Source organism: Xenopus laevis, chromosome 2S (assembly GCF_017654675.1).
Source record: "Xenopus laevis strain J_2021 chromosome 2S, Xenopus_laevis_v10.1, whole genome shotgun sequence".
Taxonomy (NCBI): domain Eukaryota; kingdom Metazoa; phylum Chordata; class Amphibia; order Anura; family Pipidae; genus Xenopus; species Xenopus laevis.
In genome coordinates this window covers 66,477,045-66,537,992 of record NC_054374.1, presented here as the reverse complement: position 1 = coordinate 66,537,992, position 60,948 = coordinate 66,477,045, and the positions used below count along the sequence as shown (strand labels likewise).

Genomic DNA, 60,948 nt, shown 5'->3' with positions numbered 1-60,948 from the left:
GAAGGGACCCCTAGACGAATAACATAATGCTAGGAGAAGGCTTACATATTTTATCAGCAAAGCAGTCCAAACGGTCAACATGTGGATGTGGAGACATGAGAAGTATTATTCCAGCTATGGGGGAAGGTTGATTGTCTCAGGGCCAACCTCTAAACAGCAAACGCGCCAGGACCACGTGTCTGTAGTTTGGGAGGCACCTAACAGCCTCTTGCCATGATTCCTCTTAAGTGAATATCCTGATATAGAGCCAGATTTAGCTATGCAAAGCTGTAGTTATCTGGGAACCCATATTTAGATTGTAAGTCGGAACACTGATAGATTTTAGTTGTAATGGGATTGAGTAGTGATCCAATTATTGTACAAATTAAAGTGGGGGTCACAGGTCTGGAATGAGATTCAAAATAGGCCCTGGCATTTCAGCTACACAGAAGCCCAAACAGCACCTCACCAGCCCACTAAATAGTGACTGTCTATGGCAACTTACAGCAGCCCCTCTGGCATTTGCCAGAACACACAGAATGCCAGTCCGGGCATGTGACAGGATTATTGGAAGACTTATATGCGAGGACTTCCCGCAGGGCCGGAACTAGGGGTAGGCAGAAGAGGCACGTGCCTAGGGCGCAAAGGCAGAAGGGCGCCAGGCACATACCTCTTCTGACCCTTTCCCCTAGTTGGGACCTTCTTCTCCAGACTCCAGAAGCCGTTCACGCGAGTGCGCTCTCTTCGGCGCATGCGCACTGGCGCTTCCGCAATGCTTGCGTTGTTCCACGCATGCACACTGGTGCAGTTCGCCGCTCATCTGCGCATGCGCACTTCCTCCTTTACACGCGCGATGGGGGCAACATAGTCGGCCGGGTTGCCTAGGGCGCCCGGCTGACTTGGCCCGGCACTGACTTCCTGTACCAATATTTGGAAGTTATTCATATTGAAGTTTAGTAAACTTTGTACATTTACCATTCATATGGGATAGCACAGGATCATGTCCAATATGTAAAGTATAAAAACAATTACAATGTACACCCTAATTCAGAATGTGTAAATAATGGGACAGCTCCACCATATATGGTACATTTAACCAGTTTGTGTGCAACCCCTAAAGCAGTTATGGTTAGCTGTTTGGACATTTGTAGATATGCTTTCTAGAGTTGGATACAACCTTATAATAACTTTATAGGAAGTATCTAATAAAATCATATTGATACAGCACACTGTGGTTGTTTGTCAAATGGCAGGCCAAATCTCTGTTTCTATATTACGATTAATATATTTTTCCCATGCCTGAGCTTGTTCTCCAGGATGACTTATGTGACAAAAAGCAAGATATAATACAGAAACCATACAAACCAGCTGGAGTCCATGGAGACATCAACCTAGAAGAGTAGTTTACTCTATTCCAGATTTTTAAGGGGGATAAGGATTGATTGTGTGTATTAATTTCAGGGGGCACCAGCTCATAGCTTGTGCACTAAATGTACCATAGAAGTGATTCATTGGTTGGTGTATCCAGTAGTCCTTATTGTCTCCAGAAAGGAGCTGGCCTTTTTCACAAAGGCACTGTTCTTCTATAAGAGTACAAGCTTCATCCACCAATTAAGAGATTATATAGACTACTTTTTAGTCATGTTCTGAGGTAGCTCAAATTGAATTAGACACTGATTAACAAAACCTGTGGATTGCCATAGAGGTGGCACAATTCAGGGGTTTTATGTTAGAAGTGACAGCAGATGGAGAAGCAAAAGTAGCAGGATTTCATGGTGTAGACCAGCAGACCAGCATTCGTTCATATTATAACAACTCCCACTCAAACTATTAAATGGGCTATTAAATGAGACAAAAGTTTCTGCTAAATTGTCCAAAAGAGGAACAAGGTCAGAGTGGTTCCATTAGATGTCCCCCATATGGAGAAACTATACACAATAGCTTGTACTAATATGCTTAATATTAATTTAAAGATTTTTTTTTTCAGCAGCATCAAAAGTAGCAGTTACCTAAAGTTGTAATCTAAAAAACACAGTGAACTCTATTAAAAAACCTGAAAAGGGGCAGAAGAACAAGGCAAATTAAAAATAAAACCTATCCTATAAAGTTATCTTTAAGATAAACAAACCTTTTAAAGTTACTAATCAAGCACTGGTTTCATTAGTTTAACTGCACAAGACCAGCCAAAGCTGATTGTTGATTCACTGTGAAATTACGTAAAACAATACAGACTTCAACTATCTAAATAATATTCATTAGCATGCTTTTCGATTATACTGAATTTAATAAAATTCTATAATACACAAGAACCATAAATATGCCGGAAAATATATCCTCATAAACGTTAGTAATGTCATCCATTATAATCAGTGAATAGTCATATAATATATCACATGATTCACTGAAATTTGTGTTAATAATGTTCCATACTTCTGTTTGGAATTCCATAACCTGCATAAAAGCACTAAACCATATATGGTCATGGATTTCCCTGGTGATTTCTCATATTATTATATTTTGCAATGGGGCTAAATTATTCTCTTTATTATTCTCAGATAATGTACTATTGTATCTGTCCATCTCTGTCCATCTCAGGACAGTCCTTCACAGTCTGGTATTTAAAAAAAATTGCCTCCACGATGGAATGACCTTGGGGGAAAGTAGCTTTTTAGCTGTACAGCAACATTCCAGTGTCAGTTACATTCCTGTCAGCTCCAGCTATTGAAATGCAAGTATGCCCAGGGACATTAACTAATAACTTGTCGCCAGTTATTGTCCAATCTCTGCAGTTATAATTAACCACTCCCCATTTTCACCCTCTATAAAAGCCTGAGTTTGCAAAAATGCTGCTACTGCCTTCCAATCTGTAATATTAAGAACTTTAGATATTTCTTGAGGTTTATAACATCTTTGCTTTGAAGACAGAAGTTCCTACATACTATACAAGAAAGTGTCAAAAACTTACCAAAATGAAGTACATCTGTTTAATTGTATTGGCTGCTCTGCTAAAGCATGCAGGTAAGGGGCATGTTCTTAATACTAATTAATGGTGAGGGAATAACACTTTCAAATTGTGATATGAAAAGTGCAGCAGGGAGAACTGCAGGAATATAAGTCTTGGACTTGGCTGTTGCTGTGCTGATTTTTCTTAAAAATTGTTCAGACGGTGAACTATCGCGAAAATCAAAATTTAAAATAAGCTTCAGCATATTGAATAAGAAGTTTTCAAAATATAATCAATTAAAAATTCTGTACTGTTTTGCCTAGAAGATGTATTAGAGCTCACTCTATTAATGTCACCAGAAATCCTGTCTCTCTACATGCAAGATTTGTGCAAAAGGCAGTTATTTTTTTTTAAATTTTGTTTAAATTGGAATCAGTTATTTGGGTGAACTCTAATTCATCTGCTAGGAAAGGAAGCCGCCCCCCCAATGAGATATATTGGATCTAACTGTCAATTAATATTTGACACCCCACTGCTGCTGCATGAAGAGAGAATGAAGAGAAACAGATGCTGAGAGAGAGATAGTAAAGATAAACTTGATTATTTCAGAAACAATGCAGAATATTTAATTGATTGTATTTACAGAGTTTCTTATTTCAGTATGATGAAGCTTATATCAAATTTTCATGATAGTTCCCCTTGATAATCTTTGATAAAATCTAAATATTAGAAGCAAAGTTATCAATATTCATGACTGATGCAGAGAAACAAGAAACCAGCCTTCCTGCTAGTTACATTTCTAAAAATATACAAAAGTGCAAGGAGCTTGTAGAGACAAGTACCAGCACAGCCTTGTGTCCATTTTAGCTTGGGTCCACTTGTGCTTGTGTTGGTAAAAGACCCTAATAATTATAGTGCAGATGAAAACATACTCAGAATAATGACAATGAAACTAAGTGATGTCTCTTGTTTTGTTCCATTTTAGGGGCAGTTTGTTACAGTAAGTGCAATTTTCTTGATTTTATAACTTTGTTTTATTTCTTTTCAACCAATGAAACAAAAAATACATTCTCTGCAAATGTTATATATAATCTTATATGTACAATTTATGGAGAGTAGTTGTTTGTGATACAGCTTTCTCCCAATTTCCCTGTATTGCAACTCACACTTTCAGTGCCTCTTACTCTGGTAATTCTTCTGCTCTAACAACATTTTGTCATCTTTACTTAGATGTCTTACTATTTCATAAAGCTAATCACTGCATTATGAAACTAGTTTTCCTTTCATTACCAAACCTAACCTAATATAAAAACAAATAAACCTCTATTTTCCTCAACAAATGAATTTGTGGTCTTTTCCTGATACAAGAGGCCAGTTGTGCCCACATGTCCTCTGCTAAATGCCATTTAGTCAGTGTTATATATAATGTATGTTAAAGATAATGTATAATTGATTTAGTGCTGTTAAGTGCATCATAGCAATTTACATTAGTTTTTACAAGATGTTAGGCTGATGCCACAGTGCGCTGAATCTCAGGCCTGATGAAAAACTCAGCCTCTACACTCACATCAGCTTTCCACCTTGCCTGTCTTGAAAACATTGCATCGGCCTGGCAGCAGACACATGCCGTGGATTTTACCACGAAAACACAAGAGTTTGCATTCTGGTGCTGAAATCTGCTGCTTGCGCCAGCACCCGGATCTTATACTGCCAATACAATTAATTGTATCCTGCGCTTCCTCTGCTGCTCATTCTGGGCAGAACTGCAAAACCAAATATTCTCGCCCTTTTACTCAATCATATCTGATCAGATTTAGATTTCCTTTCACACTAGGTGCTCTACTGGATAAGTTAAATGGTGAATACCTGCTTTCTTCTTTGTGGAAATTAGCTGCTGTTGAGGGTCTCTTTCCATCAAGTGCAATAGGGAGGTTTAGTACAGTCTGAATGCTAACAAATTGAAAAATTTTAGTTTTTTTTAACTCTAAAATCCGAATTTTTGGAAGAAAAAAAAACTGCAAAAAGTCAGAATCCAAGAATCCACCATCGCAGACCTGCCAAAGTTGTATATAAGTCAATGGAAGAGGTCCTTATGCTATTTGGAAGTTTCTGTGGTCTGAGTTGAAATTAGCCCGAAAATCCAACTATTTTGGGCAAAAATCCCCCCAAAATATATCATACGATTTGAGTTTTTGCTTGATTTTATTGAGTTTTTCCCTGATCCTATTATTTTTTAATAATAAATAAGGTCAAATTGTGGATCTGAGTTAAAATATATAATATTAAATAATTATTTTACAGTTTGCACTCCTGTATTTCTGGGGAAGGACTGTGGTCTGCAGCTAACACTGGTGGCTGACAACAGGTGGTGACTTGCTGCTTTAAAATATTGTCTTCAGTAAAGTATTGCTGGTATTTTTTTTTATTCGGGGGGAGGCCTGTTTCTCTTTCTTTTATCTCAGTTCAGTCCTTCTTACCTAATTACTGCAGCTGGTCACTCATCTAGCACTTCGCGTGATTCTTAACTAACAAATCACTCAGTTGATGATTCTATACATTTTATAATTAACATGTATTTATATAGCGCCAACATATTGCGTAGCACTGTAAAGTAAATGTGATTATACAACTAAATCACATAAATTATATACATAGAACATATGGAGTTACATACATCACAATCAATACAGGTACAAAAGGTGAGGAAGGCCCTATGCATAGGCATACACTCTAAAGGGAAGGGAGTATTGCACAATGTGTGGGAGTGGGCAAGATCGAATTAAGTGGGTGAGAAATGTGGTACTGTATGTGGTGTTGCATTTGGTAGTTAAGCAGAGTGAGGGTAGGCTTCTCGAAAGAAGTGCATTTTAAGAGATTTCTTGAAAGCAGAAAGGTTGGGAGAAAGTCGGACAGACCGTGGGAGAGAGTTCCAGATGAGGGGTGCAGCCCTTGCAAAGTCTTGAATGCAAGCATGTGAGGAGGTAATGAGAGAAGAGTTGAGTAGCAGGTCAGTAGAGGAGCGTAGTAAGCGGTTGGGTGAGTATATAGAGAGGAGTTCAGAGATGTAGGGTGGGGCAGAGTTATGAAGTGCTTTGAAAGTCAGTGTCATTAATTTGAATTTGATTCTGAAAGGTAACGGAAGCCAGTGCAGGGATTGACAGAATGGCGAGGCAGAGGAGGAGCGGTTGCTGAGGTATATGAGCCTCGCAGCAGTGTTCATTATGGACTGGAGAGGTGACAGTCTCTGGAGGGGAAGGCCAATTAAAAGAGAGTTACAGTAGTCTAGACGTGATATGATGAGAGAGTGAATAAGAATTTTGGCAGCATCTTGGGTGATAAATGATCGTATTTTGGATATGTTCCTTAGGTGGAAGTGACACGATTTAGTAAGTGACTGGATATGAGGAGTGAGTGAGCAGAATCTAGGATAACCCCAAGGCACTGGGCCTGGGGAGAGGGGGTGATAGTGGAATTGTTAGCTATGATGGATACTTCCGGGATGTTACTGGTGTTAGTTGGAGGAAAGAGAACCATTTCAGTTTTAGAGAGGTTTAATTTAAAGGGATCCTGTCATCGGAAAACATGTTCTTTTCAAAACACATCAGTTAATAGTGCTACTCCAGCAGAATTCTGCACTGCAATCCATTTCTCAAAAGAACAAACAGATTTTTTTTATATTCAATTTTGAAATCTGACACGGGGCTAGACATTTTGTCAATTTCCCAGCTGCCCCCAGTCATGTGACTGGAGGAGGAGAGGGTGATCGACAGTGTCAAATGCGGCTGAGAGATCAAGCAGTATTAGTAGTGAGAAATGATTGTTGGCTTTAGCGGTTAAAAGGTCATTAGTTAGTCGAGTCAGGGCAGTTTCCGTGGAGTGTTGTGGCTTAAAACCAGATTGTAGGGGGTCCAGCAGGTTATTGTCAGAGAGGAATGAGGTTAGTCGGTTGTAGAATAGGCGCTCAAGTAGTTTAGAAATGAAAGGTAGCAGAGAGATAGGTCGGAGGTTGTCAAGATTGGAGGGATCAAGAGAGGGTTTTTTCAGAATGGGTGACAAGAGCATGTTGTAGTTGAGAAGGAAACAGTCCAGTTGAGAGCGAAAGATTAAATAGGTGAGTTAAGGCTTTGATTAGACAAGAATTGGTATTGTAGAGATGTTTTGAGGGAATTAGATCAAGTGGGCAGGTGGTAAGGTGAGAAGAGGCCAAAAGCTTTGAGACTTCCTCATCAGTGACAGGGGTGAAGGAGCACAGGAGAGACTGGGGAGTGTTATAGGAGCGCAGGGCAGATTTGTAGCTCCAAAAGTCTGATTCTGAACGGATTTGCGCCAGCGATGCTCAAGTGCATGTGAGTGTCTTTGGAGCGCTTTTGTATGAGCAGTATGCCAAGGTTGAAGTGGTTTGGGTCTAGAACGTTTAGTTTTTATAGGAGCAAGCTCATTTAGGGCAGTGGTGAGAGTACTATAGTAGACAGAGGTAGCCACATTAGGACATGAGATGGCTGAGATATTAGAGTGAAGAGAGTCAAAGGAAGAAGAGAGATGTGACACGTATACAGCTTGCAAGTCACGGTAAGTACGTGTTTGGGGAATAGCTGGGGGTGAGGAGGGAGAGTTGAAATGTGAGCATATTGTGATCAGAGAGGGGAAATGGTGAGTTGGTAAAATTGGTGGTTGAACAGAGTCTGGTAAATATGAGATCCAGAGCATTCCCATTGGAGTGAGAGGGAGAGTCTGAGCACAAAGATAGGCCTAGGGAGGAGGTTAGTGAAAGAAGTTTAGAGACAGAAGAGTTGTTAACAGGTATATTAAAGTCACCTAATATGATGGATGGGATGTTAGATGAAAGAAAGTAAGGAAGCCAGGCAGCAAAGTTGTCCAGAAATTGTGCAGTTGGTCCTGGTGGTCGATATATAACAGCAATGCAGAGTGAAACAGGAGAAAAGAGCCTAATGCAGTGAACCTCAAATGAGGAGAATGATAGAGAGGAACAGGTGGAAGAACTTTAAAAGTACAGTGGGGAGAGAGAAGCAAACCTACCCCACCTACATGTCTGTTACCAGGTCTGGGAGTATGAGTAAGGTGTAGGCCCCCATAGGACAGGGCAGCAGGTGAGAGTGTCAGTAGGAGAAAGCCAGGTTTCAGTAAGTGCGAGTAGGTTAAAGGAATTTGCAATGAAATGGTCGTGTATAGCGCTGAGTTTGTTGCAGACAGATCTGGCATTCCAGAGAGCACAGGAAAGATTAACTGGGTTTTTGGGTATAGGAGTAAGAGTTCTGTACTGTTTGAATTTGCTCCGGAGAGAAGGAGCTTGTGGCCGTGATATAACTGGGATGGGGTAAGGGCCAGGGTTGGGGGAAATGTCCCCAGCAATAGAAAGGAAAGATAGACTAAGTGAGAGTGGGATTTGTAAGTTTTTAGTTTGTTTGAAAAAGAGGAGTTTTGTGGAATAGCTAAACAGAGTACTTTATAAACTTCATGTGTGGAGAGGGAAGGAGAGGAGAGAGGCTGAGATTTATATAGAACTGGGATTTGATGGAGGAGGTAGAGAAAAATGTTTTATGAAGCATGAGAGTGAAAGGAGGAGAAATGCAGGATAAAGCATGTTTGGAGTAAGAAGTAACAAACTAGCAGGTACAAACAAATCTGTTTTCTTCTTATCCCAGATGGTTCACTGTTGATTGCAGGGGAATCCGGTTCCTTTTGCCTTGTCAAACTGCCTTGTTTAACTGTCATTTCTAAGCACTTGTGAAATATTAGCACTTAGGAAATGTTAGCACGAGTGTCATCCCCAATACTGGGTCTGAATTTATATGTAGCTGATTGGGAAAACCAGAGCCTAATTAATTAATTAATCAATTAAACAGCTAGCAAAGGGCAGCGTTTTACAGACACCAGAACCAGGTTTGGGGCTATAAAAATATCTCTTGTTCACGGAGGAGTGGATACAGATGTGTGCTTGAGATATTTATCAAAGAACTAAAGTAGAATAGGCCTGACAGACAAAAGTTATTGGGGTTAACAGATACAAGTAGGGATATAGCAGAATTACCAGAATAAGCAGTTGCAATACATATGTAGAAGTATATGGATATAGCAGGTGCTAGTAAGTTATGTTTTGGGGTACAAATTACAGACAGCAAGAGATGGACCTGTAAGACCAAGTGAAAGGGGATTAACTTAGGTAAAGGTCTGACAAATATGAGGTTGTATAATGAGCACCAGTCATATTTTAGAAGAAAGTTTTTATAAATGCATAACTTACAACAGCCTTGTAATGTTCTAAAACAGAACAACAACACCTACACAGAATGTTCCTGTATGTTGTTGCTATGTGATTAATTGCTAAATGTTTTACATTGAGTATTTGACTGAATGTTTTTGCTGCAGGTGGAACAGATCCTGTTATGTGTACGGATACAGAATGCAATGGTTTCTGTTCTGAGGACAATGGATGTTCATGTGGTTCGGATGAGACAAGAACCTGTGTGCCCACCACTTGTGATATAACAGATATCTCTCGTTGCTGCCCTTCTGGTTATTTTTGGAATTCCAATATACCGTGCTGCAGTGGTAAGTGATATATTCTGCTATTTACACTTCATATCTACTAGGTATTAAAGAAACGGTGTACTAATATTGTTCCATTCATTTCTCTATTATATTTCTCTTATAGATGAAGTAACTTGTGACCCACCATGTCTCAGTGTTGAAAAATGTGCCAGTGTTAATGATGTAGCAACTTGTGTCTGTAATGTTTCAACTTATGCTGGCAAGAGTAAGTCTCTTCTCCTTTTATCTCATAGGGTTAACGCAAGCTCCTTGCCTGGACTATAAACACACTGAATACATTGAACTGTGTAAATTACTATATTGTCAGTTTAAGTTTCTGTCCCAGAGCTGGAACTTTATCTTCAGGTTTAAAATAGAGGAGAGGTGATGCCTACATGCCTTCCACAGCCCGCCTCTCATAAATACAGCACTGCCAGCCTCATGTAGAGCTGTGCACATTAGGGGAATGTTTAGAGGGCAGAGTGAAAAGTGCAGCCTTTTTTTTGCACTTAAAGGGGTTGTTCACCTTTGAGCTAACTTTTAGTATGGTGTAGAGAGTGATATTCTGAGACAACTTGAATTGGTTTGCTTTTTTTATTATTTGTAGTTTTTGAGTTATTTAGCTTTTTATTCAGCAGTTCTCCACTTTGCAATGTCAGTAATCTTGTTGCTAGGATCCAATTTACCCTAGCAACCATGCATTGATTTGAATAAGAGACTGGAATATGAATGAGAGGGTTTGAATAGAAAGATGAATACTCAAAAGTAGCAATAACAATAAATGTGTAACCTTACAGTGCATTTGTTTTTAGAAGGGGGTCAGTGACCCCCATTTCAAAGCTGGAGAGAGTCAGAAGAAGAAGGCAAATAATTCAAAAACTACAAAAAAAATAATGAAGACTAATTGAAAAGTTGCTTAGAATTGGCATTCTATAACATACTAAGCTGAACTTTAATAAATCACCCATTTATATCAGTGCCTACTTTATTTATATAAATAAAATGGACTAGGATGTGATTATGTCATATCTTAATCATATCAAATATAATGTCAAGTATTTCTTTTTTTTTTTTTTTAAAGAAGGTGCAATTGAACAGTGTGTAGTTTAAAAAGAACACTTCCCTATTAAATGAGAACTAGATGTCTCAATGGAATATGTCCCATTAATGTTTCCTCAAATTTGTGCAGGTGAAAAACTATGGGACCGATTTACTAAAATTCTGATTTTTTTTTTTCACGCATTATATTTGTTCTATAAAACTTTGTTGTTTTTTTTTCATTTTTCTAAAACTCCAAAAATTAGAGATAACAATGTTATCATGTAATGTAAACATCCTGAAAACTTTTTGCCAGTAGTGTGAGCTTTAAAAGCATGTGCTCTGCATTGGTGTTTTTTGGGTATGGGACATTGATATTAGGACATCTTCCAATTGTAAAAGGGACATCTGCCATTCACTTCTACATGATCCAGGCAGGTTTGAGTTGTAGTTCTTTTTCATTCTGACTTTTAGTAGCATCAGGGTTTAATAAATCACGGGAAAAATGTGTTTTCCCCTTTAAAACTCTGACCAGACTTTAATAAATAACCCTCTAAATGTAAAAACCGCAAAAACCTCTAATACAATTTGCCAAGTAAAAGTTTGGGTGTGGGACATTGAGACAGTAATGGGGTTTTGTTATAAAAGGCACAAAGTTTCCCCAGTTGCAGTAACCCAAAGCAGCCAGTCAATAGGTAGCATTTATTGATTCATCAGTTTAAATGCAAACTTATTTGTTATTGGTTACTGTGCCAGGGCAAACGTTGTGCCTTTTATTACATATGGGGATAAGGCCATGGTCACACATAGCAGTGGCTCTGCTGCTCTCCACTTGCGTTTTTTAGACTGATTTCTGCATCTTTTCTGTGTTCCTGCACTCAGGCCTAACATGTGCCTGCCCAGAAAATGCAGGCAGAGAACAGCAGAGCCAACGCTTTGTGTGACCAGGCCCTAAGAGAGTCCTATAAATAAGAAATAGGATTCTCACACATAACTGTGGCTGATACAGAAGCTCATGGTGCAGGGACAGGTGTTAGATGCTATTATACCTAAAAGTGTGATTGGAACTTGTAAGGCCCTTTTGCAGGGATTGATGTGAATGGTGAAATTTGTATGTAAAATGCTGTTTAATATGTCACTTTTGATTATATATTTTTAGCAATTGCAGACTTCCGCCCGTCACTGTCATGTCAAACCAATGTAATGGTCATCTCTGTTAGTCAGTGTTTGCTGACCCACCTGGGCTATGATTACACCAACATGCACCTACTCAATAATGACTCTGACATCTGCAATATTCATTACCCGGAAATCGTCAACAACAATCGTGTGGAGAGCATGCAGCTCAAAGTGGACTCAGGATGGTGCGGAAACAAAATGACGGTAATAATATTCTCTTCTTGATCATTTATTATACATTTGTTAGAGTAAAACATTTTTTACATAAATTCGAAATTCAGCCTTTGATAAATAACCCCCATAGTGTTCTGGTGTGACATGGGGCTAACTACCACTGTGCAGGTTCCTTTTCTGTACTGCAACATCATGAAATGGACACTTTGGGCCAGATTCAGATCAACGAGAAAACATTATGTTATGGTTTATCCTGTGAAAACTTATGGGCACGATTTAATTTCAAGGATAAACATCTGTAATATTTATTCTTCTTTGCATACCTGACAACTTTTATAGCTCTTTCATTCTTTTGCAGGTTGACTCCTCTAAAGTGTACTATAAAAACAGTCTTTATATTGGAATTCAGAATAAAAGTGTTATTACAGTGAACCCCATACTCTTTAATTTTACCTGTAGTTACAACCTGACAATGCAGACAAGCCTTAATTTTGCCCTCAAACCAGTACAAAGGTGAGTAATAAAGAATATGACTGCACAAAAAACTTGTATTTCCCCGTGGGTGCAAAGTTGCTTCTTAACTTTTAGGGGCAGATGTATGAACGGTCGAATATCGAGGGTTAATTAACCCTCGATATTCAACTAGGAACTAAAATCCTTCGACTTCGAATATCGAAGTCGAAGGATTTAGTGCAAATCCTACAATCGAACGATCGAAGGATTATTCCTTCGATCGAACGATTAAATCCTTCGAATCGAAGGATTTTAATCCAACGATCTAAGGAATATCCTTCGATCAAAAAAACGTAGGCAAGCCTATGGGGACCTTCCCCATAGGCTAACATTGACTTCGGTAGCTTTTAGCTGCCGAAGTAGGGGGTCGAAGTTTTTTTTAAAGAGGCAGTACTTAGACTATCGAATAGTCGAACGATTTTTAGTTCGAATCGTTCCAGTCGTAGTCGAAGGTCGAAGTAGCCCATTCGATGGTCGAAGTAGCCCAAAAAACACTTCGAAATTCGAAGTTTTTTTAATTCGAATCCTTCACTCGAGCTTCATGAATCGGCCCTAAGACTATGGACACATAGGTCAGCTCTCTTGTGCCTTCACTAACAGGCACTACCTTGGCCTTGATTTTGGTGCAAAAATGGATTCTATTAGGTTTCCAAGCAGAAATCCACTTTGTGTGTCTGCACACAGGCCTATTAGTGCAGGTACATGAGCGGTTTAAGGCAGTGTCAGATTTGGGGGGTCTGGTCCAACTGGAGTTGCCATATCGGGCCTGCACCTCCCCCTGGGCCCCCTCCACCCCGACAACCCCCCTGCCCCAAACCCCTCTCCACCCCATGCCAGGGTGCACCTACTGATATCTTTGGGCAAACCCTTGTGAGCCCCTCCAGGTTTTTTCCTGATATCTCACCAGTTCAGTCAGACCCTGGGCTAAGGAATAGGCTGTAAAAACAGTCCAGTGACTGTAGCCTCAACCTGAGGAAGAGCTGACCATATTTTTGGGGAGGCTGTCCGTATGTGAGCATGGTAACCTTACTGCGCATAGTACTAATGTGCAACAGAAAATCTGTAATCTCTTACACAGTCTGACTTTCTTGGATGTAGGTAATGATGCCATTTATACACTGTCACACACATTGTTTTTAAATCTGCCCCATCATTCCATCTAATTTTTATATACTATTAGTTCTCTTTTGCCAACATTTTAAAGAAGCCAATCAACATGGAAGCCAAGGCTGTCTCCATCGAGTTTTCTGCTGAGATCTCTATGAAATCCTTTAGTTTTTTGCTCTGCCTTAACCAATGCTAACTATGTCAGATAGGGCCATTCTGGTAGTTGGGCTCCTATAATCTGTGTCTAGTACTGAGTGAACTAAAACATCTTTATAATAGGACATTGAGAAAATGCCTCTTTGTACAGTCAGTCATATATATACTATATATGATGTTTCATATGATGTAACAGTATAAAAACAACAAAATGCATCATATGTATATGCAGTCCCTCTGGCTCTCTGTGAAAGCAAAGAATCAAAAAGAAATATATGATTGCAAACCTTTAGGGTCGTGGTTCTCTGTTTTTATTGTTGTAGACACCACTTGAGTTCCCTTAGCAAGAAAATGTTCACCCCAAATCTCACCCTTATTCTCCTTCAGAATAGGCTTCCAGCAGTATTTTGGCATGCCAAAGCAAATAGGCATTATATGTCTAGGTTCATTGATGCAATTCGCTTTGTCTAAAAAGTCACACACAGACGTCATTTTGACATCTAGAAATGACACCACCCAGACTCTGCATAATTGCATCAGATTCACAGCAACAAATGCGCTTCTGTTTTATGGTTAGTTGGATGACTCTTGCAGGACTATTTACTCTGTATACTGAGAGCCTGTGCCTATGATAACATCCTCAGGGGTGTCTGTAAATGTATTTCATTCCATTCCATTTGCCATTTTGTTCTTGAGTTACTCCAATGTTACTTTGGTGTTCGATTGCTGTCCGGAAGAAGCTTTCTATACACACTTAGGGGCCGATGCATCAAGGGTCGAATATCGAGGGTTAATTAACCCTTGATATTCGACTGGGGAATGAAAATCCTTCGACTTCGGATATTGAAGTCGAAGGATTTTGCGCAAAAAGTTTGATTGAACGATCGAAGGAATAATCCATGGATCGAACGATTAAATCCTTCGATTCGAAGGATTTTAATCCAACGATCGAAGGATTATCCTTCGACCAAAAAAACTTAGCCAAGCCTATGGGGACCTTCCCCATAGGCCAACATGGGGTTCGGTAGCTTTTAGGTGGCGAACTAGGGGGTCAAAGTTTTTTTCTTAAAGAGACACTACTTCGACTATCGAAATGGTTGAATAGTCGAACGATTTTTAGTTCGAATCCTTCGATTCAAAGCCGCAGTCGAAGGTCGAAGTAGCCCAAAAAACACTTCGAAATTCGAAGTTTTTTTACTTTGAATCCTTCACTTGAGCTTGGTGAATTGGCCCCTTAGTTTTTAGTACTCCTGCAGAGAGAACTCTTTTTTTGACAAGTCATTCTTTTTTATAACAAAGTATATATGCTTGTTGCATTCTAGCTGAATTTTAGTATAGAAATGTTCCTGAATTTTTAGATAACCCTAACTTTTAATGCTTTTTAAGCAAAATATTACCCCATTTTCTAATCAATGTACTCTGTGGCCCTCTACAGTATGACACTGAATAAGCCACACAGAATATCATGAAGATTTGCAGGTCAGAGGAAACTATCAGTGTTTGTATAGAATTAATGGCATTTTTTTAGGTTAAGGCTATTCCATATAACAGTATGATATGACTGTTGCTGATCTAAAGAAGCTTTTATGTGCCCCAGTCTTGCAGAGTTCAATGGAACTTTGTCTGCATATAAAAATCCTGATTATACTTCACCAATCCAAGCAAATGATACAGTGGAGGTGGGGACATATATCTACCTGGGACTGTTTGTTAAAGATGCTGATGGAGCTGCATTTACTCTAAGGGTGGAAGAGTGTTATGCCACCCCAACCAGTGACCCATTAGATGTCAACCAAGTGTATTTTGTGCGCGGTGGGTAAGTATGTTCTTTTGATGAAGATTAATGAATGTTTTGTAACAAGAACAATGTTGGATTTCAGTCTGGGTGAGAAACATTTTAGGCTGATCTGATAAACTGAGGGGTCAACTTCATTAAAAAAAAAAGCTTGAAAACATACATGTTTGAAGATGTAGCAATATTTATAGTACATAACGCTATAATTCCACTTGTGCTCGCCAAAAACCTTTATTTTGTGCACAAGGTTCTGTCAACATTAGTTCCAAAATAGGACTTGTTTTAATTAGGAAATATGTATGGTTTGTAGTATACCTTGCACTAAATAGGACAAAATCCGAACGTGAAAGTTGTCATATTCTACTTTCAATTGCACATTCTGTTAGCAAACTGTATTTTTATAAAAAATTATTTATTTATATGTTAAGTTTCTTTTAACTATGGACTGCATATGTCATATATTTTTATAGAGCCCTACAATGTTTAAGGGCACATTTTTCCTTAAAAAAAATATTACTATGATTTTGATGCAGCATACTTAAATGGTGTAATATGTCTGTGAGATACTCTGCAAAAGAAGGACATGAAAAAACAAGTTTTTCACACTTTCAGTGAAGAACCAAATGGCTGCTCCATCTGTTTATAGAATCTGTATAATATTTATGAGTTAAGATTTCCATTTAAATAATGATTGGTTGACTTTTCCTTACAGCTGTGCATATACTAACGATGTAGTGGTAGAAGAGAATGGAAAAGCTCTTGAGGCCAGAATCAAAGTGAGCATGTTCAAAATCCAGGGCCAAACTAATGTCTACATCTTCTGCAATGCAACACTGTGCCCAAACACTTTGGGTGATCAGTGCAATAAGGTTTGATATTTTTTTATTATAACTTCAGAATACTGGTCAAAATATTTAGGAAACTGCAACATGGTTAATAGCTTATTATTTGATTACTTCAGAGAAAAGAGTTTTAATTCAAGTCAAGTAGAAATAAAATGCCATTTGTATTACAGTACATTGGTATTATTTGATAAGCATAAGACACATTTTACATTTTTCCTTTTTTCCTCTGCTTCAGAGGAAGCATACCCTGCCCAGGGAACAGGGGGACCGGGACTGTGGGGTCTGCTTCCTCTATAGTTAATAAAAAAAAACCTTCTCCCCAGCGTCCCTTTTACAGGGGAGGAAGGGGAAAGTAAGTCCGATGGGAGTGGGCAGGGGTGGGACATGGGTGGGCAGAGGCTGGATGTGGGTGGGGCAGGAAGTGGGTGGGAGGATGGGGATCGGAGTGCGCCGGCCACGCCACAATATATACAAGAATAGATAAAAAGAATGAAAATGTTTTCCTTCAGCTCCCATGTGGTTCATTGGTGATTAGTCTAACTGCTCTTGGCAAGAAGCTATTAAATAGTCTCTTCCTAATAGCTTTTATGCTCTCTTCTGAGAGAATAGTTGGGCTTGTGCCAGATGAATAGTTCATGCCCTAGGTCACTTAGGTTGCTAATTATGGTTTTAATTCTTTTTTTGTTTAGTGGTGATAAGTTGTTTAGCAGTTTTGAGCATGTTTATAAAGAAGATGTGATTAATATAGCGTATTCCTCATGGAAAAATAACATTAACGCTGGTGCCTGCTTACTTGGAGGCTTTCAGCACTAGAACCTTTTTAGAAGCTTATTAACTGCAATCGTTTATGAAACACAGCTTACAGATCTACAGCGTATCTTTACTTTTTATCTTCTTCACAGTGTAATAATAATGTAAGCCTTGCAAAGGGCTCTTCCTATGTACAAGCAATGATAAAAATTCAACTCTCTGGTAAGTGCAACCCCCATACAGCTTATCACACTGAATTATATTCATATTCCCATCTTACTGTATATACTGTACTTTTATTTCATATAAATAAACTTACATCCATCCAACATACATCAGTGTTACACCCTGCTAATTAAGACTTTCTTTTATTTTTCTAAATAATTCTCGCACTGCCATAACAATTTACAATGATATCGAATACAATAAATGAATGCAAATGATATAATGGATACAAGAAGTTAAATATGTCTGTAAGAATAAAAAATATAAAATGAAGCACATCCCCCAGCAAGTCAATTTTACAGGGTCAATTTGCCTTCACAAAACGCATTGTTTCTAAATAGTACACAACAAATAATGACTTATTTCAATAATTACGGTTCAATGAATTGATTTTAACAGTTTAGAAAGTCAAGAGACCTGATCTAATTTGAGAGACAAGATATGAATCATTCTAAGGAGTCACTATATGAATAGTTAAGGTTGGGATTCATTATAAGCGCCGCAAAAAAGGGTTACTGAGATTTTCAAGTGATTTGCCAATCGATGTTTTGCGATTTTGATTTTTTACGCCCCGATCACGGAAATTTTAAGATTTGGATAATCAAGTTTTTTATCCGAATTTTCCAAAAAACTTTTTTGATTCCAACATTTGCTTCCTGACTCCTCAAATGCTTGGGAAATATAACTTCATCAAACAGAAAACCGCCACTTGTATCTGTACCAGTATGGAGCATATTTTTGGCTATTCGGCTCCAGTGGGTTTACCCAGTGACTGCAGGAGAGACGGCATTGCACAAAGGAAGACAAGCAATGATTTGCCACTTGCTTGATGTGAAAGTTTCCAGCTCCAATCTGGTGAGTACCTTTATTACTATTTGGGTCTAGTATTTGGCAGGACAGTGGTGGATTACTCAAAATGTATAGGGATCTTTTTAAATACTATATGTGAATTATACAGTGGGTAATAAATCTCTCACTGTAATGTAGGGTGGTGGTTGGGGGTCTGGTATCCATAGTTAGATTTCCTACTACCATTCATTTTTTTTTTTTTTGCCCTCCTCTCTGTTAACCTCCTCTGTTTCTGTTCCTCTCTCTTGTGGAGAGATAGTAAGGGTGGGGGAGCAGCTGGCAGGGCACAGTGGCAGTTTGTCAGCAAGAGAAACCGTGGGGTGGAAAGACAAAATAATGTGTGTGTGTGTAAATTATTAGGTGTTTGCTGGGACAATATGTCTGTTTTTTTTTTTCTCTTTCAGATAAATTAACATTGAAGCTTTGTCTAAGAAAATCAGTTTAGTAAGACACACCCCCAATGGATTCCTGTGAGTATACAACAAATAAAAAAAAAAATACACCATTTTTAACACCTATTTAATAAACTTAGGTATTCTTTGCTTTTTGCTTTCTTTTGGAGGAAAACTGCAATTTGAAGTTGTCAGATTGTTGCTGTGATTTGTATTTTCTTGCACTGCACTTTGGACTGGTAAGTTATACAGTATATGTAGTAGGAAGAATTTATTTTATGTTTAATCAACAAGATTGTTGAAATAATATTTTTTCTATTTCACGCATATGCCCAATCTTACAAATTTTGTTGTAAGATTTGAAAATATAGCTATATGTAAGTTTGTGTGTAGTATTTTGAAGCAAGAGGAATTCCTTTACTGGGCCTCAAATAACCTAGCAACATGTCAGTCAGTATTGTAATATAATATTATAGTTAAATCATGTTTTTAAGATATATTTCCCATTTATGCAATGCAAATAATGAATTAGTTGTTTTATTGTACTTGGCTGAACAACCATTGGTGGGGTAGGGAGCAAAGTTTGAAAAAAAGGTGCAAGTAGATACATGCACCCTGGCCTTCTGACAGAACCCACATCAGTTTCACTCTATGCATGAGGGACAGGGGGTCCAAAGGAAACCTGTACTTTATCTTTAATCCAGTGCATGGTGCAAAGCTTGCAAAACATAAAAATATCCAGAATACAAGTGCTTTTTGTATGAGTACTAAAGGGCATACATCCATCCAGGTTTATAGTAAATGCTCCCATTGATTTCTCACAGTGTAGACCATAGCTTATATATAAATTTTCTCCCAGAATTAAGATAATGTTAAAGGAGAACTAAACCCAAGCCCGGCTCCACTGCCACTGCCTGCTCAATTGCCCCCCCCCCAAGCTCCCTTGCAAACGCATCTATTCCTTTTTAGTCTGCCTGTCTCCTAAACTTCTATAAATCTGCAGAGTTGGGCAGTGGAGTTCAAAGGCACCATCTTCTGTCTGTATCTGATCCTCTTTTGTTAGAGCGGCGACACAGATGGTATGCATATGGTCCCTCAAGATGGTATCTGCAACTGAAAGAAGAGAATGAGAACAGTGACAGAAGAGAATGAGAACACAGACAGAAGGTGGTCTCTTTGAACTCCACTGTGCAGCTCTGCAGATTTATAGCAGGTCAAGGTACAGGCAGACTTTTAAAAGGAATAGATGCTGTGGGGAGAAAGCTTGGAGTGGGCAATGGAGGGGGTTTATTTCTACTTTAATGCTCCCTATTTGTTCCCATAAACCCTTTAACACTATATGTATGTACTAGACTTTACATTATTGTATAACCATTTAGAATTTAAACAGCCATTAGCTTATGAACTTTAGTTTGTTTTATAGACCGTAATGTGAATGCAATTTATTTGTCAGTTCCTTAATAGTAACAAAAGCTGAAGAGCTAATGGGGACATATTTAGGATCACAGAGTTTCACTGCTTTAAGACTGCATATCTGAGCTGGTATGGCAAGGAGTAAAAATACAGGACAGCATTTTTTAGAAATTCCTTTCTTCTACATTAGCTCCTATTTAAGACACTTATGCAAAATAATCTACTTATAGTAAGTCTAGACATCCCTCAATAATGATGCGCAATTGACACAATATGTTTTCTCTTGGTTCTCTGGGGGTCATTTATCAACACTGGGCAAATTTGCCCATGGGCAGTAACCCATGACAATAAATCAAATTGTTGTTTCCAGTCACTGAATGGTTGCTATGGGTTACTGCCCAAGGGCACATTTACTCAGTGTTGATAAATTAGCCCCCTTGTCTCAAATAAAAACTTCCTACTGTTGCTATTGTATCTGTGTCACAAAGCAGGGTCGCTATAATGGTAAAGAATCTTATTTTTCAGTCTAGGTTAGTTCATAAAATTGTATGTGCTTCTCCACAGCTGTCTCATAGACTGTAGTGTTTGGCTGTTTCCGTATCTATCCTAAAATGTATAACTGATGGCAAACTTTGCATCCATTCTTCAGTCATAAAAAATATCACCATGTTGTGGACAGTGTCAAGACATATCTTCATCTGGAACCCTCAACTCTTTCACACGGGATGCCATGTACACATGTCCGTTAGGAGGCTGGAAACAGGGATTCAAATTGCACTATACACCCTTCTCCCTGTGCCCACTGCTGTATGATGGTTACCACCACTGGTTATGGACTTAATTTAATGCCAGACTGAAACAAATGGAAGTAAATTATTGTTGATGGAATTTTGAGACTATCATAATCAGATATCGTCACGTATATTATAAATATGCATTTAAAAAATCCTTGCTTTCTTTAAAAAAATCTGTACAAAAAATATATACTGTGTGTAAACATACTCTTGCCTGAGACCTATATGATTGAGCCTATTTAACCTCCTTTACTGAGAACAGTGAGTTCATTTACAACTATAACCACTAAATGAAGAGCATGGTGAGACTGCATTGAGTATTTGGCTGTTATGATTACATAATATCAGATAATGACACTGGACCAGTTGACCATGCCCTCAGCAAGCTCCTTTTAAGAATAATATGCATTAAAAAAGGGCTATGTGTTTGTCAACTTGAGACAGAATTTTAGGTGGACCAAAATTTGCCATTAACACCTGTATAGGAGCTAGGGGGCAACAGAACAAGAGTGGAATACACTTCTTTGTGTTTAAGTTAGTTTTTAGACAGCTACAAAGGCAAAGTGTACTTGAAAATCATCTAAGTCAAAAAAGTTGATTCCTCAACTCAGTTATATTAAAGAAGCTGATAAACACAAAATCCTTTTTAAAACAAGAGGTAGATCAATGGAAAATTAGCAAAGATTGTTTGGTGACGTTATCAAATGAGAGTATTATGCCCAATTTAGCCTCCCAAGTGTGGGGCTAAATCAGGATGATTCAGTGGGACCACATGCAGGACCCAAACAGAGGCATATTGGGAGAGGAAGGAGTTCTTGTTCAACAAAATTCTCCAACTTTCCCCAACTGAATGAGTCAGATAACAGTTGGGGAGGCTTCTGTTTTGGTCCAAAACACAGGCCAATAAGTGACAATGTTATCAGTAGTGACCAAGGTTCCTGTATGGTTGACTTAAAGGAAAACTATCCAAAACAATGTAGGTCTCTATAAGAATATATAGCATAAAACAGATTAGCTGTAAAATCCTGCTTTTTGGAGTATGTGCCATTGGGTAATTTTAAATAGAAAATTGCCATTTAAGGTACTAGAGGCTGTCCCCTGAAATCATAAGATTCACTGTGCACACAAACAAACTAAGGGCATGCACGAATGTCAAGTCATATGAGCCAATTAATGGACAAAGTTCTATCTTTTACTCCCACACTTCTTCCAATTACAGTTAGAGCTGCATTATTTCTGGTCAGGTGGTCTATGGGGAGTATACGGACCATGAGAATATGGTGACTCAGGGTAAAATATGTAAAAGGGAAACGTTTATTGATCAATCATCTACTGTACTGGAAGTTCTGTAATTCACTCATGTACAGTGTTTAGATGCTGCTACTGATTTTGACCAATCTTCAGAAAGTTTAGGTTGACTCACTTTTAAATTATACAAGGCAGGTGATGTATGTTTCTTCTTTAGGTGTTTTAGGTTTCTTCATTAAAGACAAAAAAATGCTCAGGCCCTTCACTGTCATCCACCATATTCATCCATATATACAGTATACTTTTCTATATGCTCTGTTTTCCAACAGACATTTCTATCAGGAAGACAAGGACACAATTTGGAATGTGATAGTTGGATTTAACAGCTCGCTCAGAACTAAGTAGCTAACTTCCTGTATCACATATTGAATTTTTTTTATTAAGATAAGGGTCTAATGCTGGAATGGACAAGTCACAGTAGGTTCCCTTTTTAAAAGTTGCTAAAGGGCAAATAAAAACTTGCAGGTTTATTGGGCAAGTACGGTTTATTTATTTCCTGTATTTATATAGTGCCAACACATTTCCACAGTGCTTTGCATAGATTGTACATCATTCACATCAGTTAATGTCCCAGTGGAGCTTACATTCCAAGGTCTTTATCATATTCACACATAGGGATCAGGAGCTAGTTAACTTGTCTGTATATTTATGGATTGTGGTAGGAAACCCACACAGACACATTGAGAACATACAAATACCTTGCCCATGGTGCCCAAGCCAGAATTTAACTCAAGACCTTAGTCCAGCAAGGCAGAAGTTGTACTCACTTAGTCACCATGCTGCCTTCGTCTTAACTAGATGTGATTTCAAAAGCTTCTGTCAACCAAGTCTGTTCATACATTTCACACTGTAATTTCTCTGTAACTGCCTGGTTTGTGGACAACGCTGGTCGTAGTCAAGAATCGAGGCATCTTCATGCCGGCCACTATTAAGGAGGATTAATTATTAAGGACGTACTTATTTTAAGCCCACAATTCTGAGTGTACTTTTAAATATTTTTAACTAAATAAAGGGATCTACACTGTCCATATCTTTTACACAGCGGAAGGACAGTCGCAGACAAGACACCCTTGATATATATAATATGTGCAGATTATTCATATATATTGTGAGTACCCACCTACAATCCACAAGTGTAAATAAAATTTGCACAAACACGAAAAAAAGGGAGATAAGTTTAAAGAGTGTGTGAGGTTGTGGAACTACAACTATAAGCTATTTAACTATGTTACTATGTAACAGTTACAGCTAAGCCAGTTTGTTAGCAGAAGGAAGTTGAGTGAGATGAACCATCCTACTGAAATAGTTATTGATATTGACCACCCAAAAAGAAGGCAGTATAAAGACTTAGATAAAGACTTATATAAGGTACAGGTTTTTGCCATAAGGTGCAATAAATTTCCTAATGGGATCTAAACCCCCAAAAAAACGTATTCAGGGTGATCCTCTTAGCCCTTTTGTAATTTACATTCATTTTCTATTTCAAGTGGTTTCTGAAATATTAGCATAACTTGTTACACAGTTTTGTATTGTTAAGCAGGCGTCAGATCAACATTGAAGGCCAAGTGTGTCAGCGATAGTAAATGTTTATGCATTGACTATGCACTTCCTGGATTGAGTTAGCCCATGAGTTGCTAACCTACCATTGAGCCAATCAACTGCCATCAAAATATGCAAATATTTTGGGAACCACTAAAAACCGAAAATGTGAATTGCAAAGTGCTCATATAAACACTCTGAATAAGTTTTTGCATCAAATTGTTTTTTGGGTTTAGATCCCCTTTAAGAGCCTTCTGAAAAGAAGGAGGTACAAAACATGAACTCCACACTTTTATGTACAACTTGATGACCAGCTTGTGTGGAGCAAATGGATTGCTTATTGTCAAAGTAAAGGTTAGGAGGCACACAGCAATAACAGCCAGCAGGAATATCACTAGGAGCTGAGGAATCAGTGAAATTAAGTTTGGAAAATGGAATAGGATGTTCCCTCCTATCCCAGGTGGATCTGCTTCATCATGCTTCACAGTGGAATTTTCCCACATCAATAATGCCAGGGTCACATGAAGTGGATCATTCACATTCCTCTACCTGTGTTTTGTACACAGGTAGAGGAAAGCAGATCTACTATAATGTGCTACTTCCTGTAGCTCATTCACAAGCACAGTGACAGCCTATGTGGAGCTATACAGAGGGCATTGGCACAAAAATTACATACTTTCCCAGACATCCACTCAATGTACATCTGCAAAGGCCAGAAGAATGTACTTGAAGGGCTGCACCAAATCATAGGGGTTGTTGAAACAGTGAGAAACAATAGGCATTAAGTGTAACAGCGCCCATCAGGAGCAGATACAAAACATGCAGTCAGGTACCACCACCACTTAGTAAGTCTGAGAACACATAGGCAGTTTGGCATATTCATACCAAAACCCGGTCCCTCATACCATGGTGACTTCACAACATGTGCACTGCATTGGAACTCACAATGGGATAAAGTCATGACATCATGATGCAATGGTACCACGTTGTGATGTGCATAATGCACTAGCATAGGACCAGCAGACAACATCTTGTTTAGTTCTATTATTTATTAAACAATAATTATTCCACATGTTTTCCATTTTAGAAGGATATTCAGATATTCCTTAGTATAGAAGTCCGTACTTATCATGAAAGCAGAATGTGCATGCTCTGAGATTATAGAAAAAAATATTAAAATATAAAATTATACAATAATTATTAAAAAAGGCAGATGTGGTACTCTGCAATGCCTCCTCAGAGGTCACCCAGCTGGAGTACATGGTATTTATGGTTATGGGACATTGTTCTATCTAGGCTTGTATTTTTTACCTTGCTCTGTCATAAATATATATACAATGTGGTGCTTCTGCTACATTTTACAACCAGAGCTGTAAAGATCTTTGGCTTCTATTTACTATTACCATTGACCAACCCTGTAAGGGCTGTTGGGCATAGACAGATCCTCAACTGAAGTACATCCTAATTCCTTCAGTGGTATCACTAAGCAAGAACCAAAAAAGTTAAAGGCTGCTTTCAATTTGATGATTGTGCATACACTACACATACACTATATTGGAGTGTTGATCCACCAACCACCCTAAACCACATGAGTAGCATTTTCTTATTATTATGGAGAATCTTCCTTTGCTCCAGTGCCAGTCAAACCAAGTTTTGGTACATAGGTACATATGAAAAGGGATTTGTGGAGTGGGCACAATATCACAGCAAGAACAAAAAGTATATCTACTCTATAATCTTACAGATTTGTACAGATAGTATAATGTGAAAGGTTACTGTACTGGATAGTAAAAACATTTATTTGATATTTGGTTGATATTTGGTTTGGTCACTAGCAAGAAACCTAACCCTATGGAGTCTGCAGTAAAGACAGAGGCCCTGAAACAGGGATTTTCAGTAACATGCATATATAATGCACGTATGTGGAGCAACATACTGAGTACCCACAATTCATGTCCTACACCTCTGTCATGAATACATCATTGCCTGCCATATTTATAAGAAGCAGGCTTACAGCACTTACCTCCTGCCCTCTAGCATCTGTGACACGACATGTTGTAAATGGCCCCTAATATATATATATAAATATATATTTTTTTTTTAACTATTCGTGTTTATTATGTTTCAAATGTACACATTTAACATCATATCACTGATCAGTATGCGTTGTACAATGAATATGGATATTATGGAATGTCATCAATTAAACATAAACAAAATTAACTTTGCAGTGTCAGTTATTTGCAGGTTCTACATGTATATCCTAAAACAACATTACCAGTATACCATTCAATATGACATAAATTGTCCCTAGTGTGTTAAGAGTCCTGAGAAAGTACCGGGTCCAACCATACTGCCCATATTTTTTAAAATTTCTGGGGACAGCCCCTCCTAATGTATGTTAATTTGTAGTAGGGGATAGCTTTTTCAATCAAGTTTTCCCATGTTGAGAACTTTGGGCCCCTGTCCGACTTCCAATGAATTGCTATTGTTTTTTTTGCATACATGCACAGTAAAGTAATAAGAGTTCTCTGACCACGCTTGGGTGACACATCTTCCACCTGATTAAGTAGCGTTACCATGGGGTCAAGTGGGAGAGTCAGTCCTGTTTTGTCTTTTATATTTTCCGCCACTTTTCCCCAAAATCGTTGGGACCGTGGGCAATTCCACACTAGGTGCAGAAAGTCTGCTGGGGAGTAGTGGCACCTAGGACATTCCTGACTTATGTTAGGGTTAATTTTATGTAACCTTTGGGGTGTAAAATATATACGATGCAGGTATTTAAATTGGGTTAATCTATCCAGGCTTCTAATGACCCCCTCCAGGGTGGCTTCCAGGATGTCTTCCCATTGCTCACTATTGAGTTGTGGAATATCCTGCTGCCATTTGTCAAGCAATTTGGGCAAAGTTGTGTTACCTGCCAGCATCAGGCGGGCATAAAATAGAGACAAAACTTTCCCCAATCCTTCTGTATGCACCAGACTTTCTACAACTCCAGGTGTAACATCCACGGTTTGGCCACCAAATTGGGCCTCTGCAGCATGGCGCAATTGTATATATCTAAAGAACATAGTATTCAGGAAAGAGAAGGTGTGTTTCAGTTCCTGAAATGAGAGAAGTGTGCCGTCTGGCATTATATCAAAAATATATCTGACGTTATACCGTGCCCACAATTGGGGATCCGGAATAGTGTTGAACTGTTTTAGATTTGGGTTACCCCAGAGAGGCGTGTATTGTGAACAGTATGGTGAGGGTTTTTGGAAGTGTTTCATTGCCACCTGCCATGCTTTAACAACCATTTTCATCAATGGGGTGGCTAGTTGGGTGCAGGTCGTGCCCCTATATAGGAGGTTTTTAAGTTCCTCTAGGGAGCCCAAAGTTTTGCCTCAAGCAAAGTAGCTGCATTAGTTAATGTGGGGGAGGTCCATCTCCATGCTATTGCTAATTGTGAGGCCAGGTAATACATATAAGGATGTGGAGCGGCCAACCCCCCTCTCGTAGTTGGCAACTGTACCGTCTGCAGAGAGATCCTAGGTTGATCGCCATTCCAGAACAGTGACAACATGTGGCCATTGAGTTTACGAAAGGTGGAATGAGGAATTGTAATTGGGTATTGGCGGAAGGCATATGTGAGTTTGGGAAGAACTATCATTTTAAATAGGTTCACCCTGCCTATTAACGTTAAGGGCAGACGTCCCCATTTCTCTATTTTACTTTCTAGATAGCTTAAAACAGGGTTAACATTAAGTTCAGTAATTTTTATGTCTGTGTGGATCCATATTCCTAAATATTTAAATGTGGTTACCCATCGTAGTTCATGGGCCTGATCCGGTAGGTTAGCAGGTAGTGGGTCCATTGGGAAGATGACTGATTTCGACCAGTTAATTTTTAGGCCAGAAAAGGTGTTGTGGTCATTGATAATACATAATGCAGCTGCCAGAGATTGATTAGGGTCTGCCAGATAAAGAAGGGTATCATCTGCATACAAGGAGATAAGCTCTGTCATGTTACCCAGTTGTAGCCCTTGCACTTCCTGTGATGCTTTTATACAACATGCTAGTGGTTCCATCGCCAGGGCAAATAGCAATGGTGACAGTGGGCACCCTTGTCTTGTTCCTCTGACAATTGGGAACAACCGAGAGAGTTTAGAGTTAGTTTGAAACCTTGACTTGTGGAAGGGAGTAGAGAGCTTGAACTCATGTAATGTATTTTTGGTGTATCCCCATTCTCTTCATTGTGGCCCACAAATATTCCCACTCAACAGAGTCGAAAGTTTTTTCATATCAAGGGAAATAATTACCTGACTACCAGGGTTGTCATGTGTGATGGAAAGGTTAGTGAACAGTCTCCGTATGTTCGTGTCTGTAGATCTCCCGGGCATGAAACCGGTTTGATCTGGGGATATTATTTCCTCTATTGACTCCGCCAGCCTAGTGGCGAGGACTTTCTCTAGAATTTTCGTGTCTACATTTATGAGGGAAATTGACCTGTATGAAGAACATGCTAGTGGGTCTTTCCCATCCTTTGGTAAGAGAACTATCAGTGTTTCCCTCATGGACTGTGGGAGCGGATTTCCTTGTATTATTCCATTATACATTTGGGCCAATAAGGGTGCCAATTTCCCTGCATGCTGTTTATACCACTCCCCGGGCAGACCATCCATACCTGGAGTTTTCCCCGCAGGGAGAGCCCCTATAGCTAGTTCCACTTTGGCCGGTGTAATGTCCTGTGCTAATTTGTGAGAGGATTGTTCTGATAATGCTGGCATTGGTATAGATTCTAAGTAGGATTGGAGGTCATCTGAGGTGGCCTGGAGTTTAGAGGTATATAAGTCTACATAAAAGTTAGTAAATGTTTGGTTAATTTCCTCAGGGGATGATGTAAGGTCTCCGTTAGGCAATTTGATAGCCGGTATAGAGATGCTTATCTCCTCATCTCTGGAGAGGATCGCTAGAAGCTTGCCCATTTTATCCCCATGTTCAAATATGTTTACTTTTTGGAAGAGCCAATGTTTTTTGGTTAATTCTAGTTGTGTTAAGTTAAGCGTTTCTTGGCATCGTTGCCATTCCCTATGCTTTAAAGCAGTGGGTTTCCGATACATAGTTGGCCTCAGCTTCTACTACTTGTTGGGATCTGTGTGTGATGTCAGCTATTGTGTTCCGATTATGTGCCTTAATATGACTTATAAATTCACCTCTAATAAATGCTTTAAGTGCATCCCAGGAGACATCTAAGGGTGTTTCCCCTTGGTTGGTGGACAGATACGCATCTATGCTATTTTGGATATGTTCCACCAGATTCTGGTGTTTGGATCAATATGGGCTCAGTCTCCAAACTCTGTCTGTTGGTGTGGGCGAAGTTACCAGGGTAATTAGTACAGGAGAATGGTCCAATATACCCCTAGTTAGTATTTCTATATTGTGTGTTATCTTATTAATTCCTTCGCAGCCCAGCGCCAGGTCAATACTGGATAAGGCATTGTGACCAGCGGAATAGCAAGTGTATTTCTGTATCCCGGGGTTGCGTATTCTCCACAAATCAACCAGACCCATTTGACAAAGGCTTGAGTGGTGATTTTTGGTGTCTTATGTTTGTCCAGCCCTGCATCCATTATTGCATTGATGGATGCATTATTGCATTAGTAAGATGGGTGCCAATGGAAGGGATAGAATTTTAACCATAACATTATATAGTGTCTCATCATGGAATGGGGGTGGGATATAAACATTCACCAGAGTAATTAGTTTCCCGCTCATTGTGCCATGAACAATAACAAATCTACCTTCACCATCTGTCATAGTTTTATGGGCGGTGAAGGGGCACGATTTGCTAATTAGAGTTGATACACCTCTGGAGTAGCTTGTGTGTAAGGAGTGATACATCGAGCCAATCCATGTTTTTTTAAGGGCAAGCACTTTACTACCTATCAAATGGGTCTCTTGTAGCATAATTATTTGTGGTTTAACAATTTTTATAAAGTCAAATACTAGTCTCCTCTTAATTGCATTCCCAAGGCCCCTCACATTCTAGGGGAGCACTTTAACCGTAGCCATGTTTAAGCTAGATAATGATGTGGCTGCTGGTAGTTATTATTGCCCTTGGTTGTTTACACATAGCATGAAGGTATATAGTAAACACTGCATTAAAACAAACACAAAACTTTTGCCCCAATCATCCCTCCCTACCCACTCCATTAAACAATCAACCTTGAGTGGGTTTACTCCCTTAGCTGTAACTGTTACTTATAACTTGGGGGTTAGTGTCTTTCAAAGTCTGATGTGCGAGCCTGTGGTGGTCTTGGACCATGAGCTTCCGCTCTAAGAGCTATAACAACAGTGGCGTAAACACTCTTGTACGTTATAAAAATAGTCCCAACCGGGTCATACTTGCCAGTCTCGCAGTGTGAAGAGAACATAAGTTCGCCATCTTGTCGTTGCTGGAAGTGTTACTGTGGGGGTACAACAGGGGTTCGGCACTAGGGATGTAGCGAACGTCGGAAAAAAACATATTCGCGAACTTGCGTCAAAAATGCGAACGGTTCGCGAACGTCGCGAACCCCATAGACTTCAATGGGAAGGCGAATTTTAAAAGCTAGAAAAGACATTTCTGGCCAGAAAAATGATTTTAAAGTTGTTTAAAGGGTGCAACGACCTGGACAGTGCCATGCCAGAGGGGGATCAAGGGCAAAAATGTTTCTAAAAAATCCATTGTTGACACAGCGCTGCGTTTTGTGCTGTAAAGGGCAGAAATCACACTACGTCACTCAGGTGGTGTTTCTGGAGACGGTATTATTATTGATATTTAGACAGAATGTGAACAAGCTCACACAGCTAAGTGGCAGTGGTTTGAAAATGAAGAACACACTGGGCAAATAATGCCTACAAGGTCAACGTATACACTACAGCAGTGGTGGATACGGAATATATTATTGCTGCTTGAAAAACGTCACTCAGGTGGTGTTTCTGGAGACGGTATTATTATTGATATTTAGACAGAATGTGAACAAGCTCACACAGCTAGATGGCCACTGGGCAAATAATGCCTGCAAGTGCACTACTATTGGTGCACTACTATGAAGAACAGCAAACAGCACTGGACACCTTAAAGAACAGTAAGATAAGTAAAATAAAAAAAAAATTATATGTATATTAAAAAAAAAAAATATTCTCGGGTTGGTGCTGCTGAACTACTAGGAGCAGCACAGTAGCACACCAGTCCCACTCCCCAACACTGCTAGACTAATAGCACTTGGCTGTTAAAGTAGCAAAGTAAAACAACAAAAAAGAAAATAAAAGCAGTCCTTACAAGGACTATTGGGTTATTACAGCAGTCAGCAGATGAGATCAGAAGAGATCAGTGCCCACAGCAGGCAGCTACATACAGAGCACTGCAGTAGAAGGTAGATTACTAGCCAGCAAAGCTACCTAACCTAAAATGTCCCTCAAATCCCTCCAGAGTTCTGTCCCTACAATACAGAGCAGTATCAAGTAGATTACTAGCCAGCAAACTTACTATCAACTGTCCCTCAAATCAGTGAAATCACTAGCAGCTCTCTCCCTACACTAGCTCTTCCAAGCACACACAGGCAGAATGAAAAAACGCTGCAGGGCTTCAGTTTATATATGGAAGGGGAGTGGTCCAGGGGGTGTGGGGGTGGTCCAGGAGGGAGAGCTTCCTGATTGGCTGCCATGTATCTGCTGGTCTGGGGTGAGAGGTCAAAAAAAAGCACCAGGTAAGGCGAACCCAAAATGGCGAACGTCGAGCGACGTTCGCGAACTTGCGGCGGACGCGAACAGCCGATGTTCGCGCGAACAAGTTCGCCGGCGAACAGTCCGCGACATCCCTATTCGGCACTGATGTTAGTTACCAGTCCCTCAGATCGAATTGAAGGCCTTCTGTTTGGCAGCTTTATCTCTGTTCAGGTGGTCTGTGGGGTCTCCGGTCGAGCCAGGATATTATGTCCTCTGGAGAGGTGAAGAAGTGTGCTTTCCCGTCATCAGTGACTCTCAGGTGGGGTGGGTACATCATGGCATATGGAAGATTCCGTTGTCGTAATTGCTGTTTGGCCTCCGTGAATTTCGCTCTCAGTTTTCTCACTTCGGTTGAAAAATCCGGGTAGACTGATATTCTCTGGTTTTCAACAGTAATGTCACCCATTTTCCATGCTTCAGCAAGGGCTGCATCCCTGTCCTTGTAATTGAGGAGCCGAGCAATCAGGGGCCTCTGTGGTGCCTCAGGTGGAGGAGGTTTGCCGGGGATTCTGTGTGCCCTTTCCACAGTAAAAGCAGGAGAAAATGCTGGTTTGCCAAAGGTGTTCGTCAGCCACTGCTCCACAAATTTTTCTGTGGTAGTGCCCTCAGCTCTCTCTGGAATGCCAAGCATATGAATATTATTGCGACGTAGGCGATTTTCCATATCATCTGCTTTGGCTTCCAGGGCTTATATTTGTCTTTCAGCAATGTTTAAGCGGCCTGGTAAAGGCCTTACAGTGTCCTCCAGCTCTCCTATCCTGCGCTCTGCCTCCCCTGTTCTCTCCCTTATCTTGTGTACATCCTGCTTAAGGATTGCAAAGTCCCTCTTATGCTCATCTATTCTGTGTATTAGAGCTGCGTGGTTTGAGGTAATGGCGTTGGGTACCTCTGATAAGGTGGGTTCAGGAGGTGAGGCCTGCTGCGGCGGGTCCATTAGCTTGGCTAGGGTCCCGTGGCTGTTTATCTGGACTGGGGATGTTGTGGGTGTAGGCGACCCCCCCTAGGTGATCGCTGGGGCAGGGGAGACCTTGCATATTGTTCTAGCCTGCGGGCTGCCGTGTTCCCCGCACTCGCGGGTGGCGCCTTGTCAGAGCGAACTTTACTTGCCTCAGCGCCATCTTGGGACATCCCGGCCTGGTTCTTCTTTTTTTTTCCTTGTGGTGGTTCTGGTCCGTCCCATCCGACACAGCAAAGAAAGCAGTGTATTGTGACTGCTACCCGGTTCTTTTGGAGGTTACTGGGTCGTGGTGTAGCAGGATTATCGCAGTTTTACTGCCCCCAGGTGCGGAGCTCAGCTCGTGTGCGACCTACTCAGTCTCCATCCAGAACACGCCCCTCGGCCCCTAATATTTAATAATATGTAAACATATATATGATTCCTTGTGTAACGATTAAATATACTGTATAAAAAAAACATTGGAGCAGATTGACTAGAAATCAGCAAAACCTTTTTTCACTTCCACCCGGGGTGGGTAGGAATATACAGTTTTAATATTTTTTGTCAGACCAAAAATTTAATTTTCCAAGCATTTACTATTATTGGCAACAATTGTTTATTGCGAGAAAACATGCAAGTAATTGTTTCGTTGCTATCACATTAAAAATACATACACTGGCCCCACAGTTTCCCTAGGTAAAATAAAAGTTAACACTAGAGGGGCAGAGAGAAAAATGCAAAAAGGAACCATATTTTTCTCAGGATGTACACTTGTCCACCATAAGAGAGGGGTCAAGGATCTTTTCTTTCTTGATGAATACCACTCTGTCTGATTTCATATTAAGCAGCATTATATTAATGAAGGATAGGCTGGGAGTGGTACATGTGTGTGTGTGTACGGTATATACAGTGTACATGGTTTTTTTTTCAGAATATTTAATTGATTGTATTTACAAAGTTTCTTATTTCAGTATGCTGGAGCTTATATTAAATTTTTATTTTCGCAATAGTTCCCTTTTCTTAATGTCTACAATACTTATATGGTTAAGTGCAGAGGATCTCTTGTCTATAGAAGTGATGTAAGATTGGATAAAAGCTCATCTCCCATAGCCAGACATTTCTTACAGGAACAGTATCAGATGAGCCAGTTACGATTTATGTGTATAGAACACCCACCAGGGGCGGCAATAGAAAAATACTGTTAAAATAGCAGGAGTTGAGATGGATCTATAGATTAAATACTCTCTCTCCAAATGGCCTTAATGAAGATAGGGAATTATCTCTTTTCTTTTAGCTGTTTTCTATATAGTGACCTCAGCCTGTGTTGATAATGGGTTTTATGTTATTCTGATGTTTGAATTTTTTAAGAAATGGGTTTTAATGCTATATATTGTCTTTATAGATTAAATAGGACTTTGATGGTAGATTCAAAAAATCCATCTATGAACTTCAATATTTATGGCACTGACACTTTGAATAAATTCACTGAATGAATGTTATTTTGAATCACTATGATAAAGGAAAGAAATGGATATCGTCATCATTATACATTGTTATTATGTCGCATGCATTTTATTTAAAATGATGATAATCTATGGATTAATTGCGGGTCCCATCATGGGGATTTTTTATTTGGGTTATTATGGATTATGTCACACCTATATGATTAATTATATCTTGCACTGTCACTTTAATTATGAAGATGGAATTTTGTATGCAAGTAGAATGATATGTCACATTATGCGAATGGCAGCACATATTGGCACTTTTGAATATTAATGTATATTAAGACACATATGTGATCTTTTAACGTTGACACCTTATAATATAGGGTGTCTCACCGTTGACATTATATCACTATGACCTGAGCATTATTATAAATAAAACTTTAGTTTAGGTGCCATTATGTTTATGAGATATGTGTCCTAATTAGATAAATATGTTAAAAGACAAAAGGCTGTGGTTGTTAGGATGTTAATGGGTGAATGTATGTGCCCGCTTTGGTTACCAGAACGCAGCATAGATCTATGTTTTTGATCTCTCTACGCAAGCGTTTTCCCTGGCTGCTAAGATGTAGCGCCTCCCATAAAATCTTCTACGCCTGCGGCGTACTTTACACACTGCGGGTACTTTATACAGTGCGAATTGGGAACTGGATAGTTTGGCTGGATGTGGCCAAGTTTGCCATACCGGTAACACTTAGGAACTTTCTTAGCTTCAACTGGGGGTTTGATGAAGAGAGAGATGAAGGTTGAACCTTTAACCTCCAAAACTTTGCGAAGCTTCTTTCAACAGTTTTGCACCAGCAGGCGATTTCTCTGCATGCCCTGAAGTGGAACTCTGTTTGACCCTCACATAGGCTTCCCCCTTCTCTCGCCGAACTCTCTCCATCAGAGCAACATACCCAGGGGGTAGCTTATCCTGGTAGTGCGCTATAATTGTCATGGCAACAGGGTCACTATTCAGGGTCTCTCTTTTCAATTGGCGAAATCTCAGAGAATCCATTTCATCATCTGTAAATACACCGCGGCTCACTAGCACTCTCAGGCTTGTTCTAGCCACACAAGATAAGCAGACAAATCTTCCTTCTCTATCTGGAATGTAGAGTGGAAGCAATAGAGCATCTCTGTAGCACTCTCTACAGGGCTAAATGTCACCTCCAGATACTTCAATCAGATCACCTGAAGTAGCGTCGGGGTGACCAACCATATAGGATTTAACAACATCCACAGCAGGACTGCGGAGACTCTCAAGGATTTTCCTTCTCATAGTTGTCTCGGGCCAGTCCAATCTCTCCCGGACACAACAGTGGAGTCTCTCCAACTCTCAAAGTACTCTTCACCTGAGGGTACAGGGTTGGTACCTGAAAACACTTTTGAAATTACCATTCCAGGCCAGCAGCGTCAGTTGGTCAGTCAGTTGTCTCAGCGCGCTCACAATCTCTGGGGTATCCATCCGGCCACCAGAGCTATGCACGCTCTCACAGGGTGGACATCTCTTTTCTTGACTCTTTTCAGCTGGTGAATCAAACAATGTCTTGTTCAGCGGCACACTCTCCGGTGTCTTCACTGCATATTGGGTAGTAAGGGCCTGAACCTGCTAAGTTAACTCATCTGCGTCATCAGACATGTCAGGCAGAACAATCTTCCATGGCCCTTCACTTTCAGCATCAATAACAGGGGGAACCCGGTCTCTCTCTCTGGGGCTCTCTATGTTCTATAAGAAAATTCAGCAGTACCCCGGCAGAATCTCACCATGACGCAGCCACCCTTGGGCAGTAAAAAGTCTGTTCCCCATCTAGAATTCTTTCACTCTGGGCACCATGGGCCCCACAGCAGCAACCTTTCGGGGGTTAAGTCCCAATGCAGTGCACCACTGGCAAACACTTTGTGAGGTTTGAAAGGCAGACATATTTTCATCAAACATATTCCCAGTTGATATCTCAGCAGTGCCTCCAAATATAACCCTAATTTGGTTACTATCTCTTTAAACAGCATGGGAAAGGATTTGTCTGATCCCCTATACTTTGTTCAGGTATTATACCAAATACCATTATTAATCTAGTTCCATGGACAATCTTCAGCTAACTCCTAAATGGTTCTTTATCAGAGTTGTTTATTTTTTATTTTTGATGACAAAACAGGTTGATAATCTGAGCTAATTTTGCAGTGGGTCCAGTTTTCATTATGCAAAGGTTATATGCAAAGGTTTCCTGCTCACCTTGCCTGCATTGGTGATGTAATATGATGTCACAACTAGTACCTCTCCCCTCACATGTTAATTAGACACAAGTTGTTTGTGTTTCTTCACTCTAAAAAAAGCTACAGTTTTAGACGAAATGTCTCCACTAATAAAATAACCTAATTGTTTCTACATAAGTGTGTGTGTGTAAATGTAATTTGTAGGAAGATCCTAAAATTGGTTTCAGGTTTAGCCACTCCTTTTATTCAATTCATATGGTATTGCAACATTTACCATGCATTTTCATAGGGGCCATATTTTATCTGCAACTTGCAGGCTACAAAAGAACTAAACAATATAAAAGGGGATATTCACCTTAAAAAAAAAAATATTGAAATAAACAGATTTGGCCATTTAAACAATATTTACAATTTGGTTTAATTTAAAAATTGGATTGTTTTAAAAATATCTACCTGCAAAGATAGCCCTGCATAGAGCCTCATTGCTCTGCCAACCAGGGATCCGCCGATGTAGTCACATTGCAGTTAGCCGCACGCAACTCTCGTTAGTGCACGTGCCATTCTTGCTAGTCACTGATCCATTTGGCTGAATCATGTCAGCAAATTAGACCACAGAAATGCAAATGAATGAACCATGCTCAGCAGAGATCAAAATTTGCACTTCCTCTGCTCTGCTTGTGTATATGATATGTGCAGTACTTTATGCAGCCAGTGAGCCAGAGTGTTGGTGATCCCCAATCTTGGACAGACATGTAGTGCAATGAAAATATGATGTTTCTGGAACTATATGAATACTGCAAAAGTAGGTTTTAACAGTAGCCTACAGGCATTCATTTATAAATCAACAGAGACAAAACTAGGTTTGTGTTTTCCTGTACAGTGGACAAAAGCTATTGGCTGCATGACTACAGTAAACAAAAGTCACTGGGCATCTATACACCCAACACAATAGTACCCACACCTGTTATAGCAACTTTTCTCCCACTATCTGAGTGGGGTAGTTTACACTAGGATCATAGGAAAAATACAGGGATCATCCGTTTGTTCTAATAGGTCCCATGTACAAGTGGAGTTAGCTGGCTTAGGTTGTGAAGTTTGATTGGTTCAGGATACTCAATAAATGAGCTTGCACAGTATTAAACAGTGGAATCTGACAGAGGACTTAGAAAGTGCATGGACAAGTGATCTTGCATAGAAGGTGGCCAAGAGTAACCAGGGCTCAGAGATTCTACTTCCTTGCAAAGACTGTAGCTAAAACTTCACCTCCTAAACAAAGCTAGGAATAAGTGTTTAACTGTTTTACAATGTAATAGATTTAGCATTGTATTGTTAGGATTATTTGTCATTAGCCGTTTTGTTTAGTAAAGCAGTTCTTTTTTTATAAGACATAGGGGTATATTTATCAGAGCTGGGCCAGACTGTCCAGGCGCGGCGCAGGCTGAGCGTGCGTTTGGTTTTTGACTGTGGCAATCTTTAACTTCACTCTTTGATAAGTATATCCCATAGTGTGTGGGGGCTTATTTCCTTCACATTAGGGGGCAGATTTATCAAAAGTCAAAGTGAAAATTTGAATTTCAAATTAGAATTTTTGAGTTTTTTAATGGGCAAAACTGTCAAATTCGACTAGGGAATTGTTAAAATTCATTTGAATTTTTTTAAAGATTCGAATTAGATTTTATAGATTTATAATACACTGGACTTTAAGAACTCAAATTTGACTATTCGCCACCTAAAACCTGCCGAATTGCTGTTTAAGTCAATTGAAGACAACCTGGGATCAATTTGGAGTTGTTTGCAGCCTTCCTGACATTCAAGTTTTTTTCGGAGAAAAAACTTGAATCTGGTTTTTAAAACTCAAATTGATTTGAATTCGATATGAATTTTCAGGTTGATCCATGAACCTGAATTTCGACCATTGATAAATGTGCCTCCCCCTGCGGTTTCTGAACTTAATAGTGTCTTTAACTACTACTAGACAGAAGAGACCCACGGATCCATACAGATCCGTGTTCCAGATAGATATATTGAAAACAATCAATTTTTTAAGAATTATACCAAATTGTTTTAATAGCCATATCTATTTATTTGAAAAAAAAATGTTATAAAGGTGAACATCACCTTTAAAAATTTTAAATGTTAAAAATGTTGAGTATTTGGCTTGTGAGAAACAAAATTGGTCTGAATTTTTGTTTTCTCTTCTAGTTAGCAGACACGGAAAGCTTCTTATTTAATACTTGACAGATTTAGGTCAGAGGAAGAATGCTGGTAGCATAATTATTTCTCTCAGACAAATTTCACATAGCTATATTATGTAATTTGCTGTCCTAGTAGTTATTAAAACTATAGATTAATAGCATGGTATTGTGTTGAGTCTCCATTAAACTCTGTAATAAAGTGAAATGTTTTTCTACGACATTCAGCAGTAATAAAAGATAATATGCATAGCTAATTGTAAACATAATTTAAACATTAACAAAATACATTAAGAAACTTAAAAAGGCCAGCAGAAAACTAGGAGAATAGCATACCTGCCCATTGTTGTGGCCACACCCCCTAACTACCATGTTTATTTTACAAAATTTAGCAGGTTATGAAAGTTTGAACATATTTCTATGTTTTTTTTTCAGTTATTGCAGTTTTGCTAATGAAGGTGAATTGCCCTTTAAACTGTGAGTCTTAAGCTGGCCATAGATGTAAAGATTTTTAAAAGATTTTTTCGTTATTGTGGGACCAAGATTATCTCGAAACGATCGTTTAAAAGTATGATTTGTCCATCAACTAAAAAGACCATTGCAGGCGATATTGCCAGGAAAACCGAGGGCAGCTGCCTGCTTGGCCCTGCAAACACAGATAGATTGCACTGGGACGAATAAATATTTTTTAACCTGGCCAATCAATATTCTGACAGATGTCGGACGAAAAATCATAAGATGCACAATCGTTCGATTCCCACTAACTTCACGATAATTTGATGGATTGGTCGGATTGCACTGCAATCGATCGTTCACCAACAAAAGGTCTTTGCGTCTATGGGGACCTTATCTTCTCCCAAGGGACCTGTTATCTTATCTTGTAACAATTACTTATTTCCTTATCTCAAAATTGTTACAAAAGTATCTTATCTGAACCTCCTGGCAGTTCTGGGCTCTCTGCCAAAAGCCAATTAAGTTAGAAACATTGTTTCTTTTTTTAGCTGTTCAGTGCAGAGAAAATCGGGACTTTCCAGTACAAACACGGGTCTGCGGGCTGAGCTGTCAAAAGAGGGACTGTCCTCCTGAAAATGGGACAGTTGGGAGGTATGGAATAGTAATGTCATTCTAGGACGTGGATTGATTTGTACACTGTTTTAAGCAAGATGTTAGTAAATGTGACATTTCAACAGTGCATGTCTACATTAAACCATTATACAGTAAGCGGCCATTTAACTGCTCTGTGACTTTAAATGCAGTTTTTAAATACTTTTTTGGTTATGTAAAAAAAGGCAAAAAGTTTCCCAGGAGCAGTAACCCACAGCAACATATCAGCAGGTGGCATTTGCTGGTCACCTGATTAAAAGCAAACATCTTTTTGCTATAGGTTACTGCTACGGGGTACACTTAGCACCTTTAATTACCTATGGGGGTTTATGTGCTGTATAAATACATTATATAACAATGCTTCATTGCATATTTCACACTAAGGGGAAAAACACTATTTTTTCATAGAAAAAAAAATCGTATTTTCCGTGATTTATTAAACCCCAATGCAGATAAAAGTCAGAATAAAAAAGTACTCCATCTCAAACCTGCAGAGGTCATGTCAATGGCAGATTTCCCATTTATAATTGGAAGATATCCTGATCTGCGCTGGGTTTCATACAATAATCTGATTAATTTGTGGCTTTTGGGCAATAATCCAAAAAAATCTGAATTTTAGGGCGTCAAATCCAAAAAAATCATACCATTAGAATCTTTTTCATGAGTCTTTTCCCAGGCAAGATTTTTCCAGTAAACTTACCGTATTGATAAATAAGGTAAAAATGTGCATGGGTATTTGTTCAAATCGGTTTTAATTAAATAGTGAGACATTTAAGTAAATAACCCCCCTTAAATTGTAAGTTTATATTTATATATTCATATAGCCAGGGTCGGACTGGCCCGGCGGGAAACCGGGAAAAAACCCGGTGGGCCCCGACCCGTCATGGGCCCCCGCCGGGCCAGACCCCCAATCGTGTTATTTAAAATAAAAAAAAAGCCGGAGTGCCGTGCCGTCTGCGCATGCGCGCCAGCACCGCACCGTCTGCGCATGCGCACCAGCACCGCACAGAAGGAAAGGAGCGCACTGCACGGTAAAGTGCGGCTCAGCAAGGGGGGCCCTTGACAAAAGTCCCGGTGGGCCCCTCAGTCCGACACTGCATATAGCATACATATACGTATATACATACTTGTAAAATGCAACATCAAACAGAAGATGAAGGCACTTTAGTAGGCATCATTTCGGGGAAAATTACAAAAAGGGTAATTAAAAGTCTAGATATTGGTGTACATTAAACAAGGAATGAAATCACCAGCGCTTGGTCTAACCCATTTCAGGGCTAGAGCATAAAAAAAACAACAAAATGGATAATTTGCTCAGGCGGTCATGGTATACCTTCCAACATTTGAATATAAAAAGAGCACAATTTGGGTCTTCAACTGACCATATACAATTTACTGATCCAACCAAAACATCGACTTTCTGTCAATTTCTACCCTTTTTTGTGGTATGTGATTTGGCCTTCCACTGGAACCACTGGGGGGTATGTTCAAAGCACTGCAAGGCTAGTTTGCAAGTTAGGAATGGCTTTGTCAGGGAGACTCCATGATTCATTTCAGACCTAATAATCACTTGGACCTAAATGTAAATACATTTCAGCTAATTATCTAATAATAATCAATGTAATAAATTCATTACATTCCAAAATTAATAGAGGGACATTTCAAGGCCGGACACAATCATCTGTGATCTGCCAAAAATCTTGCCTGTAATTCGTGGAGATTTTGCAGAAATTAAGACCATTGGAAGGTATAGTCAAAGTTCAACGTGATACATGTCCATTTTTGTTGTGAGGCAAGATGAGAATCTTGCCTGGAGGCAGTACTTTCCCAGGTGTGGTAAAAATTGGAAGTCCCATATTTTGGTTCAGACTATTTAAAATTACCTTTTGCAAGCTGAAAGTAAAACAAAGGTGTTTTTTGAGGATTTTCATATATTCTGAAAAAAGCTACACTGGACCAGGCAGGGCAGGGAACTAGGGGTAGAGGCAGAAGAGGCACCTGAATAGGGCACATCAACAGGGGGTGCCAGGCATCTTCTGCCTACCTCTAGTCCCTGTGCTGCTCTCCTTCCTCCCCTCTGTGGCTCTCCCTCCCCTCCAATCCAAATTCTCCTCTCCCATCCGAGGTTTTCCCATCCGACTCTCTCCCCTCATTCCTCTGACTTCCCATATGCTACTGTGCATGCTCGCGCAGATTGCATTCATGCGTGCTTTCGTTCAGAAGCACTCATGCTGAGACACGTTCTGAGGGATCTGGCTGGCCGGCCGGTTTGCTTTGGAATCTCGGTCAGCTTGGCCGGCACTGCACTGGACCCATCATGTTTGTCTAACTACTGCCCTGTCTCTCTCTTACCGCTAGCCTCTAAACTTCTGGAATGTCTTGTCTTTTCCCATTTATTAACTTTCTCTGCACCACTTATCTGCTTGACCCTATGACGTCCAGCTTTTGACCTGCGCACTCCACTGAGACTGCCTTATGTAGAGTTGGAAACAATCTCCAAACTGCTAAGGCCAAAATACCTTACTTTATTCTCATTCTCCTGGACCCCCTTAGAGAAAAGTAAATTTATTATGGATAATTATAAAAGAAACAGCAAGACGATATTACTGAGTACTAGAGCAGGGCATGATGATAATGCTATTTAATCTATGTACAGTAAAGCACTGAAATATGTTGATACAAATAAATGATGCTAAGAAATGGATGCTTTATATTCATTGCATTTAATTAACCTTGAAATGCATAATGAACATAATTTTTATATATATTTTCAGCAAATTTTACATTCAACATTTTTATTCAAGTGGATGACAGTACAGGTATTGGACCAAATAACTTGAAACCCGTTAACCAGAAAGCTCCAAATTACAGGAAGCCTGTCTCCCTTATGGGGGAATGCAAAAGTCATTTGCAATGCGAATAAATGTTTGCAAAGTGAACAATTTAGCCTTTGCCAACATTTTGCCCTTCACACGACAGTAGGCTAGCAATTGTGAATTTTTTTAGTTTGCGATAGTGCGAAGTGTATGTAATAAAACTTCTTAATGGTAACATTGTTATGTTTGCTTCAAAAGTTTACACCACTTCAAGCAGGTGTTAAAGGTTCATAATGCGCTATTAAGATTGGCAATACAATAAATATTCTAATGAAGAATATTACATTGTGACATGCACATTTTTATGTTTATTTTACATTTCCCCCTTAGACTTCATTTCAATCAAACAATTAAAATGTTTAAAATTACGTATGTACTTTTTCTCAGTAAAACAGTACCTTGTACTTGATCTTAACTAAGATTAATTCTTATTGGAGGCAATGCAATACTATTCAGTTTAATTAATAAGTTTATGATTTTTAGTAGACTTAAGGTATGGAGAGCCCGAGCATTTTGGTTAATAAGTCCCATTCCTGTACAAATATTTAAAGGTGATCAGTCAAATTTAGATAAAAATCATGAAATTCCTTTATAAATTAAACATGAAACCCAAATTGCTTTTTTTAAAACTGTGTCTGTTACATTAATAGATTTCAGCTGTCAATCATATATTATGTAACCCAGCTTTTTGACCACTGGCATAGCAACAACTTTAACATTGCTCCCACAATCTCATATAGCATATAAATGTGAGCACGTCACACCACCAGTGTGAAATTGTGCCACTCTTTATTCATTTTTATTGGTCTGGGATTAGGTCAAATCCTGAATCTTTCACAAAAATATTCGGACGCATACTGAACCAAAACCAAACTCTAAATTGCAAGGAAGGGTTGAGGTTAATATGACCATTGTTTATTTTAAGTGCTAATACTGTGGGGTGGGCCATGGTTATTTGTGGCTTCTGAATCAAAGGAAGTAAATTGGATTCTGAGTGACTTTATGAGCTTTGCCAATAAAGTTACTACAAACTTGGCACCTAGTTATTTTATACAGGCTTAGGTTGTTTTTGATTGATGGCTTGCCCCCCACTGAATTTTTTTTTGCAGACACCAGTGATCTATACATGTGTTACATAATTCACAACCTTGCTTTCACGGAAATAATGTGAAGAAAAATGCTCCATGTCAAAATGTCAAATAAAAAGTCAAAGTGACAGGCTTTAAAATTCTCAGGCCCCTCCCATCATGTAATGTCCTAGAAGTTCTGTCACTTCGGTTGTACCAGACTCACTTCACCTAGAGATGTGGCTGTTGGGCACTGCAGTGTTACTGGCTTTGTTAGTGGGTTCAGGTATGGAGCTTCTATATATTGATAGAAGGATCCGCACTCCGTATCATCATAAAAATATAACTTTATTCACAATCACTGTTGGAATGCACAGTCATTGAGAATAAACAAATATTTTTTTGATGATACGGAAAACGGATTCTAAACTTAATTTACTCCTGCACCCAACTAATCAAGTTGGAGTGCCGATCACACAGCTGATTACATATTACAGCTGATTACCCTCCAACATAGCTAAAGAGTCCTCTACAGTTGTGTTAGTCAAGCTGGGCTGGAGGTGGTGTGTTCCATAGGCTGGAGTACTGTTTTCAGTTGTAATTACCCTGTAGAACAGGGATCCCCAACTTTTTTTAACATGTGAGCCACATTCAAATGTAAAAAAAAGATGGAGAGCAACACAAGCATGCAAAATGTCCTGGGGGTACCAATTATGGGCTGTGATTGACTATTGGTAGACCCTATGTGGACTGGCAGTCTACAGGATGATCTGTTTAGCAGTACACATGTTTTTATGCAACCAAAACTTGCCCCAGGCCACTGAGAACAACATCCAAGGGGTTGGTAAGCAACATGTTGCTCACGAGCCACTGGTTGGGGATCACTTGTGTAGAAGGATCACGCTGCCATCAGCCCAGCATGACTGACAAAACTGCAGAGGAGCCTTTAGCTATGTCACAGTGTTAGCTCGGATAAGTAATGCTGGGCTGGAGAAGGCTTTGGCCATATAAGTGGGTAAGTATTAGAACCTTTTTTATGTTCATAAATCTTGAGGTTTATAAAAAGGTTGCAAAGAAGTGGGAGGATGACATACAGTTACATTCAAATAAATGTTTCCTAATATCTTTTTGTTTGAATTATCAGTTGTTATTATGATTTGTATTAACAATAGTAAAAAAAAAGTATGGGCAAACTTATATTGGTGGGCAAATCTGTTCTCTTTGTGAATTCTATTACATTTCCCCCTTAGACTTCATTTCAATCAAATAATTAAAATGTTTAAAGTTATGTACTTTTTCTCAGTAAAACAGTACCTTGTACTTGATCTTAACTAAGATTAATTCTTATTGGAGACAATGCAATCCTATTCAGTTTAATTAATAGGTTTATGATTTTTAGTAGACTTAAGGTATGGCGAGCCCGAGCATTTTGGATAATAAGTCCCATTCCTGTACAAATATTTAAAGGTGATCAGTCAAATTTAGATAAAAATCATGAAATTCCTTTATAAATTAAACATGAAACCCAAATTGCTTTTTTAAAACTCTGTCTGTTACATTTATAGATTTCAGCTGTCAATCATATATTATGTAACCCAGCTTTTTGACCACTGGCATAGCAACAACTTTAACATTGCTCCCACAATCTCATATAGCTCATAATTAGCAAAGAGTGATATCAGAGCACGTCACACCACCCATGTGAAATTGTGCCGCTCTTTATTATTTAATTGGTTTGGGATTAGGCCAAATCCTGAATCTTTCACAAAAATATTCAGTACCATACTGAACCAAATCCAAACCCTAAATTGCAAGGAAGGGTTGGGGTTAATATGCGCATTATTTATTTTAAGTGCTAATACTGTGGGGTGGGCCATGGTTATCTGTGGCTACTGAATCAAAGGAAATAAATTGGATTTGTGAGTGACTTTATGAGCTTTGCCAATAAATTTACTACAAATTTGGCACCTAGTTATTTTATACAGGCTTAGCCTAGATGATGTCTTGCCCCCACTGAAATTTTTTTTGCAGACACCAGTGATCTATACATGTGTTACATAATGCACAACCCTGCTTTCACGGAAATAATGTGAAGAAAAATGCTCCATTTCAAAATGTCAAATAAAAAGTCAAAGTGACAGGCTTTAAAATTCTCAGGCCCCTCCCATCATGTAATGTCCTAGAAGTTCTGTCACTTCGGTTGTACCAGACTCACTTCACCTAGAGATGTGGCTGCTGGGCACTGCAGTGTTACTGGCTTTGTTAGTGGGTTCAGGTATGGAACTTGTGAGTTTGAAAGTTTGGATGTTTGAAAAGTAATCACGACATATACAGTATATGTATATATACATATATATACACACACACACACATATATATATATATATATATATATTGATAGAAGGATCTGCACTCCATATCATCAAAACAATATAACTTAAATCTCAATCACTGTTGGAATGCACAGTCATTGAGAATAAACATTTTTTTGATGATATGAAATGCGAATTCTACACTTAATTTACTCCTGCACCCAACTGATCAGGTTGGAGTGCCGACACACAGCTGATTTTATATATAATTATGATTTGTATTAACAAGTGTAAAAAAAAAGTATGGGCAAACTCATATGGGTAGGCTCATCTTCCTGAGTATGCAAGACGTTAAAGATTGCTTACGGCTGAGAGTCAAATAATCTGGAGCTTTACATGGTCAACCTGTCTGTGTTACGTAGAGCAAGCCTGTCATGGATCTATGAGGCTTGCATTGGAGTTAAGCTGGCCATACATTTAAAGATCTGTTCATTTTGTGAGATCACAAAACAGTAGGTATTTGACTAAATCTAAGATGCTACATTTTTATTACAATTCTTTTTTAATTTTTAATACTATTAAGTGCATCTTTCTGGTAATCATGGACCCTTTACTGCTACACTGGAAAGGGGCAGCAGTGTTTATAAACCCACACCCATGGTTCTGTGAATCACATTCATGCAGAGATGAGGGGTTTTGTTCTTGTGATGGTGAGTGTTTTTATGTTTTCTGTATTTTTAAAGGGGTCTGCCACTTGTCTGTTTTTCACCCAGACAGTCCAGTTTCTAAATTTGGAAATCCAGACAGGACTTTGAAGTTAATGTGCATTAACCCCTCCACTTGACATCATAGACCCGCCTTAAAATGTCACCTGCTGCTTCCCTGACTTCACTCGCCCTGCCTTTGATGTCATCCACCCCAGCTGTGCCCCACCTGTTCCATTCAAGTAAAGGATTAGGTGTTATGCATCTGTTTATTAACAAAGCACTCAAGTGTCCTTAAAGGAAAATTATATCCCCAAAATGAACACTTAACCAACAGATAGTTGATATCATATTCAGTGGCATATTAAAGAATCTTACCAAACTGGAATATATATTTAAGTAAATATTGCCCTTTTACATCTCTTGCCTTGAACCACCATTTCGTGATGGTCTGTGTGCTGCCTCAGAGATCACCTGACCAGAAATACTACAACTCTAACTGTAAATGTGTGTGGAAGCAAAAGACACAACTCTGTCTTTTAATTGGCTCGTGTGACCTAAGACGTATAGTTTGTTTGATTTGTTTGTGTGCACAGTGAATCGTACGATCCCAGGGACGGCCCTTATTTTTTTTAAAATGGCAATTTTCTATTTATGATTACCCAATGGCACATACTACTAGAAAAGTATATTATTATGAAAATGGTTTGTTTACATGAAGCAGGGTTTTACATATGAGCTGTTTTATGCAATATATTTTTATAGAGAGCTACATTGTTTGGGGGGTATAGTTTTCCTTTAATATAACTGATCTCTGATATTAAAGACTGTTACTATTACAGGAACACTGAGTTTATGATTCATTGGCTATGTTAAATTGCTATAAGCATTGTTTATTTTCTCTTTCTACAGGTTCTGATCCGTCATGCTATGGTAAGTTTTACAAAAAAATGTATATATTTTCTGTTTATACAGGTGAGTGTCTGTTACATTATAGCAAGTTTTCCAGCATAACAATCTGCAATAGTTGCATTTAGAACTCACTTTTCTGAAATAATCTATTCTGTGATACCAACTAGTTATATTTAAGCTGAATATAGAAGGGAAAGTTTAATGTGGTTGTATATTGATTACGGTAGTTATTTCTGATTCCTGTTTAGACAAAAAGGCATTCTTTTGATTATGATTGGTTAAGCCAATTCAGTCCCAATGACCCAATGTCCAATCAACTGCTGGCTGCAAACACAAGGCAATGCAAAAATTTCATTTAGACCCAACAGATTTCTTAACAAGCCATAATCAGTTATTGTTTGGGAACCTGGCAGGATTTGTACCTACATAAGCGAATGGGATGTTGATTTGGTCAGGACCTGCTTAGCACCTGGTATAGTCCATGATTGGGCAGCCCAGGGCATGACCTTGACATGTTTTATAAGTAATTTGGATTTCTTGTGTATGCCAACTGAAAGGTTTAGTGCATTTTATTTAAAATAAATAGAAACCACAGAAGTACATGACATTTAAGTATGAAGTGAGTTTCATGCATTACCATGACACCATGGTAACATTATCATAATTTAGCAAAAAATTGAGGTACAATAATTGTTACAATTTAGAATGGGACACCTGTTTTTCTGGAAACTTAAACAATGATATGTAAATGCATATAAATCACAGGTGTGAAAACAATAAGAACTCACCACAAGTGCAACTTTGTTTTCAGCAGTTTAACAATGAAAACACCAAGGGGCCAATTCACCAAGCTCAAGTGAAGGATTCGAAGTAAAAAATACTTCGAATTTTGGGGTACTTCGACCATCGAATGGGCTACTTCGACCTTCGACTACGACTTTGAATCGAAGGATTCGAACTAAAAATCGTTCGACTATTCGACCATTCGATAGTCGAAGTACTGTCTCTTTAAGAAAAAACTTCGACCCCCTAGTTCGCCACCTAAAAGCTACCGAACCCAATGTTAGCCTATGGGGAAGCTCTCCATAGGCTTGGCTACGTTTTTTGGTCGAAAGATAATCCTTCGATTTTTGGATTAAAATCCTTTGAATCGTTCGTTTCGAAGGATTTAATCGGTCGATTGATGGATTATTCTTTCGATCGAACTTTTTGCGCAAAATCCTTCGACTTCCATATTCGAAGTCGAAGGATTTTCATTCCCCAGTCGAGTATCGAGGGTTAATTGATGCATCGGCCCCCAAATGTCTAATAAATACATAATAACAGATTCCCTCAAAAACATTTATTAATGGTTATTCCAATTAATCAAAATCAATCAGGGCCGAAAATAAGACTGGGGTAGGCAGAAGAGGCACCTGCCTAGGGCGCAATGATTGGGGGGCGCTGGGCAGGTACCTCTTAAAAAGCCTTCTGTCTACCCATAATTGGGATTTCTTGCTGAAGCTGGCTCTCCTCAACTCTGCTCATCACTACGTGTGCATGCTCACATTTGCATGAGTGTGCAATGGGGGGGGGGGGGCTGACCTGGTTGCCCACTCCTGAAATCAATTCATCCATTATAGCCATTCATAAGAAGAAAAGTGACTGTTTAAAAAAAATGGAATCTTGAATTGTTTTATACAAGTTCAGCCATTTTTAGTTGCAAATTTTTTTTCATTAGAATTTGAAAAGTTGTATATATTGAAAGCATTTCCTCTAGATTCTATATGACTACTAGCTTAGCAGTGTTACCTACTAGGATTTTGTCCAAATCCAAAGTAGGTCCAATTCCAAGTAGGTTTTACAAATGAAAATAATAGCAGGTACTGGTCTATATATCTTCTAGAGACAATTGAACTTTCAGTGGGGTGGCTTTAGACTCTAGTTAAATCAAAAATATCATGAACATATCTTCAACACTTTTTGTATAATTAGTTAAGTATCTATAACCTTCTGCAAATTGTGCTTGTAATTAGGCTCAAACTGTTCGTTGGCCCACCCTTAATGGACATATATTGGATCAGACAGCTGTTTGACCATTTCTGCTACACAAGTCTCTTCATTTAACAACCCACATTGTCCCCTTGTCCTTTTTGATTGGCTGATTTGCCATTATGTGAGACTACCCTCAATGTTGTAACATAACTCCAAATCATTTTATATAATTGACACTTTTTTTTTTTTTTTGCATCTTTCAGAGGGTAAAGATTCCCCATCCTGTTCCACATGTGATGGAGTCTGCTCTGTTGACAGTGGGTGCATTTGCAAAAATTCTACTCTCTGTGTTCCTGAAATCAATACCTGTTTGATGAATTCTTCAGCATGCTGTTTACCAGATCTTTCTTGGCATCCGCAGTTGGCCTGTTGCATAGGTACGGATGATTGAGATACAAGATAAAGGCCAGATGTATCTGTAAAAAGAAAAATTGCAGTAGAGCACATTAATAAATAAAATATGAGCGGATGATCAAACTCAAGTAAACTATAATTTTTTAAATAAGGTGAAAGGAAACATGAGATAAGAGTTTGCAAAGGAAAATACTGTATTCCAAATGGATGAACCTCTGAATCTCAAAAAAAAATAATATTCATGGTTTGAAAATACTTAGAAATGGAGGAACTTTAATGTGATTTCACAGAAATTAAAAATTTGCTTCATATTTGCATTTCTACATCATATATCATATATCTTTTTTTCACAGTGGCTCCTCACTGCCTCTCCTCCTGTTTGTCAGATGAGGTTTGTAAGTATGTGAGCCACACACCTACCTGTAGTGCCAATGAGACTTTCTACAGATCACATAACTATAGTAAGTACATACTACAAAGCTCCAATTATTAAAATCCACCAAACAAGGGTTATGGAATGTTCATTAATAAGATTAACGTTTATCATTGAAGAACTTACAAATTTAACCAGACGAATTGAGTGCAGAGGCTCCAATATGATAGTGTCTGTAAGTAAGAACTTACTGGAATTCTTAAACTACAAACCATCAGCATCAAGCCTGTTGCAGTCCAACTGTACCAAAGCTGTTGAGGACATTGTGCAAGGGCAGCGTGTTTACTCATTAACAGTGCCATGCAAAATTGGTGAATGTGGAAACAATATAGTGGTGAGTAAAAACATGTATTTATCTATCCTTAAAACTAAGTGGATTACATTATATCAACAAAATGAAAAAGTATTTATGGTGTTGTTTATCATCACACCAAATATAGAGGTCAAGGGGGCAAAAGTAGAGTAAGGTAAGCAAAGATATTTTCCACCCTTCCAAAAAAAAAACTCCATGTATTCTTCACATGTACAAGCACTCCCAAGCCAAATGAGATATAATAATTTCAGGGTGTCCTGGGTATGTACATGCTTTAGGAATTATATCTCCAATAGTGGGTAAATACTCTATGTAGTCTTTCAACAACCAAAACACAAATATTACAATATTTGGGGGGGGGATGTAATTACAATCTCAAGTGTTTCTTAAAATGTTTTTTTTTTAATAATGTTTAGCGCTGCTCGCAATGAAAAAGCTTTTGCTGGTGAATAGTACATCACTCATTACAGCTAAGCAAAGGTTAGCGATAACACCTACTCTTGGGTTTCCCGAAATATTTCCTTAAAAAAAGCTTTATCTAAATTTTATTACATATACTGCCAATGTTTGCCATTTGGTAGCATACAATCCGAGGAAGTCCTTGAGGTCTGTAAAGTTGTCAGCTAATTTTGTTTGTGATAACGACTCATATTACATTCCCCCATTAACATTTTATATCACATTTCTCGCCTCAAAGCCAAGAGTTTTCTGAACAGGTTGATGCTCAATGAGCTTAGGGGCAGATTTACCTAAGGTCGAGGTGAATTTTCGAATGAAATTCGAAATGAAATGTGTACTTCGACTAGTGAATAGTTCAAATTCGATTCAAATTTGAAAAAAATTAGAAAATTAGAATATCGAAATTTATCATGTACTGTCTCTTTAAAAATTCAATTTCGACCATTCGCCATCTAAAACCTGCCAAATTGCTGTTTAGCCTATGGGGGACCTCCTAGAACCTAATTGGAGTCAATTGGTGGACTGAGAAATTTAAGTTTTTTCTGGGGAAAACTTTGAATCAGATTCAATCGAATTAGATATTCCTTTGATTCGTACAATTCGAATTCGGCCGAATTTGATCGAAAACTGACCTATTTGACCAAAAAAAACTTAAATTTAATTTCGGTTGGTCTTTTTGAATTCGAATTTCGAAGTTTTTTCAATTCGAAATTCGACCCTTGATAAATCTGCCCCTTGGTGTTACCAAAGTATGAATTCACCTACTGCCTTTGCCTGCCTTTTATATTTGAATAACACCCCAAAAAAAATGTTGACATCAGAAAACCATACATTTTTGGAAAATGCTCATAACAAATTCACTATATATATATATATATATATATATATATATATATATATATATATATATATATATATTTTTTTTTTTTTTTTTTTATAAATATATCTTATATTATTATTTGCTCTATAGATTTTGATATATGTTCCAGCACCTATGTATTTCCATTGTTTTCTGAGTGCACCTATATACATATACACATACTCTATAACAGTATGGATTCATGCAGCTTAGTTAGGATCAAGTACAAGTTTCTGCTTTATTACTATGGAGAAAAAGGGAATCATTTTCAAAAATTACAATTATTTGCTTAAAAAATGTGGGAGACAGGCTTCCTGTAATTTGGGACTTTATGGATAGCAGGTTTCCACGTAAGTGATTCCATACAGATACCATCATTCTAAAGAAATTAAATGGCAGCGGAGGAAAAAAGTTCTTAGCAATAAAAAAAGTATTTTAGTCAATAGACAATAGCTCAGGGAAATACCTCATTCAGAGAGACAATTCTGAGGGTAATAAAAAAACAACAGATTGTGGTAACATAGACCAATACACAGATCTTTATTCCACTGGGTGAGATGAGATACAAAGCAAGAACCAATTTTCCAGCATAGCTAAAAGTAAATTATATTTCTGTGAAATTTGACACAAAGCTTCTAAACTCACGCATAACATACTTAAATATAATTAATAGGGATGCACTAAATCCATATTTCCCAATACGGAATCCTCCATTAAAAATTTAGTTAAAAAATGAGTTGAACCACTATTGCAAAAAAAAAAAAAAAAGAATTACAAAACACTAGTGTGACTTTATTTCCACAAACATATTTCTTTTCCTGTGATTACTTGCATATTTAACAAAACACTGAAACAGATTCACTTCCAATAATGGTATAAAATTGAAAACAAAAATTACATCATAGCATTCCTTCCAACGATGAGGCTTTTGCTGTTTTTATAAACTAAATAGAAAAAAGCTCAAATGCTTAAGATATACCTCCCCCCTTAATTTTTATAGAATTTCACAGCTTTTAAGTGGTGACATTCTTCATTGGTATGAATAAGTCACAGCAAGATAAATGCCTCAAAAAACGCTCATTGACTCCAATATGTTTCGTGAATCTTTGACATTGCATGAATTTTTTGGCCAAGTGAAATGGGACAATACTCATCACTACTAACATCCAATGAATGTACAGTATTAGATGGATCCAGCTACTGCTATGCCTAACAGGGACATAATTCTAAAAGGCAGATGAGATGATTCTCCATGACATTAGTTTTTTTTTCTCTCTTTAATCATACAGTTTCTGTTTTCTTGGAGAATTTACTCTCAATGATAAAGAAGATTGAAAGTATCAATCTGAAAGCCAGTTTATTATTCTTTATGTATGAGCTCAAATTGAAGGGATTTGCGCTTGTACAATTTGTTTTATGAGAGCATATGACCATTTTATTTCCATATTAGCTGCATATTATGGTTTTGGACCCCACATTTTTCAGAGCCTTTATGTTGTTCTCTTATTTTTGTGCAGAGAAACACAAGTCATGTGACATTCATGAACACATTGCTCATTCCGGCTTCTACTGATTCTGGGATTGTGACAGTGAACAACTTAAGTCTTGATTTCTCTTGCTCATATGCTCTAAACATGCAAAGTTCCCTGTTAACAGTCTTCAAACCAGTTATGAGGTACAAATTAAATCCTTATTCTGCTCTGTTTTTTCTTATGCAGCAAAAATGGTATTTAATGATGGGCGAATTTGAGGCGAATTTGCGCGATTTGCAATAAATTCGCAAAATGGGCACGAAAAATCACCAGCGTCAAAAAAAATGGACGCTGGCGTCTGTTTTTTGGAGGCTGGTGCATTTTCGGCAAAAAAACGGACGCTGGCGTAAAAAACAAGATGCCGGCGCCTTTTCACGAATTTTTCGATGTTTCGTGAATTTCACACGAAATTCGCTAATTTTTCGTCAAAATTGCGCAAATTCGCCCATCACTAGTGGTATTCTGTTGTCATTTCACTCTACTCAACACTGTATACTTTACAGTACTGATAGAACCATCTGTACGTGCCTAGTGATGGCTAGTGATGGGCGAATTTGCGCCGTTTCGCTTCGCCGAAAAATTCGCGAAATTCGCGAAACGGCGAAAAATTCGCGAAACGGCGCGGGCGTCTCGTTTTTGACGCCAGCGCCCGTTTTTTCGACGCCGGCGCCCGTTTTTAGACGCCGGCGACCGTTTTTGACGCCGGCGCCCTTTTTTCGGAAAAAATTTTTGACGCCGCCGAATTTTTTCGGCGAATTTTCGCGGGCGTTTGGCGAATTTATTCGCCTGACGCGAATCGCGCAAATTCGCCGCGAATTCGCGCCTGGCAAATAAATTCGCCCATCACTAGTGATGGCATAATGTAATCTCTCCACACAAAGCGGTCAGATTCCTTAATAGTTTCACACATATATAATTTCTCTTAGTATCATTATGCTAAAGCTCAGGTGGTTGGGAGAAGATTTGCAGGTCTATAAAAGGTAATATGGATTTCTGGCAGTCCCATACTCATTTCACCCACCAATGTTTTTCAAGTTTTTTTTTAATAGGTGCACCTTCAAGTTTGGCAAGTTTACATTTTTCAAAAATTAGCCTCCCTGTTTGCGCGGATGCAGTAACCCATAACAACCAATCAGAAGGTGGCATTTATTGGGCACCTGTTGAAAAGCCAACATGTTATAAATTGCCATGGGTTACTGCACATGGTCAAGTCTATTGACTATTGAATACATTTGGGGGTTAATATTCTAGGTAGACTGTTACAATTTAAAGTAATCTTTCTATTTTATCTTCAATTTTTTCAGTTCAGCCAACCTAAACACTGGGAATTCAGCAAGTGAAGCAAAAACAACCATAGCAGCATATATTAACCCCTCATACACTGAGCCTCTGCAACAAGAGGAACAGGAGCAGATTCCAATGGACTCTACCCTATATTTTGGAGTGTCTACCGATTTCTATGACCCAGATTTTGTTCTACGTGTAGAAACATGCTTTGCTTCCCCTATAAATGATAACGCAAGCCCTATGAAAGTGATGCTGCTTGAAAATGGGTAAGAACTCTGGACAACTCTAATTGTTAACCTGTGCTAAATTTTGCTTATTTGTGCTAGTCCTGATAGGGTCGGTTAGTTGCAGCATACATGCAAATTGGGTGGGTTCCCTGACTATGGAGATAGTCTGTGTGTACCCTGCAAGGTTCCATGGGTAGAGTGAAAGCTACAATCTGGAACACTCCCATCTCTGGAAATAAGTATTTCCTAACTTGTTTGATCGGCCTCATGGAGTGACTTTACTCATGGTACACACTGACATTACTTCCAGTTTACATGGTTCCAGGGTCATGATGAAGTTAACCCCCTGCAGGAAAAATTGTGCAGCGAGTCTGGACAAAAGTGTTTAAGAGGGTCCAGGTTGGGTTTAAGGTCACTGGGTCTGGATCAGGCATGGGTCTGCCTGATGGGACCTGTGCTGTCTGCCACCTGCTCTGTATTTTACCATGATTCTAGTGTTTGTAAGTTAAAATGTATCTCTGTATGTGATGCTGTAGAACTCAATTTATTAATATGTTATACAAAGTCTTGTTAACGAAAAAAGACAAATTGCAAATTGTCTCAAAATAGCATTGTCTACATCTTAAATGTAAATATAATTTGTCTGTTTATTTAGATCGCCAGTTCCATTTATACAGTCTGTCTGATACAATTTGAGCATTTTTGCCTCACAATAGTATTTTGACTGTTATATACTTATTTCCCTGTATCATTTAACGAGCCATTTAGTCAGACAGTGTATACAAATTAAATGAGCAGTCTCTTAAAGGGGACCCGTCATCCAAAAGAAAAACATTCCAAATCCTATTTTATCACATAAGTCAAGCAAAATGAACTTTAATTACACTATATAAATTATCTGAATCTTGTTTCCTTCAGTCTGGGAATGCATAATTATAGCAAGCAGGAAGCAGCCATTTTGTGGACAGTTTTATTAAGGCAAGTCTTGCATCATCTCAGAATCTTGTTTGTGCAACAAAATGGGGGACCTGATGTCCATTTCCTTGCCCTGGCTACACAATTAAACGGTAAAGAGAACAGGGGAATGTGTGGAGAGCAGTGACATCTAGGAAGTGCTGAATGGAAAGTGAAAGTAATTGTCTGCCCCAACTCTATGCCACTGGCATAGAGGAGGGGCAGACAATATTTGATTGACAGCTGAGATTTTTAAATGAGATTACAACAGCTATGAATGCTTTAATAAAAAAGAAAGAAATTGGATTTCATGTTTAATTTGAAAAGGACTTTTATTATACAGATTTTTGTGTCTGGGTGACAGGTCCACTTTAAAAGAATAGATCACTCAGTGAAAGGTACATCTCACTGCATGTCTAAAATACACCTACAGTAATAAATTATCTACTAACCAATCTATTTTGCTCTTCCTCTATAGTCCACTGTATCTCCACTGTATCTCAGCAGATGGTAAAAGTTTGGTAAAAGTTTGAAGCAGGAAACTCCACCCATGGCATTGTATAGATTGTAAGAATAGTGGTTCTGCAGAATAATTTGCATGTCCTTTGAGCCCTATCATCTTCAGTTTCTAACAAAAAAGCAAAAGCTAGTAAACAAGTAACAAGTAAAAATGGCAATGATTCTGCCATATACAGGACCCTTTTTCAAATTCAAGTTGTAGATCTTTGAAGGCACTTAAAATACTTCAATGTTACTGAAATTGCTAAGCAGTTTAAATAAGCACGCATATCATCAAAGCAGAATTTAAATATCTCGGGCCGTTGGACAGAGAGGTACAGATGTAATGCAGTGTGCTTTTGGGAAATACTGTATATTTTTTTTATTATATTAGGCAAAATAATTGTTTCTGGGAATCCTACAAATATTCTGAAAGGTCTATATCACAACAGAAACTTGTGCTTAAAACTCTAATGCAGTGACTGAACTTTGACCCCAGCAGACAGAACAGAGAAGAATCCTTACTAAACTTTAGTATATTTAACTGTACTTAACTTGAGATCTTTCTCTTGTCACAGATGTTCAACTGACCAGGGGCAGTATATCAATGTCTTCGACAATGGAAAAACCAAGGAAGTCAGGTTCAGTTTGGTTTCCCTCGCCTTTCAGGGTTATGACACTGTCTACATTTTCTGTGGTGCAAGACTATGTTTAAATTCAACGGGAACTTGCAGTGGGGTGAGTGTGGCAAGGCAAGGCTTCTGGCCTAATTACTAACACAAAACATTTCACCTACTCTTCTGTGCTGTATATCCTACTAGATTTACAAAAAGAGTAGTGGCTTTTCCTTTATACTGTTGGTTGCTCTGAATAGAGTGGTGATAACTTTAAATAAAATTAGTAATATACACACACACACAACAAATGTTAGTGGTTATTTTTTTGTTGTTGTTAAAAAAAAGTGTAACTCTTCAATATAATTAAATTTTCTGTTAAATAATAAGATACTTATAGAACTGGAGTATTATTGGAGAATTCTACCAATTCATCTTTTTTGTCTGCTTTGCTTTATTTTAACAAATTTCTGTCATGACAGTGTTTCAAGACCCGTGCCACCATTGAAGACACAGTACAGCTGGGGCTTGGACCTTTCACATTTATAGGTAACTATAAATCTGTGTCCTGAAATAGAATGGATGTATGACACTGGCACTTTTGGCAGTTGTTTTAATATTTGGCGATTTTTTTTCCCCACAAAACTTTTTTTCCAAGAATTAAAAAAAACTTCCCACCTAAAACATGTCAGACTCTCTGCAGAGATATTATTGTAGAAACAAATAGTATTTTCTTTATTTTGTTGAGTCAATGGTATATATACTTCATACAGTTTTATATTGAGTTTTGATTTGGAAGACCATAGGGTTTCTTTCAGGATTTCATTAATATCTTTCATAAGAAATTTAGGAAACTATATGAAATGCGCGTAACCAGTTTACTTTTTGTCAACATTGGGTTGCATTCATGATTAATTTAAAAAATGCTTTTCAAGTTTTGGTTGCCTGCATGCCAATTCCTTATACAGGTTAAGGAACTTTGAACTTGGAACTCTATTTTAATTTTATTTTGCTCAAGTTTCATGAGCAAAATGACAAGTAACATCTCTAAGAACCATTAATAAAAATAAGAGGAACACTAGCTGCCCATTTAAATTTAAAAATAGAGTATATGCAAACAAAGTACATCACTCAGCACGTGACCTTACTCAAGGACATTCCAAACAGAAAAAAGACAAGCAGTGTGTGTTGCAGTTAGCCAGCAGAGAAAAAATATAAAAAATTAAAATGTTCAACTTACGGACAAGCCTATAATATGCGTAGAGTGGTGCAACCCTCTCTTGTGGAGGGTGGGTGGAGAGGGGTTATTCATTTCCATTTTTTTTTTAAAACTAAGTTTTACCAACTATTGTTGGTAGGCTTTGTTTTCATACAGCTGCAAATGCATAGTGAGGTTTGGCACTTATGTTGGCTTATAGTCATTGTTTTAGTTCCCATAGCCGTATTTACATTTTTAATGGTTCTTGAGATTTTTATTAACATGGTTATGTCATCATTTTGAGTTAATTAAAATGAGAGAAGTGCTACTTTCTCTCAATCTCTCTCTAAATATATATATATATATATATATATATATATATATATATATATATATATATAATACCCCCAATTGTAAAATAAAAGGATATTATAAGTCACTGAGGAGTTTCATGACCATATAAAAGCATGAGGTCGAAGGCTGAGGTCATGGAACTCAGAGGTTACTTCTAATATCCTCATATTTTCCAGTAAGGGGTATTTTATTATAATTCACAAGTTTTCATGAGCCATGTTTTCATTTTCCATATTTAAATATATTTCCAGGTAGAATTACCAGTATATTATGGGGCCGATTCATCAATAGTCGAATATCGAGGGTTAATTAACCCTCGATATTCGACTGGGAACTAAAATTGTTCGACTTCGAATATCGAAGTCGAACGATTTTGCGCAAATCCTGCGATCGATCGAAGGATTTTTCGTTCGAAGGATTTGAATCCAACGATCGAAGGAAAATCCTTCGATCAAAAAATCACAGGCAAGCCTATGGGGACCTTCCCCATAGGCTAACATTGACTTCGGTAGGTTTTATCTACCGAAGTAGGTGGTCGAAGTATTTTTTAAAGAGACAGTACTTCGATTATCGAATGGTCGAATAGTCGAACGATTTTTACTTCGAAACGTTCGAATTCGATCGAATTTAACCAATTCGATGGTCGAAGTACCCAAAAAATACTTCGAAATTCGAATTTTTTTACATTCAAATTCTTCACTCGAATTTTGTAAATCTGCCCCAAAGTGTATATATTGTATAGTATTTATACAGAGCATAAATTCTGAGCCTAAGTATGCTTTCTCCTATTTTTCAGGTGGCTCCAGCAGTTCTGGTTCTTGCACAGGTAAATCAGGCACAGTGTTAGTCACAACTGGTTTCTTACTTTAAAATCTTCATTTTTTTTGTCCATACAATTTATCTTTTATTTCTATGTTTGTTCTCTTGTCTTTTATTTTTTAGTTATGTCTGTTGCTTTGCTTGTTGGAACCATGTTGGCTTTTATCTTCTGTGAAATAAACTGAAACTGAAACATCTGAAGACAATGCCCTGCATCTGAACTTTTAGATCTGAACTTGCCAGACTAGAGTTAACTCATCCTCACCAACTACAATATTATGAACAGAAATCATTTTAACCATTTTGACCTCTAAAGAAATTGTCAGATATCTGTAAATAAGATTCTTTATCTTATTATCTAGTTTTGTTGTAATTTCCTGTTCCATGCAGGTAATTTATATGTTAATTATCTTTATAATACTTATAACACATATATATATATATATATATATATATATATATATATATATATATATATATATATATATATATATATATACAATAAATCAGACCAGCAACACCGGGTTTTCTTATTCAAGAATAAGAAAACCCGGTGTTGCTGGTCTGATTTATTGCATATGGAATGATTTTACCTTGCACCCGGGGATACATACAAAGAAGTGGTGTGCTGCCCTATTGAAATATATACAGTATAGAGAGAGAGTGAGAGAGAGAGAGAGGTGGATATGAGCCGCACACCCTGAGTATAATCACAACCTGGGTGCTCATGCTTGGATGCAGGATACGAAATGATGGCACTAACAGGATTTTCAGCAAAAGCAGACAAAGGTGTCAAAAAAAAAGAAAAAGGTTTATTTATCCAATGTTTCGGTCCCACACAGGAACCTTTGTCAAGGAAACACAGTGCAGTGTGAATGTTCAATATAAATAGCCAAAGAGAGGCTGGGTGGTGATAGAGCCTGCCCACCATAATGACATCAGAGTCATGGGAAACACACCTGTAGGAATAAAATGACCCTCTGGTTGTAACAATGGGCTCCTGTATGTATAACCATTCTTTAGGTCAACTCATATAGACCAACCCACACCTATTATGGGAACATGGGATAGCATGTGAAAAAGGGTAATCAAGTGCATTCTACCCTTATAGTACAGTAGAGGTGGACAAGTTTGCCGTGAAGGAAACAAAAGACTCAGGCTGATGCCTTGTTACCATTCTGGCCACAGGTGATCTGTGTAAGTTATTAGTCTGGCTATAAAACCCCCTACTCTGCACTGACTTATTGTACAACAAAGGTCTATTCTCAATAGTTCCTGGGTGTGATTTGTGTCTCATTATCTGTTCCTGACCTTTGCCTTTTTTTGGCCTTGAACTTTTTGACACTGCCTGAACTGACCCTTGCCTGTTTGACCACTTTGATGCATCCTGACTTTATACAGTGTTACCAATTGGTGTTGACCTGTTTATGTTGGCCTGTTTATCCTGACTACGCTCCTGGTTCCTGATTCTGTACTGCACTGTCTGGCTGGTACTCTCACTCACTTCAATCTCAGTCCCCCGTTCCTTCTGTATACGTTACGGTTTCCTTGCCTGCCCAAAGCTTCCCCCCTGGCGGAGGGCTCCTCTCAAAGCCAAAGGTGGCTGCTGTAGGCGGAACTGTGATCTGAGGCCAGGACCTTGAGGTTTGTTCTGGGTTTGGGAATACCATACGTGACAGAACTCACTTTTGCTTTGCTGCATTCTTGCTGTAAGTCTGGCTACCACCAGATACACTTTGCTGATATTTAATGAAAATAAATTGCTTAATTCGTTTTAATGCATTATTGTGGTTATTATTATTTTTGGTCTGAACTGCAACAACTAAAACACCCATATGTTACATTAACCTAATACATCTCTTCATATTAGCAGTACTCACATATGATTTTCCTTTGTGTGGGTGTTTG

At 38.4% G+C, this 60,948-nt stretch overlaps 2 protein-coding genes across 5 annotated transcripts; both read left to right on the top strand.

The window, feature by feature from the left end:
* Positions 1-2,835: 2,835 nt before the first annotated feature.
* Positions 2,836-20,962, top strand: LOC108709511 (uromodulin). 4 transcript variants are annotated; one of them, XM_041583896.1, is made up of 12 exons: positions 2,836-2,997; positions 3,909-3,923; positions 9,311-9,493; positions 9,597-9,698; positions 11,670-11,893; positions 12,222-12,376; positions 15,237-15,455; positions 16,147-16,303; positions 17,182-18,109; positions 18,508-18,573; positions 18,666-18,734; positions 20,473-20,959. In XM_041583896.1, exons 1-9 carry the CDS (start codon positions 2,949-2,951, stop codon positions 17,386-17,388), a joined length of 1,311 nt encoding a protein of 436 aa, XP_041439830.1. In that variant the 5' UTR covers positions 2,836-2,948; the 3' UTR covers positions 17,389-18,109; positions 18,508-18,573; positions 18,666-18,734; positions 20,473-20,959. The 4 variants fall into 4 exon arrangements, with proteins under 4 accessions (XP_041439830.1, XP_018104914.1, XP_018104913.1 ...); XM_018249425.2 differs by having other exon boundaries at positions 17,182-18,573; positions 20,473-20,962; XM_018249424.2 differs by having other exon boundaries at positions 17,182-18,573; positions 20,558-20,961.
* A 32,113-nt stretch (positions 20,963-53,075) lies between these two features.
* Positions 53,076-59,455, top strand: LOC108708918 (alpha-tectorin). The gene is made up of 6 exons (XM_041583897.1): positions 53,076-53,232; positions 54,394-54,642; positions 56,634-56,793; positions 57,152-57,218; positions 59,018-59,047; positions 59,164-59,455. Exons 1-6 carry the CDS (start codon positions 53,099-53,101, stop codon positions 59,223-59,225), a joined length of 702 nt encoding a protein of 233 aa, XP_041439831.1. The 5' UTR covers positions 53,076-53,098; the 3' UTR covers positions 59,226-59,455.
* The last annotated feature ends 1,493 nt before the right edge of the window (positions 59,456-60,948 follow it).

Excerpts from the sequence above, each read along its gene's own strand:
- LOC108709511 (XM_018249425.2), top strand. The coding sequence starts at position 2,949 with ATGAAGTACATCTGTTTAATTGTATTGGCTGCTCTGCTAAAGCATGCA. Across the intron at positions 12,377-15,236 it reads GCCCTCAAACCAGTACAAAG|TCTTGCAGAGTTCAATGGAA; the intron begins GTGAGTAATAAA and ends TATGTGCCCCAG. Across the intron at positions 15,456-16,146 it reads GTGTATTTTGTGCGCGGTGG|CTGTGCATATACTAACGATG; the intron begins GTAAGTATGTTC and ends TTTTCCTTACAG.
- LOC108708918 (XM_041583897.1), top strand. The coding sequence starts at position 53,099 with ATGAACACATTGCTCATTCCGGCTTCTACTGATTCTGGGATTGTGACA. Across the intron at positions 53,233-54,393 it reads GTCTTCAAACCAGTTATGAG|TTCAGCCAACCTAAACACTG; the intron begins GTACAAATTAAA and ends CAATTTTTTCAG. Across the intron at positions 59,048-59,163 it reads CAGTTCTGGTTCTTGCACAG|TTATGTCTGTTGCTTTGCTT; the intron begins GTAAATCAGGCA and ends TTTATTTTTTAG.